Source organism: Acromyrmex echinatior, chromosome 13, assembly GCF_024713525.1.
Source record: "Acromyrmex echinatior isolate Ae372 chromosome 13, ASM2471352v2, whole genome shotgun sequence".
Lineage (NCBI taxonomy): Eukaryota > Metazoa > Arthropoda > Insecta > Hymenoptera > Formicidae > Acromyrmex > Acromyrmex echinatior.
The window spans coordinates 5,323-77,411 of NC_141864.1; the positions used below are offsets into that span (position 1 = coordinate 5,323).

At 39.6% G+C, this 72,089-nt stretch overlaps 3 protein-coding genes and 2 pseudogenes across 3 annotated transcripts; 2 read left to right on the forward strand and 3 right to left on the reverse strand.

The window, feature by feature from the left end:
• Positions 1–14,047: 14,047 nt before the first annotated feature.
• On the reverse strand, positions 14,048–15,815 carry LOC147907443 (uncharacterized; annotated as a pseudogene).
• Positions 15,816–29,071: 13,256 nt separating this feature from the next.
• On the forward strand, positions 29,072–29,689 carry LOC147907444 (uncharacterized). The gene has a single exon (XM_087412681.1). The coding sequence runs from the start codon at positions 29,072–29,074 to the stop codon at positions 29,687–29,689; it is 618 nt and encodes a 205-aa protein (XP_087268807.1).
• Positions 29,690–29,882: 193 nt separating this feature from the next.
• LOC147907445 (uncharacterized) lies at positions 29,883–31,738 on the forward strand. Its single transcript, XM_087412683.1, has 3 exons — positions 29,883–30,412; positions 30,894–31,318; positions 31,524–31,738. Exons 1-3 carry the CDS (start codon positions 29,883–29,885, stop codon positions 31,736–31,738), a joined length of 1,170 nt encoding a protein of 389 aa, XP_087268809.1.
• A 1,645-nt stretch (positions 31,739–33,383) lies between these two features.
• Positions 33,384–35,901, reverse strand: LOC147907446 (uncharacterized; annotated as a pseudogene).
• A 2,884-nt stretch (positions 35,902–38,785) lies between these two features.
• On the reverse strand, positions 38,786–42,251 carry LOC147907447 (uncharacterized). The gene has a single exon (XM_087412425.1). The coding sequence runs from the start codon at positions 41,436–41,438 to the stop codon at positions 38,808–38,810; it is 2,631 nt and encodes an 876-aa protein (XP_087268551.1). The 5' UTR covers positions 41,439–42,251; the 3' UTR covers positions 38,786–38,807.
• Positions 42,252–72,089: the final 29,838 nt, after the last annotated feature.

Consider the following 72,089-nt stretch of genomic DNA (forward strand, 5'->3'; position numbering starts at 1 on the left):
AAAATTTTAAAAAAATTCTTAAAGCTTTATGAAAAGAAAATTAACAATTGCTGTCTCTTGCAGTTTTTTTGTAAAGTTGAGTAGTATTCGAGTAAAAATTTATTAAAGACCAATTTTTGGTAATTTTTAGCAATTAATGTCTTGTTAATTATTGCGAAAATTGCAAAATGATAGAGGATTTTCTTCTCAATTTAGTCCATTCAGCCCCTATGTGAAAGGTTTATTATTATTTTCCAAATATCCTTTATGTATACATAAAGTTATATGTATACATGTATATGTATATATTTGTATACAGGCATATATTCTGCAATATACTCTACTTTTTTGTTAATTTTAATAACCAAAATACTGTTTTCTAAACAAAACTAACTTTTTAAGATTATTTTTATGGAAGAACATATTATCATCCATATTTCTCTTCGTTTCGCCATTATGCATTGTTGTCACATTTTTATTAATAATATCCTAAATAATAAATATTTCGTAATGTTAAGTCCAGAATCGATTCAACAACATTTTATTGAATGTAATTTTAAAGTTTTAATTTTAAAGTAAACTTAAATATTCATTATTAACCAAGTAAACCAAGTTATCGTGTAAACTGGAGTATCACTCCTTCTCTTCTACTAAATATGTAATATTAAAAATACATTTAAAAAAATAACGTTTTAAACATTTGTTTTTAATTGTTTTAAAAGGATATTTAATTTAATCTGATGTTTAAAACATCTTTTAAACATTTGTTAAAAAAAAATATTGTAAACAAAATAACACTGGAGGGAAGCCGACGCGTAGTCGAATGGGGAAGATTGGTTCGCTCGGCGATTCGCGCGTATTTGATTTCGTGTATTAAAATTTGCTAAATTTATATTTTCTCAGCAATAAATTGACATGAAAATCTGATTTTTAAAATCTGGGTCGAGACATAAACAAATAGCTTAACCAAATGTTTCCGCAAAGTTGTAATCATGAAATTTTTAGTTTTTTGTTTCTTGAATTTTTATTTTTTCGGTTTATTATTAAAAAATCACGTTTAAGAATGGAGTGCATGTCTGATTAACAATTTAAGTTACACTAGCTATATTGCTTTATTTAACATGCTCTAAAAAGTGTCCAATTGGACAATTAAATGTACGGAATTATCAGTACAAAATTTTTTTTGCGAATTTAATTGCAAATATGACATATGTAACAAATAATAAATAATTTGCCAAATAATTTGTCAACTGTTGAATATAGTTGCAAAATATATTTTTGATATAACACTAATTTACTTTTATATTTGCGAAAGTTAATGTTATATCTTTAACATTTACGCTAACATTTGACAAATTTCGTTGCCCGAAATACCATGATGAGCTGGGATCTAGGCAAAAGTGATGTTGATGCTCTTACTATAAGAGACAGCGAGGAGACGCTTGATCTAATGTATGATATAATTAGAATTAATAAGACTATTGGAGCCAATAGATTCCAGGAGTCAGAAAAAAAATCTGCCTTGGAGTATCTAGTGTCCTGAATTAAAATAAGCGATTGGAGGATCACCCAGACCTCCACTGTAAACACGATAATCTCTGAAGTCAATCTGTATCGGAAACTGACTCCGAGCTCCGGAGAGTAAGTTGTAACCCCTGCATACCCTTGCTCTTTCATTTTGGAACTGTCTGTGTAAAGTAATGGATGAGTCTTGGAAATCCACATAGTTGTCTAAGAATTCTTGTTTACAGTCATCTTTCTCCTTGTTGTCTGAATTAATTTGCTTATAACCCGGTCGGAGAATAAAATCGGAATAGGAAGTTTCGAATGGAAGGATGAAAGATAGATTAGAAGGTGTTATTAAAAGCATGTTTATTAAGGATGTAATATTTGAAGGATGGCGATACTGAGAGAGCTCAATCTCTCCTTGGACGACAAGGCCGTCCTTTCTATGGAGCTGAAGCTGTGGATGACTGGATTATTATTCCTAGACATAGATTTCAATATGTATCTTTCGGATATAATAGCAAAGCGAAGCTTAAGTGAGAATTCCTTGACTTCAAATAGAATGACGTTGATAAGTGGACTGTTTGTAACTTAGAGCGATTCTAATCGCTTTGTATTGGTCTTTTTAGCTATAGGAGAAGCGATTATTCTTTCTTATTCTGAATTCTTGATTTCTTATTCTGAAGAATCTGGCAGTCATATTCGATGGATCCTCTAAAAAGATCTATAAACAGATCTATAAATGATGAGTAAGAATTGGGGGGGGGGTGGGAACCAGACTGCTGCCAAAGATGATAGGACGTTAATCAGCGATTTTCTTTTTTTGATGACCTGTTTGAAGTGATTTTCTCCCTTGAGTCTGCAGTTCAATAACGTCCAACAACCTTATGTTAAGGACTCTCTCCATTAAATATTGATAAAGATCTTGAAGGTAGAGTCTTTTTTAACAGAACCCTTTCTATTGGAAAATAAGATCCATTTGGATTTTGTTGGTGATAACTTCAGACCTTTGTTCGAAAGGTACAAATAAATCATGTTAAGTGAAGATTAGAGGTTAACAACAACTTTTCCGACTTGTCTTGAGGAAGAGTAGACCACAATATCGTTTGCAAAAGATTAGTTCCAGGGTATAATTGAAGATCGCAAACACTAATGTTGAAAAGTAGCGAGCTGAGCGTCGAACATTGAGGAGTTCCCTTATGTACAGAGTAAGCCTCGCTGAGATGACCCTCCTCAACAAAGTGTACACTTCTATAAGTGATAATGTTTTCTATGAATTTGCGAAGTTTTGCGGGAACTCCAATTTCTTGGTCTCAGAGAGGAGGCTTCAGGGAGCACATTGTCTAAAGCGCTAGTTATGTCCAAAAAAGCTGCCGCGACTTCATTCGCAAGAAAACTTGTGATTATTTGTCAGAGTAACCAAGCTGTTTGTACATAATTTGTTAGGTCTAAAGCCCATCGTTCTTATGATAAGATCGCCTGCGATTCCACCAGCCATTGCAACATTAAATAGACAATCTTCTCAAAGATTTTGAGGGCACATGATAGAAATAAGATGGAGCGGAAGCCAAAATTATTCACCTTCAGAATGAAGATGATGAGCGAAGTCTTCCAGAAAGGTGGTATAGTTCCCTCCTCTAAGAAGCGGTTGAGTTCAGTAAAAGTTCTTTGTATTTAGCCGGCAGAGTAGAAAGCATAGTATAGCTGATTTGATCTAGACCCGAAGAGGAATTTTTTCTAGCTTGTTTTTTTTTCTAGATTAATAAAGCGAGGTTAAACTCATTGGTGGAAAAGGGCGAATCCAGATCTTTGAAAAGTGTTCCCTGATGGTGAATGTTTTCTGCAACAATGACAAGTTTTTGCCAGTATTCATAGGGCAGAAAGGAGGACAGATTTTACCCTTGGCCTTTTCTAGAAAGTTGTTCTGCCTGTCGTCATCTGAAATCATACTGGAAGGCTCTGCTAGATTATGTCTTTTGAAAGCTTTAACTAAACGCCATATGTTACTGATAGGAGTTTTACAATCAAATGATTCCACAAATTTCTTCCATTACCTCTTTTTACCTTATATAAAGTCCTAATGCATGACGCTCTTGCTTTCTTGAATGAAAAGAAATTCTCGATAGATCGGCAATGCTGATAGATTTTTGCGACTTTTCTGCAACTTAAAATGGTCTTGGAACATTTTTCCACCAAGGAGGACTCTTTCTGTCACTGGGAATCGGAACTGAGAAGTTGTTTTTCCGGAAAAAGCGATCTCGTAAGGCTTCGTAAATGATCTACAAAATCTTCATATGTCTCAGTAAAGTCCCTAGGGACCTTGCTGAAAAATTCTTTGGAGGTAGATAGTAAATAATGATGTAATTTGTTAGCTTTATCCGTATCAAGGATTAATTTGTATAGAATGTCGTAGACAAGAGAAGCTGCCAATGGCTATATTGATAGGGAAGTGATCACTGTCAAAAGTGTCCAATAGTAGTGATTTCACATAGTGGCGCCAAATCGGCAGAAGTAATAGTGATGTCAATTATAGATTTATTTGTCCCCGGAGGAGTGAGGAGTATAGGATTACCATCATTCATAATGCTCCATTTACATCTACCATGCTTAGAAGTGCCCTGCCGGGACAATTGAATTTGGAGCATCCTCAAGAGGTGTGATGTGCGTTAAAATCACTTGTTCTGAGCATGTTCTTGTACGTACTAAAAGTTTGTGAAAGTTTGTCGAACCATTCTTCAGGCGTGTGTTGATTCGGATGACGGTAAACGTTAATAACGGTTAGTTGCTCATCATTGAATTGATTGTTACACCTTGTACTTTTATCAAAGAATGATGTAGATTCAAAAGAATATGATGTTATTCCTTAACAGGATACAGATTCCTCTTTGGCCAGAGCTTTCTGAATCCTTTCTAATAACTTTAAAAGGCGAAAGTCGAAAAGGCGCGATTGGATAAAGCATAGAATTATCATCATTCATAATGCTTTATTTATATTTACCATGCTTAGAAGTGCTCTGCCGGGACGATTGAATTTGGAGTATCTCCAAAAGGTTAAAATCACCTGTTATGAGCGTGTTCTTGTACGTACTTGAATACTAAGAGTATCTTGCAAGCAAAAAATGTCAAACTGTCGGCTGATATGTTGTAATTGAGGAAGTTTGTCACGAATGCCGCAGCAATCCCATTGTAGGATTCTAATAGGTTGTGAATATTTATTGTTGGGTGAAGGTGATTACTATACATTGCTAATAAGTCAATTACTAAGAAAGGAGAAATGTAAATTTCTTACAGAGTCAGTCCTAGATTCGGAGTAATAACCAAGAGTGGAGAATTTCGAAGATTTTTTGAAGTAGAGAAATGATGGGGGATATTATGCCAGTATTATGACGGCAGGAATGTTAACCAGAGAGTCACAGTTTTCGAGGAAGCTTATAATCTTCTGAATGATCATATCTACATTTGAAGTCGATTTCTCTGTGGTGGGCATGGAGATCTTTTATCGCTTGCTTCTTTGAGTGAGTAATAATGCTTCGCATCGTAGTTAGTGTCATTACGGCCATTGAATGCAAGCAGAAAATCTTGGTGAGAATATCCTGAGATTTGTTTGTGACGTTGATTGATCTAAAGATGATGCAGGAAGAATTTTGTATTTCTCTGCAACAGACTCTATTTTACGGATGGATGGTTTCCTTGAGGGGGAGCCCGAAACAATCGGTTGACCGTGTCTCAGAGATGGCGACGCTGCCTTCTTGGCATAGCTCATGGGAAGGTTAAGAGAGAAGAGATCCTTTGAGTTGTGATGGTCAAGATGTTGGAAATGATTGTATGAAGCTAGTGATCCTCATAGAGGGGAGGCTAGATGTAGAATAGGGAGAGCTATAGGATTATGGCACAGAAGAAGTATGACTTTGAAGGTAAGGAAAGTTTTTAAAATCAAGAAGCGTGTTGTGAGAAGGCGGAGAGGGGAAGTTGCTTGGAAACAACTATTTTCTAGCTTCCACGAGAGAAATATTGTCCTGCGCGACCAAGCTGAGAATAGTTTTATGCTTAATAATGATAGGGCATGTGTGCGAGATTGCGAGATGATCCCCCTCGTAATTGATACACTTGGCATGCGCCTAATCAGTTGAGCAAGAGTGATCTTCTCTAGTGAGTCTACAGAAGAGGCATCTTGGTTTGGTGCTTTTATAATCGCGACCGATATGGCTAATTCTGTAACAAACGTAACAAATCCTGATTTTTGGAATATGTGCATCGACCTTGTAGAGAACATTAAATAAAACTACCTCTTTCGAAAATGATTGTCCTGCGAATTTTATACAGACTGTTCGCAAGGGCGCGTAAGTGTTCATTGATTATCATGCGTCTGTTTGTAAGCGTTGTATGTCAAGTACTTTGATCGTTGAGGTTAGATTTTCTCTGAGACAATCCAGCAAGATAGACTGATCAATGCCCTTGATAATTCCGGTGCAGAGGACTTTAAAAGATGGAATGAAAGCTCAAAAGTCATTCTTATTAAAGACAGGATTAAAGATTAAACGATTAGCCACGTCTGCAGACTTGACTTCTATTATAGCTTTACTGGCGCCAAGTCTTTTAATGAGAAGAATATCACTCTTGATAAACTTAGAAACGACACGAGAAAGCACAGAAAAATCGGTGTTGACTTGTCCGAGTATACGTATATGACAAAGGGGGAAATGTCATTCTTAAAGTATTAATTGAGATATTCCTCGTTTGGCAAGCGCCGACGCCGACACACCTAAGGATTCAGATGCGCTGTTCGAAAAATTATTCTTGGAGTGAGGTGGATCGACGGCCAAGACCTTCGATTTCACCTCCTCACTTATTATCTTAGCCTACGCTTGCGACTAGTTCTCTCATCATTGATGTCCATAGGAAGCGGCGAATTAATGGCTGTGTCGTCAACAACAGAAGTTGGCAGAGGGGAGACGCCACCGTCGCCGCTATTATTAGCGGCGACTTCCGCCATCAAATTAGTAAGCATTCGGTTCATATTTTTGTCCGAAGAGGCATCTGCCTCTGCGGACCGCAATGCGCACTAGGATCGGAATTGGAAAATGATGAAGAAGGAGGACAAGGCAGAGAACGAGAATTCGATTCCATTGAGGGCGAAAAGTCATTACGCGATATTATAGAATTAACGGCGGCCTCTAATCCCCCCTCTCATCCGCCCCGATACCGAGGGCCGGTGCCCTCGACATGGGACCGAGAGAACGCGATTCGCGGAGAGATACGATAGAGGAGAGCAAGAATGAACACAGACTCATGCCAACCTAGCAGGCCAAACTAGAGTGAAAAAGCGCTATACAAATGAGGTAAGAAAAACCTCGTAAAATATCAGCGGATGCATCTAATGTGCTACCTCGCGGAACTCTATTAGTTAGCCATTTGCTGGCGCTCAGACATGTTCGGCAATGAATGCGCTGTGGGAATTATTCCCATATGGGAATGTTTGTACGCATGCGTATCGCCGATACGATGTGAAAGCAGCGAATGCGACCCGCAACTGTGACGGCTTACGCATGCGCATGAACATTCCCGTGTGAGAATAATTCCCACGATAGCGCATCACTGACGTTGGGCGCCACATTGGGTATAGCAGCCACAATGTAGTCACAACCAGCTCAACACTGAATACATCTTTTCTTTCTAAAGCACTAACATAGCATAACATCACTTCCACATGAAAAGGATCCTAGGCGATATAGTTGACGAGCGCGTCGTCGTGCGTAGAATTCGCCTTAAAGAAAGATTCCCCTTTCTGTTGTGCAAGAGCGCTTGGAACGAGAGTGTGGGATGTCTAATGGCTCTTGCACAGAAGCTTTCTGCGCGGCAGAAGTAGTATTATATGATTTCTAGAAGTTTTGCAAGGCCGCGATTTAAAAATATAGAATTATTGGTTAGTGCAGACAACTTTCGTCGCGCGGCAGCGCGCTGTAAAATACAATACTGATGTTACATATGAAAATGTTTCCCATATATTACTAAACATAATCGTCAGTGAAGATTTCATACAATACATTATAAATGAATACTTGCCAATTATATATGAAGCTACTTTAAAATCTAGAAAGGCCTTTTTTTTTGTTTATCTCGTATGCTGAAATGTGATGCCAACTCGTCTGAAAACTTTGGCCATGATATTATTCGTTAAATTTTTTATGTTTCTTCCCCCTCCCCCCCTCCCCGTTTCATAAGCGCGTTTAATTGCAAAAATTATTTTTTGTTGAAACGTTCTATTTCATAATTGTTTGTAGTGAGAATTTTAGAAAATGAGAAATATTATCATAACCTTTCCATACATATAATGATTTTTTTATTTCAATTTAAAAATGTGTAATTCATTAATGAAAAGAAATTTAATAATTATTCGTTTGCAAAAGAAAATACGTGTTATAATCATTACCACTACGCGAATGTTTTAAAAAAAATTTATAAAATATTGAAAAAATATTTATATAAATAGATGACAAAAAATATAATAATAAACATTCTTTTTCTCGTTCTAAGTCTTCAAAATAGTGCAGCCGTATTAGATCATGACATCAGAAGTAAGTGAAAAATGACACGTCAATTTTTATTACGTATCATTTGTAAATGAAGAGAATTTGGATAAAACGAAATAATGAGGTCGCTTTAAAACACTTAGGAAAATGAAATAATAATACGAAAATGAAATAATTACGAAATAATAATGAAAAATTTTCATTTTGTTTATTATTTTTTTATGCATACACAAATTTTAAATATTAAAAGTATTTTAAAGATTGTATGTGGTATCTATATTTATAAAATTCCAGAAATATCTTTGAATGGTTTACAAAAAGATATAGTGCATGTGTGTATGCATCCAAAAAAATAAACAAAATGAACATTTTTCATTATTATTATTTCGTTTATTTTCCTAAGTGTTTTAAAACGACCTTATTATTTCGTTTTATCCAAATTCTCTTCATTTACAAATGATACAAAAATTGACGTGTCATTTCTCGCTTAATTCTGATGTCATGATCTAATGGCTGCAGTGACTATTCTAAACTTAGGAAAAAAAGAACGTTTATTATTTTTTGTCATCTATTTATAAATATTTGCAGGTAAAGGTAATGGCGTCTTGAAATTTACTGGAGGACATGATTTTGATAGACTTATGTAACAGAAAAACTAAGAAATTTTTTCATTTGTATGATTATAAGTATCCGAATCACGGAAAAAAATTTGTAGGCAGAAATTTTCTACATAATGAACATTCAAAGTTGAAAAAATGTCTTAATTTTGGTGCTTTCAACTTTGAATGTCCATCATTTTGAAAATTTGTATTCAAAATTTTTTCATCGGATACCTATATACTCATACAAATAAAGAAACTTTTTGGTTTTTTGTTTCAAATTATCTAGTCGATCGAATTCACGTCCGTAAAGCATTAAAATGTTTAAGGAGTTATAGTTCATATAGTTGTATATAAAGGTGAACAAAAAATATTTTTAGAAATTTTCTTACACATTAAAAATACTAAAATATTTAAGAAAGTCTGAAAACATTAAGCATTCATTTAATCATAAAAGAACAAATACTGAAATTCGGTCTAATTTTTAGCCGAGTGTACTATGTCCCTTCAATTTTTAGAAACCGTTAAATCAATGAAATTTAGATTCACCATTGTATTCTTGAAATCTTTTTCTTTCAATTCCTTCTTCAGTAAATCGAAGTCATCATTATGTTTCAAAGGAATAAAGCTATTTATATTGTTAGCGATCTCAGATTCACTTTTCGCAGATTCACTTTTGGGCTCACGTCTATTTTTTTTCTCATTATCATGAATATGTTTCCATATGCGCCCCAATTAGCTGACATTGTTCTTTTTTATATTTTCTTCTAATAGTCCTATGTGTACATAAATAGATGTGAACATATAAACAAACACATTGTTAGATTACATAGAGTCCTTACCAATGGGATTGCCTTTTGTGAGCAGGAAGAGCGAACTGAACTGAATCAAAAAGTGGCATGTAATAATTCTAAGAGTATCGATCTTACGCAGAAGAATCCAGAAGAATTGAAGTGATAAAGCGATAAAATTGATGAAATCAATATAGAAGGGCGTTCAAAATTTTAGTATATAGTAGTTTAAAGATGGCAAGACATTTTATTATATTGTATAATAAAAGTATTGTTAAATAAAAATTATTTCATTACATTTCGTATCATCACTATAATATTAGTTACTATAAACAGATAAATCTATATATTATAGTTTAACAATTAAACAATACGTCTATTTTTTATTTCAGAACTTTCTTCGAATTTTCGATTATTTTCAATATCAAACATATTCCTATTTCACTTTAAGTTCCAAAAGTGTAAAACTATTTCAGCTATACATAACAGATACTTCTATCAATATTTAATTTAATATAATTTGTATTGTCAATATTATATAATTTAATAAAAATACTGTTCTCACAATTATTTCTAAAATCTAAATCACCATGTTCACGATACTTAAAGTGGAGATATAATAGTATTATGATATAATAGCATATATACGATGATAGATTCTGCCAATGAAAATTTTGACAAGATTATCGTAACTTTCTTATAGGGACTCTAACAATCCGTTCTATTCCCCGCGCAATAAGCGACTGCGACCGAAGGGTGTTTGTCTTGATGATTGTTCGCGCGGATACATGTTTATTTGATGATTTTAAAAATTAATATCTCTTAAAGTATTGCGAAAATTGCAAAATGGCAAAAAACTTTTTGACTTTAGTTCAGTCCGCTTTATCTGTTTACGAGAGACAATCCTATAGGTCGGGGATATCCTGTATGGAATAATAGAAATGTAATGTCTATCATTTACCAATTATATAATTAAGTTTTTCGTCCAATGTCATCTTGTTATACTGCTTCTTGGCATCATTCATACATTTTCCAATAGAATTTTTTGTCGCAGTTGTGTAACAATGTGCGTTTCTGCAATGGTTATTATTTCTCAACAGATAATTTTATGAAACATAAAATATTATAAATTGTAAGAAAGTCAAAGTGATTTTTTTGAAATTGGAAATTAATCAATAATTACATATATATATTGATATGTGAAAAAGTTCGTAGCGTTTTTCCCACTAGATGATATTAAATGCTCAGCAGTCGGTAACTACTAATCGCATCGACAACACTAGACGTGCGTTTAAAAAGTGACATTTCAACCTTTATTTTGAGCCAAAAAGAGTGAAATCGGTGAAGTGAATCAAAAGTTATTTTATTTTGAAAATGGAAATAAATAAGGAAAAAATTCGCTACATTTTGCAGTATTACTACAATAAAGAACGCTGCACAGGCTTGTGAAAAAATTTGTGCTATTTACTCTATCAAAATCAGCAGCACGGAAATGGTTCGCTCGTTTTCGTACTGGAAATTTCGATGTGAAAAATGAACCTCGCTCCGGTCGATCAATTACTGAAAAGTCCGATGAAATCATGGAAAAAGTTGAGTGTGATAAGCGTGTGAGCACTGTGGAGATTGCCAGGGGACTAGGTATCGACCACAAAACAGTTCTAAATCATTTACACAAAGCTGGATACAAAAAGAAGCTCGATGTTTGAGTTCCTCACGAGTTGAATGTTAAAAACATGATGGACCGAATTAACATTTGCGATATGCTACTGAAACGGAATGAAATTGAGCCATTTCTGAAGAGAATGATAACTGGATGAAAAATGGATCACGTACAACAATCGAACTCGCAAAAGATCGTAGATAAAGGAAGGAGAAAAGACACAAGCAATCGCAAAACCTGGATTGACGAAGAAGAAGATGATGTTGTGTGTGTGATGGAATTAGAAAGGAATCGTTCACTATAGCTGTTATCGCCCGATCAAACAATTAATTCCGAATTCTACTGTGAACAGAGAGATTTCACAAGAGAGTGAACAACAAGCAATTGAGAGGAAGCGGTCAGAATTAATCAATAAGAGAGGTGTCGTCTTCCATCGCTCGACTACACACATCTTTGATAACTCGGCAAAAATTACGAGAGCTTGGCTGAAATCTTAATGTATCCACCGTATAGTCCTGACATAGCACCCTCAAACTATCATTTGTTTAGATCTTTGCAGAACTCTCTTAATGGTATAAAGCTGGCTTCAAAAGAGACCTGTGAAAATCATTTGAAGCAGTTTTTCGACCAGAAACCACAGAAGTTCTATCGCGATGGCTCTGCCCCAAAAATGACAAAATATTATTGAAAATAATGGAGCATATTTGGTTTAAATAAATTGAATTTAATACTCTAAGAAAAACACTTGAATTTTACTAAAAAACCGCCACGAACTTTTTTCCATACCCAATATTATACCTAATTAAAGTAGGAAAACGAAGATTATGTATTAAATATGTTTAATATTTGATGTTGGAGATTTGAATTATCTTTATGAACATTTTTATGTATGTAGAAAAACGAAGATTATATATCAAATATGTTTAATATTTGATGTTGGAGATTTGAATTACCTTTATGAACATTTTTATATATTAAAAATGTATAAAAAGAAGAGCATAAGAAACTACAGCACAAGTTATAGTTTGTGATATTTATTATTGATATCAATAATAACACACAATGTCACGACAAATTTCTATCTGCAAAGGATGTACTTGAGATTCATCGTTATTTTTTTGCTGTAAAACAGAATCTGGAAATTCTCGTTCTACACTTTTCGTGATATGACAATTGGCGTTGTAACATTATTGTACGAAGCATCTTCACATAGAAATGAACACGTTTATATAATTATAACATACGACGGTTGAATTTAATGTCAACAAGATGTAACTCTGCGTTTTAAGAATATTATGAATTTACTGAGGATGGCCAGATTGTGGCCGAAACGTTTAATGTTTTAATTAATGTAATAATAATTAAATTTTACGTTTTAAATTTATAACCACGTTTGTTTTTACGATGTATTTTTATGTGTTACTTTTTCATGTCAAGATTAGATGTGAAAGATAAGTTTGTGATATTATTAAAATCACTGAAATTTCATAACTCTATTTTATTTGTAACAATTTAAGAAAAGCACGAAATTCATAATTTTTGCAAAACTTTGTTCTAATGGTCGTAATAAACATCTACGGCAAATTGTATTAGATAGATTTAATAAAAACTCAGACACACAGATATTTTTAAACATCACAAAATAAATAATTTTCAGAAAAATTGACTTTAATGAATTGCTATAAATTTATTTCTATGGGAAATTTATCCTGTAAAATACGATTTTCCGTAAACAAAAAATTGAAATCACTTTTTACTGTTTTTTTCTACTTTTAATGAGATTTAGTCTAATTCTACAATATGCTCTTTGTTTCCTGTTTCTTGTTGTTTGTCTCTGTTTGTCTCTTGCCTTTTTGATCAATAAGACAAAAGATAAATAGCAAGAAATAGAAAATAAAAAGTACATTGTAGAATAACCATTAAGGTATTTAAAACAATATTATAGGTATTTAAAACAATATTATTTATAAATAAGATAGAGTAAATTAGGAATAAATATTCAAATCAAACTTTAAATTAAAATCAAACTTTGTTCGTAATATACTACCTAATATACTACCTAATAAACTACACTGAACAAATTTGTTTTCTTCTGTGTTTTTTGTTACATAGATTTAAGTGATTTGGGAACAATGGCAAAACATGTTCAAGGAGTTTGTAGGCTTAAAAATCATAGATATTTTAAATTGACATTTTTTGAAAGAAGATTCAAGTAAATGGAAAATCTGTTATAATGAAAGAATCATTAACTGTATAATTTTTTTTCTTTACACCATTTTTTCATATTTTTAAACTTAACTTACACTACTGTGTGAAGAATGGGAAAAACAATTGATTTATTATGTTGATATGATAGAACTTCATTAATTATAAATTTATCCTATCACATGGTCAAGATGTAATTTGGTCATTTTTTTTAATTATTATTATGCCGAACTCTACTGACTCTGTAGGATCTGAATACACATTACCAATCAAAATTAATTGCATGCCAATAATATATTATATATTATAATACATTATTAGATATCGCAAAATTGACAACTTCGATCGTGGTTCCATCATTCAATACACAGCAGCAATTCTGTTCATTATCACAATTCTGGGAAAATAAATTTTTATGCATTATTTTATATTGTTTTGTGTAACTTTTAATATTATCGAAAGGATCGTCATGGTGACACTTTTCGAAATTAGAAACATTTATCTTTCTTATTTCACTGGAAGATATCGCACCATACTCCGAAAGCCTACGAACAATTTGTTGTAATGGTTTCTCGGATTTCTAATTAATTTTGTTAAAGCGCACAGGAAATTTTTAAACAGAAAGACATTGAAACCATCTACAGGTTCGTATTGTCTGACATAGGCTGCGAGATGCAGCAAATTATGTACATTATGACTGATATACGAGGGCAAATCAATAAATACCTGTGTTTTAAGACATGCGGCGTTGCTAATGCAAGTTGGCATTACCATCGTGTACTACCATCTTCAAAACGACTACCATCTTACCATACAAAATTTCAGAGAGATTCATGCAATAATCTTGATTTGACAGCAATTCGTAGTGAGCGCGTTTGATGTTTTCCGATACAATGGAAAAAGAGCAATATCAATCCGTGATTCGTTTTTTATTTTTGAATGAAAAAACGTGCGAAGAAATAAAAACGAAGTTGGATGGCGTCTATGGGAACTCTTCACCATCTATGACCGTCAGATATTGGTTCAATGAATTCAAACGTGGTCATTCGTCTATTTTTGATGAGGAGCGCCCGGGCCGCCCGGCACGTGGTTACTGAGGAAATCGTTGAAAAAGTGCACGACATGATTCTCGCTGATTGCCAAACGAAAGTGCATGAAGTAGTAGAGACCATAGATGTGTCATACGGAACGGCATTCAATATTTTGCATGATAATTTGGGAATGAAAAAGCTGTCGGCCCGATGGGTGTCGCGATTGCTCACGGTGGATAACAAGCGGATGCGGTTATTAATTTCAAAACAATGTTTGGAGCGCTACGAATTGCTGCTGCAATTCCATCGTACTCCGCATCCACCGTATTCTCCGGATTTAGCCCCCTGTGACTTCTTTTTGTTTCCAAACTTGAAAAAATGGCTCGGTGGAAAGAAATTCACGTCGAATGAGGAGATCATCGCCGAAACAGAGACCTATTTTGCAGAGTTTTCACAAATCGTATTTTTCTGAGGGGTTAAAAAAATGGCAGAAGCGTTGGGAAAAGTGTATCCTAAAAGGGGATTACGTTGAAAAATAAAAAAAAATTTTTGTGAATAGCTTGCGTCTTCATTACTAACACGGGTACTTATTGATTTGCCCTCGTATTTTCTTCCGTATAAATTTCAAAGTTTTCAACAAACTTTTTTATAGGTTCTTCCGCGTACATAATATTTGCAGTATCATGAGAAAGGATTGTTATTGTAGCGTATAACGTTAAAAAGTGATTATACAGCTCTTTTCTTAAAACTGTTTTCAGAACTATTAGGCCTAGATATAATAAGAACTGACGAAACTCTGCAGCTTTCCATAATTTTATAAAATTTAACGCTCTTGGTTTCCCCGAAAAATCAAATGGTATGCATTTTTTGAAATTAATTAATTCCTCCGATATTTTTTTACTGTTTATTGATAATCGTACATTCAGTGGCCGGACATCCATAGATGTATTAATTTATGCGTTATCCTCAAACATACAAGATGCATATAATCGAGTACGACGTTACTTACTAAATCTAAATCCCTACGGGATTTGTATAAGATTCGTTTCTCCGGTTTAATAATCAAGACTATATGCGTAACGTTTAAACAATTTATCAATTAATGTTACATTTTCAATTCTAGGAAAACAAACAGTATTTTTAATATGTTTGTCTTCTATAACACATTTTGTGCAACTATCAAATCCAGTATGATATTTAACCTGTAAACATATGCTTTCGCTGGTGCATCACAAATGAAAGCTTTGATTTTAATATTATATAAATTGTGATTGAATTGAATGCCATTATTAATTGAGTTGCTTCATTTACAAACATTTCCAAAAATGTATTTGAATTGTCCAGTTTTCCTTCTCCGAATTTATACCTATCATGTAGATTTGTTTAAAAAGCACACCTGAACATAATATCGGCCACATACGAGTACTTTCCTTCAAAGATTTTTCTACCGTTGCTCCATCGATATTTATGAACAAATCAATATTCTTATCTATACAACCTTTGCTCGCGCTTTTGTATTATAGTAAAACAACTTTCGCAAGATCATTATGTCAATATTCTCCTTTACTCATTGAATGTACTTTCTAGGAGTTTTAAGAGGATGCTGGAGTACCCTGTTTTACCAACGAAGTGTGATTAATTTTCCCCGGCTCGTTTCTCTTAATTGCACTTACGGATTGAAAAGTCCTTTTCTACAATTAAAGTATCGACAACAACACTGGCTGCCAGATATAATTTAATACGAAAGAAAATTAAAAATTATATAATAGTTTTGTCACCGGCTCCTGCAGTCGACTCGTCGCGGTATGTGCTGCATATAAGAGTTTTAGATTTTACTCATTTTAAAATAAGTAGCCAGCATCCTACAGAAAATCTCTAAGAACAATACCTGTAGAAATGAGTTAGGAGCTTTAGTATAAGAGAACAGAGTCGCCAAAAATTTTGTTCGTATGCTACGAATAAAATTGACATAAAGCCATGGCACCAGTACTATCTTAGTTCTTCGATATTGCGACAGCTGTTATCAAGTGTGTCTCGTTGGATCAGCAGAAACGATCAGAATTATCGACTTACTCAGACCTGTAACAAGCTTCTTATGTATCCTGGTCAAAATTTTTTCTCTTGAGAGGAAAAATAATAATAAAACAAATATGATATTTTAATTCTTATGTACAAATAATGTCTTTATAAACACAGAAAATATACAATGATGTCGAAGCGTTGAGCAGCAATTTCACTCGTAGCATATAAATGAAATTTTCGTAGACTCCGTTCTCTTATACTAAAGCCCTTAGCTCATTCTACAAGCATAGTACTGTTCTTTGAGGTTTTCTGTGGGACGTCAGTTGCTTATTTCAAACGTACCAAGTCTGAAATTGTTATATGCAGCACATTTTTTACCTGGCTCGGATGTCAAAGTATCAAACAGCACTTAGTAAGAAGCGTCATTTCTCTCATCGCCCGCGCGCAAATATAGAAATAGATTAAATCATTATGTAAACCAGCAATATATTATCAGCTGGAAACACCATAATAATAACATATTTTTCTATATACAATATAAAAAAATATACATTAAAATAGAATCGTTGCTTAGAAAAGGAATCCTTGCTGCAAGGCGATAATAGTAAACCGGAACTGATAGAACATATTCTTGAATTACAGAACGAATTATCGAAACAGAAGTACAGAGTGAAACAGAAAAAAAAAACAAAAAAGGATAGAAGTTCCAATTGTAATCGATGAAGCTCCGCACGTCGAACTGAACTTATTGAGCGAAACAGCGAGTCTATCCTTCAGAGTCTGTCTCTCTCTCTCTACGGTCGCTTATTTCTAGCGACTGAAAATACTTTCTCGGCAATTTCAGCTGCTCAATGTGTATAAATAAGAGGAGAAGGAACATTATAGATAACGTATAAGTTTTCATAAATTATATTCATCGTTATATCCCTCCAATTTATGTATAATAGCAAAAATAATTTCAAAACACGATAATTTACGAGATATTGACATTTCCATGATTTTCCATGAGCGTTATATTACCACATTCACAGAAGAGGTTTGCAAGACTTCGGCGTGGATACGAGATCAAAATATTAAGAGATCCCACGATCGATTCCTTCTTTCTTTTTTCGTAATTTTTTTTTTAAATAAGTGATATTGTTAATAAACACATGTTACAGGCCAAATATATTTTTATTTAATTATTGAAATTATATATGTATTTCTAAAAGTATTAAACCGACAATTGTAGCAAAAATAATTCGACGTACTATGCGTCGAATAAATAGAAAACCAGTATTTTTATATAAATGAGATCTCTTTACCTTTAGAAAAAAATCTGAAAAGAAATCATGTTTCTGTAATAATGTTATGTTTGATGTTGATCAATACTTTTTGTGAAATGTTTTTTTATAACTATCATCCGAATGTATGACAATTTTTATATTGAATCAAATCGCAAAAATGCGATGATTAATATAATTATAAGGATGATGTCATATATATAATTTTATAATTCACAAATCAAAAAGCCTTTATATGTGCAATATACAAATAATTTTTTATTTATCTATTGAAGCGATTCGGTATTCTTCCTACAGATGTTGATCCTTCCTATACATGTTGTTAAATTTTCCGGTGCTCGAAAATAGTTGCACATTTTGGACCGACTTTTGAAGCATCGCCTTCTTTTCTTCCGCCGCCTTATCGCTCAACGCTCGATGACTGAGCTGTGCGCGGATGTGTATCTCAGGAGCATTGCATTGTAAGAAATATGCTGCGACCGTACCTTCCAGCAAATTATCAATCTTTACATATATATATATACTATACAATATGTATATATATACATATATATATATATATATACTATACAATATATATATATATACATATATATATATATATATACTATACAATATTACTATCTTAGTTTTTGGACATTCTTAGGTGTTGGAATTAATTGTAGCGTTTTTTTAAAGAAGAATGTTATTATTTTCAACTGAGCATTAAAAAAATCCATTATGAAATACTTCCCATCCCTTGTAAAACGCTACGAATTATTCCAACACCTAATAAAGTCGTACGTTTTTACAGGGATTGGAAGTACTTTCATTAATGTATTTTTTAATGCTCAATGTGAATAAATAAAATTCTTTCATTTACAACGCTACGAATTAATTCCAACCCCTAATATATTATTATATATATATATATATATATATAAAATATATAACTATACAATATATCTAATACAATATGATAATTAATCATGAACAATAACTATCGATATAGTTAGTTTTTTGCAATACCTTTTAATCTAGATACGGTGACCGCTAAGGGTATCGATCAGTAACCTTTTTCTCTAGAGCGAAAACGTGAAAGTAAAAAGTTATGATTGTTATGCATATACCTGTACACATATACATACAAAAAATTTTTACTTTCACGTTTCCGCCGTAAGGAAAAAGATACATAATCGATATCATGGTCACGTTGCCTTCTTCTTAGCGACTATTTAAGAAAAGGATAACGTGATTTTAGCGTTCATCGTATTTGGATCTACATTATTGAAAAACTCTATTATCTTTGCAGCTCTATTATTGATGCATCTTTCAAGTGCATTTTCCAGGTTTTTTCCACATAAAAAATAATACAAACTGATGATCAAATATATGACGCGGTAAAGTAAAATTCTATATTAAAATAAAATTGAAAATCTTAATCGGACTCTCATTACTTAAAATAATAACAATATCAATTTAAGGCTAATAAGAGTTGACACAGAACGAGTTCAACATATTCTTTATTCACATGTTGAATAAAGAAGACATCACGGAGTTATTGGAGTTAAGTCACCATTCCACATTAAAATTACGCACCTCGTTTTGTGTCGACTCTTATTAGCCTTAAATTGGTATTGTTATTATTTAAAAATTTTTATTAAAAGATATTATATATTCTGTGGCACGTAAGCGTCAGCAGTTCTTTGAAAGAAAACTGAATGTATCATAAAAATAATAAAGTAATATTTTAAAAGTACATTACATTCAGTAAAATGTATTTATTTATTAATAAGACGTTCAATCACCATTATTAGAAAATAACATTTATGTAGGAAAGAAAATATTTGATAATTTGCTGAAAGATATAGATAGTCGCAACATATTTTTTATACTGTGACGCTCCTGAGATGCATGTCCAGCGGTTCGGCCGTCGAGCGTTGAGCAGTTGTGAAGGAGAAGTAAGCAGCACTTCAGAAATTGGCCCGAAATGTGCAATTAATTCCGAGCACACTAAAGTACACATATAATTTCTATAATTTCTATAATTTTATAAAAATATATTTTATTTGGAGTAATATGTTTATTAATAACGTTATTTATTAAAAAAAAAAATTATGAAAAAAGGAAAAAGCAGGATCGAATGATCTTCAACATTTTGATCTCGCATCTAACGAGACCACGCTGAGTTCTTACGGATCATATCTATGAACGCAATACATAAAGCGCACGGAAAATTGTGAAAATTGGATGATTAATAAAATTATAAGGATGATGTCAATATAATCTTATAGTTCACAAATTAAAAACATGTTGTGTAATATATAAATAATTTTTTATTTGCCTATTGATGTGATTCGGTACGCAACTCGATGGCTCGCGCAAAGGAGCACGGCAATGTGTTAGCGTAAAGGAGCTCGCGCCATGTATTAGCGCCGAGACACTACCGTGTCTTCAGATCTTTCCAAGTTGATTTGTTGATCTAGTGGAGTAGTTTAAAATTTAAAAATACACGTATAATGTAATTAATAAAAATATATCTGGAGTAATATGTTTATTAATAGTGTTATTTAAAAAAAAAAAAGAAAAGAAAAGAAGAAAAAAGCAGGATCGAGCGTACGATCTTCAACATTCTGATCTCACATCTAACGCATGAGACCACGCTGAGTTCTTGCGGATCACTTCTACGAACGCTATACATACAGCACGCGGAAAATTGTAAACTATATCCCGCCAACTATCACGTTTTGGAATTATTTTTGCTATTATATATTAATGAGAAAGGTATATGATTAACCTTTTCGTTTACAATATCGGATGGTAAGGAAATCATGAAACATGAGTATCATGGGTGAGAGCCGTGGTCTATCGTGGCCAAACGTAAACAACACGTTCCAGGCTGTTGATTATGACACGCGCCATTGGAATTAAATTCGTAAATTCGGAATTAAATTTAAATCGTAGGGCAAGTGATTAATATAATTTAATAAAAGTTATGTGTCATCTAGAATGTCTCTTTCCCCCTTATGATACAAGCGGCCGAAATCGCCGAGAAATATTTTTGGTCACTAGAAACAAGCGATCACAGAGAAAAGGACAGACTCTGAGGGACAGACTCACTGTTTAGCTAGAGCTCAGCTCGGCGTGTTCGCGCGGAGATTCATCGACATACAATCGAACATTACATACAATCGGAGCTTTTATTCCTTTTTGTTTTTTCTCTGTCTCACTTTATCGAGACAACGGAAAATAAAAGAATTTTAAATCACAAACACGGATGCCAATTCTCCATTTTTTTTTGCCAGAGACTTCGGCTTTTTGGACTAATATTCGATACTTCAGTAGACGTGAAAATCTCCAATTTTTGTAAACTCTTCACTTTCGTCTGCTAGAGTATCGAATATTAGTCTAAGAAAGAAGTCTGACAAAAAAAACGGCGAACTGGCAACCGTGTTTGTGATTTAAAATTCTTTCATTTTCCTTTTATTAAATTATATTAATCATATACCTTTCTCATTAACATATAATAGCAAAAATGATTTTAAAACGTGATAGTTGATGAGATATAGATGTTTTTTGTGCGTTTTATCTATCACGTTCATAAAAGTGATCAGCGTGATCTCGGGCGTTAGATGCGAGATCAGAATGTTGAAGATTCTATGTTCGATCCTGCTTTTTTTCTTTTTTGTAATTTTTTTTAAATAAATAACGTTATTAATAAACATATTACTCCAAATATATTTTTAATAAAATTATAGAAATTATGTACGTATACTTCAACGTGTTTGAAATTAGTTGCGCATTTCGGGCCGATTTCTGAAGTGTTGCCTACTTTTCCTTCACAACCGTTCAACGCTTGACGGCCTAATCGCTTACGCGCGGACGTGCATCTCAAGAGCATCACAATATAAGAAACATGCTGGGACCATACCTTCCAACAAATTGTCATGAAAATATTTTCCTTCCTACATAATATTTTCTTAATAATGGTGATTGAACATATTAATAAGTAAATGCATTTTACTGAATGTAATGTACTTTGAAAATATTATTTTATTATTTTTATGATACATTCGGTTTCTTTCAAAGAGCTACTGATCACGTTTTTGTGCCATAGAATGTAATATAGAATTTTACTTTACCGCGTCATATATCTGGTCATCTATTTGTATATTTTTTAGTGGAATAAACCTGGAGAATGCACTAAACGACATATCAATAATAGAATTTCCAAGATAATAGAGAGTTTTTACAATAACATGGATCCAGATACGGTGAATGCCTTTTCTTAATTACTCGCTAAGAAGAAGATAATGTGATCATGATATCGATTATGTATCTTTTTTCTTAGGGTGTAAAGTTAAAATTGTTTGTATGTATGTGTGTATATGTATATGCATACATGTACCGTTTGCGTGACGCTGTAGAAAATGGTATTATACGAGTCAATCAGCTATAACCTGTATGACCCGCGTTCGTTGCCGCGTAACAGTACTGTTAATTCAGTGTAGTGTAATAGTGTTCTACATACACCCATATGTGTGTGTGTGTGTGTGTGTGTGTGTGTGTGTGTGTGTGTGTGTGTGGGTGTATGTGCATATTTATATAGTGTTTTGTGTTCACAAAATAGAAAAAATATAGTAGCAGAAAATTGTCTGTCTTTGGTAAGAGAAGGTTATGCGTGCTTTCTAACAAGCGACTCACTCAGTATAACACAGTGATTATCTCATCCTTGTATTGGCGAACAAGACTGTAATGATGCACCGTGTCATACCGTGTCACATTGTGTCTTTTGTTGGAAGGCACTCTGTAAGGCCAAAATTGGTTATTGTGATGTGTGTTTCTTGTTGGAAGGCATTCTATAAAGCTAGAATGGGAAAGGTTGGTATCTTTATGTCACTCGTGATAATATCACTTTTATTTATCATACAATCATCATCATATGGTTAAATGTTATAACAATAAATTGTGCTTTGCCTAATTATGATCCAATGTCAGAGGCATTCATCGTGGGCTGACTATTTTTAATTTACTGCCAGAGGCGTTAATTATGAGCTGGCTAGCTATAACAAAATGCCACAGCCATAAATCGTGCTTTGGCTAGTTATAGACAAATGTCAGAGGCATTCATCGTGGACTGACTATTTTTAATTTACTGCTAGAGACATTTCGATTATCAAATTATCAATCATTTGGTGAAATATGGATTGCGGAACCAATTTGTTGAATTTTGCGTCTGCAATTAAAGAAATGTAAATAGCATTGTCATGATAGAATCAAAATCTGATTCCAAAGCTTGCTTGACATGATGGAAACAAAGAAACTAATGAAGAAAAAAAAAGACTGAATATCAGTAAACAGCTTCTTTGAAACCTTATAACTTTTGTCTGAAACGTTTTTTCTAAAAACGTTAGGTAATAGCCTTATAGCACAAGAATGGCCGTAATTCAATCATAGAAGAAAACGTGAATCATAGGTCAACATATTATATTTTGGCGTACTATGCATGCCGATACAAGTATAATTCACATTCCTTTACGATTATAGTTATAGTCACCTTTATGTTCAGCTCCTAAATCTGGGGTCTTTTTGGACACCCTATATAATATATACGTTATACATATATATAACATACATTATACAGTCAATAGTCACATGTATAATTTTCGTACGATGCTGTATGTTTATGAAATGTATATAAGTATATCATATTCAAAGCAAAATGTTTTAGCAAATATATACACTTATAGGTCAATGTGTACGTTGACTAACAGCAAGTTACAATAAGTATATTTTTACTAAATACATTCTGACTGTGACTTAGATATATCTTCCATTCCATGGATATATATATATATATATATATATATATATATGAAATTGTATACATATATATATATATATTATATATATGTATACAATTTTAATAATGCATATTTAAACATAGGAAATGCATAAATGGCTGAGCATTGATAACTTCTATCTGCAACGTGTGTATATTCACACATTATAGTATACATATATGTAATATTGTATAATGTTGCCTATATGTGTATTATATGATAATTCGAATCTCGCGCGGGCATGCTTTTAAAGCTACAATCCACCAATTTTCTGATGGTACTGGATGATAAAAATTTAAGTAAATATATATCTTCGCAAGACACTAAGAATGCTCTTTTTAAGGTCTTTAAACCTGCTGAATGCAATTTAAAAATTAACAGAATTACTGCGCTGAAAAAACGGAGTTCGAATAGAAGCGGTCAAACCTGATTTGAATTAAAATCAAAAGTAATTCTAATCTTGTATGCACTCAGGATAGTTGAGAATGTGAAGTCGGATCCGCGACTCATTGTGTCGAATGAAATATCATCAAAAGAAATCGAGGAAGAACTTAAGGCTCAGAATTTGGATGGGAGAGAAGGGATCAATGCTAAGGTTATTTACAAATTTCTATCAAAATAAAATAGAAGAACGACGAGTTGCATCCTTGAGGTATCCCTGGATGTGCGATTAATATTGCAGAGTATAGGTCGAATCTATTTGAGGTACTCTGCCTGTACCTTTGCTGATTATCACGGTGCTGTAATGTTTGAGATGCGCAGCTTTCGATCGTATCGCCAACAACTGCAGAGTTAATCCGTCTTGATTTGTTGTTATAGGGACTGCATGAAATGAAGGATTGCTTAGAGAGTGCTAAGGCACTAAAATGTAGTAATTGTTTACGGTCTCAGAGCTCAAGCATTAATAAAACTAACATCGATCACTTAGCGACTGACTCAAATAAATGTCCTATATTATAAAGAATAAAAGATAAAATCTCTAATATTAACTACGGCTAATAGTATAATAATACATACGAAAATCTTAGATTCTGTCATATGAATTGCCAGTCGCTGATTGTACACTGACGAGTTTCGTCAATTTTTTTATAAAATCAGATTATCATATCATCTGTTTGTCTGAAATGTGGTTGCGTTCGGGAGTTTCGGATGTGATAGTGTGTCTATCGGACTACACATTCTTTAGAGTGGATAGAGAAAGAAGACATGGAGAAGGGGTGGCGTTATACATCCATAACACTCTTAATGCTTCAATCTTGGCGAGATCTAAGGAGAGATACTGCAAAGTACTTGGTAAACCAAAGTTCATTGTTGCGAAGGTTTTTTCGATGAGAGTATCCAAACTTTTTCTGGGCGTCGTTTATAGGATTCCTACCATAGGCTACCTTCAGGAGTTTCATAGTTTTTTTCTGAACCTTCAAATTGGTTACCGACATTCTATAATTGTGGGGAACTTTAATGCGGATTTGTTGACTTCATCTTATGATAGCAGTTGCAGGACTTCGTCTTGTCTGTTGGTCTGTACCTGGTTCCATAGCAAGCTATTCATCATCTGAGGAACTCCAGTACTTGGCTTGATTTGTGCATAGTAGATGATCAGGAGAAATTAATAGAATTTGAGCATGCATTGGCGTGTTTATTTGCCTATGATCTGATTTGAATAACGTATAATATTGAAGTAAAGCGACGAGGAGAAAGAGTAGTAACTTGTAGAGATTTTAAGTGCTTTAATGAAGGAGAGTTTTTATCCGAGGTGCAAAATTTTGATTGGTCACAGTTGGTCTGCTGACTGCATTGATAAAAAGATGGAGATGTTGAATTCAGCAACGCTACCTGAATGCTTTGATGTTCATGAGCCGCTTAGGAGAATACAGGTGCGGAATGTGTCTCCTCCATGGATCACTGCGGAACTCAAGGAGGCAATGAGGGGGAGAGACGAGTGTGACGTAGAAGAAGAGATGATGTGAGTTACCGTAAGTCAAGAGTTTGCGCAATAAGGTTCAGTCATGGGTCCGTACAGCCAAGAGTAATTATTATCTTGCAATCTTCAATTTGATAATCCGGCTAATACTTGGAAGCGTCTCCGTCATCTGGGACTTATTAAGGAAAAAAATCAGATAATACCTCTTCTTTATCTTGTTGATGATCTAAATTTCTTTGTGCAGTCTGCTGTTGACATTAGCAGAAGTATGGGTTGTTACTCGGAATATAAATGGCTTCAACGACAGTTCCATTGGAATTATATTACGCCACTAATGATTCATAATGCCTTTCGTAAATATAGGTTAAATGCAGTTGGCTTAGACAGTGTATCAGTGTATCATCCCCGCAGGGAGTGGGATCATCTCTGATGCGATCCGGCATCTCCGGACGTATCTTGATATGATTCCACTACGGGTTTAGCGAACCCGCGGTGCCTGAGCTCTCGTAATCTCTTCTCTTGTACTACTGGAAGAGACCGAGCGTCCGAGATTGCACTCGACTTCTCGGACGACGAGTTGGGCCCTCTATAAAAGGTCCCCCTGTCTCGTGGTAGAGGTGAGCGGCCACGAGATAAATGGGTGATGGGTGAATCATCCAATAGCGGCCAAGCGGAGAGCGCACGAACGCTGATGACTATGTGGTAAGACAATATAGATGGACTGTAAAATTTGTATATAGTATGAACAGTATAAACATGTGTACATATGTGAAACTTTGCGAAGTGATTAAATTCACTGTGAGGTGATGGTGAAGTTCTTGGGGTCTGGTTTGGTTCTCTCTTTGGCGAGTATCGAGATAGAGAATGGCTGGAGATCTGCGAGGGAACTATCGCGGTGGAAGTTCCGATATGGATACTCCAGGATGTGGATTATCCCTTGGGGTTTTGCTGTTTGCTCCCTATCCTGGAGGTATGCTGAGGAATACTCGTCGAGAGGTGTAAGTATCATCCTACTTTTTTGCGAGCATATTCTTCTGTGCGTGGTAACTGACTTTTATATATACGAACATAAGACGGGTGTAAGTCTTACTACCGATCTTGGTACACTCTCGCCTTCCGGCTGTTTGATGGTGTCATCTTTGTCGTCGGGCGGTCGTCCGCTTAGGTAATCGCAAAATTTCATTAGAGGAGAGTCGGGTGATTGGCTGGCGAGTCACCCGGCTTTTTCTCCATCGCCGGTATATGTATACAACATGGATAGTACGAAAAAGGATATGACATGGCGAGAGGTCGGATGCTCGTTACGGTTTCCCGGGGGGTAGTGTCCCCGCTCCCGGGCGATCGACCCCTACGGGAGAATCATGCGAGGGGCAAGTCGCGGAGTTGCCGGCGGGTTCCGCGGCCGATATGGCTACCGCTGAGGAAAGGATGGATTGGGGTGTGTATGAGATTCCCGGTCCCCAATACTCGTAGCAGGAGTACACTTCTGAAGCGGCGTAAGCTCACAGGAGTATTAGAGAAGTTGCCAGTGTCTACCACTGGCGAATCTCCGAAATGTGAGGACGGTACATTACCCGACAGTCAGGACACGATTCTTATGGTAAGTGACAGTCAGAACAGGGTCGGTGTCGGTGTTAGAGGACCTGGGCCCAGGATAATTTCGAATGTGCGTCTCCCCAGGGAACTTAGACTATGTGTCGTGGACGGAGACATTGTGAATTCGCCGGTGACATCTGTCGAGACGTCGGATGCGCCGATAGTGATCGACAGCTCGGAGATGAGATCCAGTGTCTCTATGGATTCGGCCATGTCGGCCGATGCTTCTGCGGTTCGTGGTAAGAAGAGAGGACGCAAGCCAAAGGGGAATAACGTTCCTGGATCCAAATCTCTCTCAAAGATGAGCGCGACAAGGATGGACGACTACGACGATGACGATCTGGATCGGTCTGACTTTTTTTCAGATCACCAAGAAGGACAGTCGGACCGGCAAGAAGAGAAAGTTGCAGGAGTGTCTTCTTGACGACTCCTTGTCCTACAAACAGAAAGTTGCCGTGGAGGAAATTACATACTTGTTTCCGCAGATGTTCCTTAAGACTGTCAGACTCTTAGAGTACTGGACGCGGCAAGTAGCGCACAGCATAAAACGTCGACAATGAAAGGAGATCTACGTCGACAAATTATTGTGGGAGTCGAAATGGCCAGACAGGCTGTCCAACAACTGGCGGGTAACTCGGTGAAGGTCCAGGAACCAGTCGAAGTAATGAGCGGGAGATGTCTTCAGCTTGAGCGCGAAGTCGAAGCGCTCAGAAAACAAATGGAGGTTATTCAGACGGATACAAACAATCTCCATGAAGAGGTGAAGGTTCTGAAGAGGGAGCTTTTCGGCTATAAAGCGCCAGGGCGAAGGGAGCGTGAGAAATCTGCCCGGTCTTCGCGTGGCTCTTCCTTGGGCAGGGGTGTTTCTCGTGCGACCGAGGACATTCCTCTCGCACGCCGCCCTCCGTTAAGGGGAGTTTCCAAGGTGCTACCAGGGGATTCATCCGTGCGGAGAAAGCTGGTGGATGAGAAAGGGCGGATCGTGCTCCCTGCTGACATCCAGGATGATACTGATCGGGATAAGGATTATCCGAATTGGCTTCCTTCCTCAGATCCTGAGGAAGGAGAGCCTTGGGTGACTGTAGGAAAAGATGAAAGAAGAAGAAAAGGGGCAGGACAAATAATAATAGGTGGTGTGCCTGTGCGTGCCTCTGACGTGGTGTTAGACAGTGCCAGTGGTGCGAGGACAGTTCAAAAGAATCTGACTTTCGCGATGGCTGTGCGGAAAACACGCGATAAAGTGGCGAGTTCCGGAAAGGATTCTCGGACCCGTCCCAGATTTGGAATTGGAATCGCGACTCCTCCCAAACGGACAGCACGCGCTGGGGTACGAAAACGGAACTCAGCAATAGTGATGATCCGCTGTGACGAGGGTGGTCCTTCCTACGCGGAGGTTATAGGTGAGGCGGCTAGGTGCGGTGTCCCTCTCGACGAGCTGGGCATCACCAGAGTAAGGCGTGTCCAGACTGGTGGCTTGTTGGTAGAGATCCCGGGAGAGGATGCTGGGACAAAGGACTCCCTGGCGGAGAAGCTCAACACCCTCTTCAAGGATCGAAGGAGTGAGAGTGGTGCGTCCGGTCAGGAAGATCGAGTACCGTCTTTTGGACCTGGACGAGTCTGTGACGATCAAGGAGGTCAGGGAAACTGTTGCGATACGAGGAAAGGTACAACCTGGCGACGTTCGCGTGGGTCCATTGAGGCCTGGTAGAGGTTGCCTCAATAATGTGTGGTTACAGTGCTCGAAGTCATGCGCGGATCTGCTGCAGAAGGACGGAGGACTTCGCGTAGGATGGTCGCGAGTGCGTATGATACCATTAGTCAAAAGGAGGTTGGACAGTGTTATAAGTTTCGCGGTTGATCATACTAGGACAAACTGCAGGAGCACTGTAGACAGGAGTAGCGGGTGCTTCAACTGCGAAAGGAGGGGCACACGGCTGTTGGCTGTGTCGGGCTTCGCTTCACTGTCCGGTTTGTGCGGCTAGGAAGCTACCGGCTGGACATAGGGACTGGCGGGGAGGGATGCGTCCCCTACAACAGTCCGGTGCGCGCGACCGTGGCTGTTGGGACTGTTCCTGCGCCGGAAGTTGTCGCCCCTGAGGAGGAGGATGTAACGATTGACCCGCCCGATGGTTAGTGTTGGACAGATTAATGTTAACGGGTCGCGGCCAGCACAAGATTTGATCGCGCGGGTGTGTGAAGAGGAAAGACTCGGTCTCGTGGCGGTCTCGGAGCCGCATTCTATCTGTGATGGACGTTGGCTCTTCTCCACGGATATTCCATCAACTGCCGCGTTGGTCTGGCAGTATTCTGGAGATGATGTTCTATGTTTTCCTCTATTTAAGGAGGAGGGCTTTGTCGCGATAGAATGGGGAAAACTAGTAGTTTTCAGCTGCTACTTCTCTCCCAATCGGCCGGATGCGAACTTTGAAAGGGGGCTGTACGATATAAGTGCGTGCATTCAAGCATGTGATCGCAGACCTCTGCTAATATTAGGAGATTTTAACGCTCGGTCTCCTGCATGGGATCGGGGTGACGCCAATTGCAGAGGGAGGACTTTGTCCTGCTGGGCGGCTGAGCTGGATCTAACTCTGTTGAATGAAGGGTTTGTGCCCACTTGTGTACATCCGCGAGGAGCGTGGACTTGTCATGGGCCTCGGCCTCAGCCGCTAGATACATTCGTGACTGGCGTGTTGCGGAGGATACTTTCGGACCACCGTTATATTTTTATGGAAGTGCGAGAATAAGTAATGGGCCCTCTTAAAAGGGTCGCGTTTGGAAAACGTTTTCCTCGGTGAAGTGCTGATAAAATCGACATGGATCTGATGTGCGCGGCGGCCAACTGTGAAGGCATGGTCGTTTTCTCCTCTGGAGGACATGTCAGCGGACCAATTAGCGGACAAAATTAACAGCGCGTTGTGAAAGACCTCGGACGTCTCTATGCTGCATCTAAGAGTCACTGGTAGACCATCAGTATACTGGTGGAACGATGAGATCGCCAATCTTCGGGGTCGTTGCGTTCGTGTCCGAAGACGCATTATTAGGTTACGACGTAGATACCGGGACTCTGAAACACTTCAGGGTCTTTGGGATGATCTTCGCGAGGCGAGGAGATTACTGAGGGGGGCCATCAGGAGATCTAAGATGGCTCTCTGGAAGGGTCTTCTAGATACGCTGGATGCGGACCCCTGGGGTATGCCATATCGCATTGTCCTTAACAAGCTGCATGCTAGGACACCTCGGTTAGTGGAGTTTCTTCTTCCTGCAGTCGTCAGGAACGTGGTTGGGGCTTTGTTTCCGCCCGGAGCAGGAAATCCCGACTTGGATTCCTCTCTCGTTGGGTGGGATAAGGCTCTGGCAGTGACTGGAGAGATCTCTGTGGCCGTTGCGGGAGTTAAAGTGGATAAGGCTCTGGGTCCTGACGGGATAACGGGTTGTGTTATCAAGAGGACTTTGGTTGTTCTGATGAGGTTGTGGACGCGTTGCTTTACGGCATGCTTCAGAGATGGTACTTTTCCGGCGCCATAGAAAATGGCACGCTTGGTGCTCTTAAAGAAGCCGGGGAAGCCCGACCTCGCTCCCTCGTCGTATAGACCGATTTGCTTGTTGAGCGAGGCGGGCAAATTGTTCGAGAGGATTATATGTAACCGTCTCGTGCGCTTTTTGGACGCGTCCGGAGGTATCGCGGAGACTCAGTTTGATTTTCGATCAAACAGATCGACTGTAGACTCGATCTGGAGGATTCGTTCGATCGTGGATGATGCGATGCGGAATGGGGGCATGGTGTTGGCTGTCATTCGACACAGTCAATTCAACTCCCTCCCGTGACCGGTCATCAGGAGTGCTCTAGCGGATAAAGAGGTTCCGGCGTACTTGTCGGACAGATGATTTTCGTATGTCGGTAGAAATGACCGATAGGTTAAATCCTCTATGAAGTGCGGCGTTCCTCAGGGTCTTAGGATCAACCCTGTGGAACATCGGATATGACTTTATTCTACGTGTTGGCCTGCCGGTGGAGTGCTCGACCATTTGTTATGCGGACGACACCCCTTTGGTGTTGAAGGGTCCGTCTTTCCGTGAGGCAATGGTCAGGGCGGAACTGGGGGCAACTAGGTCCATAGAGCGACTGGGCCGTAAGGTGTCCTTGGGCAAGACAGAGGCTGTGGCCTTTACATGGAGGGTGCCGCGGGCGAGTCTGCAGATAGGCGATACCGTTGTCGAGGTGAAGACAACTATGAAATACCTGGGGTTAGTCTTGGATTCTCGATGGACTTTTAGGGAGCATTTCGAACGTCTGTTCCCTAAAGCATTGGCGGCGTCTCTCGGTAGATTGACCGAGTCATTATTTAACATCGGCACCGGCGGCCCGGATGAGTGTAGGCGTAGGGTGTACGCGACAGTGGTGCAATCGGTTATTTTATATGGGGCCCCTATCTGAGTTCAAGCAGTCGCGGCTGATAGAGCCACTTGGCGTGATGCAACGAGACTGCAGTTGGCATTGAGGATAATTCGGGGGTACAGGATCATCTCGTACGAGGCGTCGTTGTTGCTGGCAAAATTGATCTCGTTCGACCCTTCTAGCGGATCGACTCAGGCAGTCATATTTAAAGCGGCGACTCCTCGTGGAGCGAGATGGCTTCGTCGCTCCCAGGGTTATGAGCCAGATTCGGGACGAGGAGACTAAAAGATCCATAGCCAGGTGGAAAAGGAGATTGGAAGAGCTCCGGGGGCTGCTGTTCGAGGGTTCTAGTGGGTCAATTGGTCAGCTGGATGATGAGGGCTCACCTACAGGATGACCCAGGTTATCGTGGGTCACGGATGCTTCAAGGCGTATTAGGAAGATACGAAATTAGGAAGATTGAATCACCGATTTGCCAGCACTGTAGAGCAGCGGTCGATAACGGTATGCATATCTTCCTCCATTGTCCCACTGTCCACTGTGGAGAGAGGGAACTTGTTTATGGCTCTCGGACTAGATCTAGATCTGGACCGAGAGTACGATCGGGTGATTGGGACCATCATGGGTTCCTCCGAAGCGTGGACAGCTTTCGCACGTTACTACGAAACCGTCATGAGAATTAAGGAGGAGGCAGAAAGGGATCGTGAGAGGGATCGAAGGGCCCGGGTGGTTCATTCGTCCGTACCTTCTTCTCTCTCTCGGGATTCTGACTTTTCGTAGCGGCTAAGGTAAATTGTGGATACTTTATAAATAATGTATATACAACTAGTGTTTAAATTTATGTAAATAGACGATACGTTTTTGTGCGGTGGGAGCCATCCCGTCTGTAACACTGAGAGTACCCTGAAGTAATATCTGTTGAGGTGCTCTCAAACGTGTTGTGAGGTACTGCTTGGACACGGGGAGTTTTTTTAGTCGATAGGCGACCGTTCCGGTATGTCCTCGAGATCACGGGGCGGTCGAATCCAGGCACACCCAGTGGTGCGGGCTGCTGGACTCCCCCCTCCCGATGGGTGTCCCTTCCGGGTCCCCCTCGGGAGAGGGCGCTGCCAAGATTTTTCTCCTCCTACGTAAACAAAAAAAAAGACGGTGTATCATCTAAATTAATAAAATTAGTTCTTCCATGCCTATAACTGAACACATTTTCAACTTTTGAATGGAGTCTTCCCGGACCCATAGAAGTCTACTCTTGTTTATTCAGTCCCTAAAATAAAAAAATCCTACGTCTGTTCAGCACTATAGAACTATTTCTATTCTTCTAGCTTTATCCAACACTCTTGAGAGGTTGGTCTGTGATCAAATCTGTGATTATTTAAAATGTGTGGACCTCTTTGATTCTTGTCAGTCAACGTATCAAAAAGGAAATTCAACAAACGTGTCTACTCAAAATGCTTGAAGATGTTAGGCAAGCGGCTGATCATAGAATGATTTCAGTTGCTCTTTTTTGATTTTTCGAAAACATTTGATAGAGTACAACTTTCAATTCTCATTGAAAAACTATCTGACATGCACTTTTATAGCTCTTCTCTCGCCTTAGGTCTTATCTCACTGGCAGGTCGTAAGTGATCTACGACCGTGCAACGGATGCTATTTCAGCTTCAGCTCCTGTTAACATTGATATACCGCAGGGATCGGTTCTCGGCCCTTTGCTTTTTAGTCTGTACTTGGCAAACTTTAAAAATATTCTATGGCACCTTTAACTTCTATGCTGATGATTTGCTTGTTTACCTGTACTGCGAGCCATGGGATTTGCGGAAAAACCATCGGAAGATTGAAGATATTACTTGCATTGAGCGATGGGCGACTAACAACGGATTTTTATTAAATACTTCGAAGATACAGGCTATGATTATGGGTACCCCCAGATATCTCAATGTATTACATTGTATAGATTACAAGTCACTACCTGACATGATGGTTGGAGGAACTGCGATTCAATTTTCCGCATATGTGAGGTACCTTGGAGTCACAATATCCAATAATTTTTCTTGGGATGAGCATATTTCAGGAGTGACCAAGAGAATCTAGGGAGTGTTGTATCAGCTGAGGCTGTGTAAGCACTTATTGTCTCAAGTATTAAGGATTAAACTTATCACCACGCATTTCTTCATTTCAACTACTGCTGTGTGGTTCTCACTGATGTTATTGCTGAACAAGATCGAAAACTTTATAGGGCATTAAATACCTGCCTGAGGTTTATACATGATATCAAGTGGAATCAACATGTTACGCCGTACTACAGAAAAAATTGTTGGCTCAAGGTCACCTCAAGGAAGTAATACTTTGTTAGCTGCCTCTTATACAATATTATCACTTTGGAGCGACCATCATCTCTTTTCTAATATAGTTCTTCGGTTCTCTGTTATGCAGAGAATGACTAGGGCCTCTGCTAATTATTTAGTCGTGCCTCAGTATAGAATCGAATTATTTAAGAGAGGTCTTTTTGCTCAACAGCGTTTAGATTGTGGAATGATCCCCCATCTGAAATTCGTCAATCGAAAACTATAAAGGAATTCAAGCAGATACTTTATGCATGTTTATTTCATGAAATATAGAGAGGGACTGGTATCCTGTGGTTGTGTTGTTAGAATGCCCTCGGACTGCCTACAGTGTTAATTATGCTTGTAGTCTAACTGTACATATTCTTATGCGTGTGCATATTCTTACAATTACAATTCTTATTTTTATCTTTCTCTTATGCATGTACATATATTATTTTGTTTTTGGTTTTATTTCTACTTATTTTATATGTCATTTTTGTAACGATTTGGAAAGGCGCTTGAGGACTTGTTCCAGAGCGCTTAATAAATAACCCATTCTCTCTCTCTCTCTCTCTCTCGGACTTCCATTTCCTATTGCCTGTTTTTTTTCTTTTTTTCTTCCCCTTCCCACTCTCAACCCACTCTCCCCTCTCCATTTTCCATGCCTGCTCTCCCCTCATCTTCATCCCCTCCCATTCTCATTCTCTCTACTCCATCTCCTTCCACTCCCCTCCTCTTCCTCTCTCTCATCCTCCCTGTTTCCCTCATCTCCTTTCCCTCTCTATCCCCTTATCATCCATTCTTCTTCCCTGCCCTGTTCCCCCAACACTCATCTTACCTCTTGCCAACTCTCTGATCCTATCCCGGAGTCTCTATATCTCTCCCATGTATGTTTCCAAGTTTCTTCATCCTCCCCTCCACACAACCTACATACTCTCTTATTCTCTTCTTCCCAGTATAAGCATCCCCTCATTTCATTTCCTAATCTATCTTATTACTCCTAATTTATCTTATTATTCTCCTCCACCTGCTTTCCCCCATCCCTTCTTCAAGTATGTGGGGATTCCCTCTGTCCTAATTACCTCATACCAACTGTTATGTCTGGAATTCCTTTATTCTCTATCTTCTTTCCTCCCGCTGTTTCTCTTGATCTTTCTTTAACAACTTCCCAAATCACATATCCCCTTCCTCTCTTCTCTTCTCTATTTCTCTTACATCTCACTCCTTGTTCTCAAAGAATTCCTTTCGTTCCCCTTCTCAGTCTGAGCCTATTCTGCTCTCTCTGCTTCGCTTTCTCATTTCCCTCCAACATATTCTCATCAACATCTCACTTCCCTTTCCCAACTTTTCTCAAAATACCATGCTCTCTTTCCCCTTTCCATGTTCTTCTCGTAATTCTTTCTCGTAACTTATTCCTTTTAGTTGCCTACCTGATTAAATAACTTGGCATCTTACTGTCCAATCCGAAAACCCATCTTAAATATCTTTCTTCTAGCCTTTTTACTTCCTCTCTTTCTTTTCACTCTCATACTTCCACCCCGTAGCTTATTACCATCCATATTAATTTATCAAATAACCAGATTCTTCTACTCCAGTCCTTACCAAATCCCCTCTTCCCAATTCTGCATACCTTTCCCAGTATCATGGCCGCCTTCCTTGTTTTTCCCTTAACCTGTGCGTCCTGCCTTCCATTCTTTTGTAACCTATATCCTAAGTATGTAAATTCCTTTACCTCTTCTATTTTCTTTCCTCTCCACCATCAATCCTTTTTGCTTGTTCTTCCTTTTCCTTTTCTAAATCTCATTATTTTAGTCTTGTCCACGTTCAACTCTCAATCTTTTCCTCTCCAGATATTCCTCTATTCTGCCTATCATGCTCCTCATCCTTTCCTCTGAAAATAACACGATATCGTCCGTGTTTGCTAACTTATACACTTTTCTCTCATCTAACCTAATTCCTCCCCATTTCACCCTTCTCATCTTCTCCTCCAGATCTGCTATGTTGAATAGTAACGGGCTCAACGGACACCCCTTTTTTTTTTTTTTTTGATAACGGAGGGGAAATGCCTAACGCATACCCCGGGTCTCGGGGGAGAACCCGGGGTTATGTGGGGCTTGCACCCACTAAAACCCTTCCGAGTGTCCTTACCTGGCCTTGCATGAGGGACTCCCAGGAACGCGTGCAGCATACATCTGGGAGTCCCTCAGGCCAGTCGGCTTATTGCCGACTTCTATTCCCGCCCGGGGATTTTTATGGCGTCGTCTGAAAGACGACGTGACCCCGGGCGGTGCTTAGCACCTTCGACTTTATTCGGGCGCTGGGGGGACACCACCCCCTGCGCCCGCCACCCCGGTTGGTGTTGGGGGGCGGGAGTTGGAGATCACGGCCCCCGCCGCGATCCTCAGCCCTCCAAGGGGCGCCAATCAGAAGTTTGGCGCCCCTCATGCTTCGGCGCCGCGAGAGGAAGTCTCGCGGCGCTCCCCACGCGCGCGGAGGCGCAGGGCTCCCGGCCCGGTCACGCATTCGACGCGGCCGGAGGATGATGAGCCACTGCACCACGCGCGCGCGGAGGGTCAGCCTGTTTCCGGCGGTGGATCGACCCTAGGGTCGGCAATCCGCCGCCGCTTCACCGCGCCCCGCGTCCGAGACGCGGGGCCGTCGCTGATGGTGGTGGCGGCGGAGGTGGAGGGTTCACTGACCCCGACACTCCCGCACACCACCCCACCGTCCTCCTCTTCACTCCTCTCATCTATGGGGGAAGGAGGTCGCCGCCGTTCTCGCTCCGTGGGGCGGTCCCAGCGGCGGGTACGCGCGAGGGGTGACCCGGGGCGCGAGCGATCCGGCTGGAGCCGGCGCCCGCGTTGACCCCCAACGCCACCACCTCGCCCATCTCCTTCCCCCCCGTCAGCCTCGCCACCCGGAGGCGGCGGGGGCGGGAGAGGGCCCCGACCTCCCGGTGCCCTCTCCCTCTGCCTTTCAGCCTCCTCCTTCTGCAACATCACCCGATCGCAGAAGGAGGAGAAGGCCCTCCAAGCACTCTCCCTGCCGACTATCTCTTTCACGACAGCCGGCAGGGAGAGATCCTCCCCTATCTCACGGACCAGGACACCGCGCTCGTCCGCCCAAGCCGGGCACGTCTCCAGCGTATGCTGTGCGGTGTCCCGGTCCCCGTCGCAGTGGTGACAGCAAGTGGTCGGCTCCTTACCTATGCGACACAGGTACTCCCCGAAACATCCGTGTCCGGTGAGCACCTGCGTCGTGTGGAACGATAGTCCGCCCCATCCCCTGCCTACCCATTCCTCGAGGCAGGGGAGAATGGCCTCCACGGTCCGAGCGCCCGTTGTCGGCGGGTCGTTTTCGAGAGTGGAGCGCCACTCTTCGAAGACCCGCCGACGGGCGTTCCTTCTCAGTCGGTCAGTGGTCCTCGGGGTTACGATCCCCCCCGAAGCCGAATGGCCTTCACCCCGGCGAAGGTTTCCGCTAGGGCGTCGGCCACGTACTCGGCAGGGGGGATCCCCGCGAGGACCATGGCGGCGGCGTACGACACCGTCCTGTAGGCCCTACAGATACGCAAGGCCAGCCGCCGTTGCACGCTGTGCAACTTCTGCTTTATTCGGCGGCTAGCCAGGGCCTTCCCACTCCATACCGGGGCCGTAAAGGGCCCCGGACAGGACGGCGTGCATATAAGCCCGCCTAACCGACCCGTTCGGACCGTGGAGGTTGGGCATGAGGCCGAGCAGAACGTCTGCTCGGCGGCCCAACCGCGGGGTTAGCTCGTCGAAGTGTTCGACGAAGCCCCAGCGACCATCCACGGTGAGGCCCAGATATTTGATCATTGGCCTCACCGGGACGCGGACATCGTCCATCACTATATGTGCCTGAGGGGGCACCCCGCTCTTTCCATCGTGGAAGAAAAGAGCTTCCGATTTAGCGGGAGCCACCCTCAGGCCCAACTCCTTAATGGAGCCGACCACGCACGCCACTGCGACGTTTGCCGTACCGACCGCTCTCTCCCAGGTCGTGGCCCCGACCACCACCAACGTGTCGTCCGCGTAACAAACGACGTGGCAGTTGGGGGGTAGGGCCGCGCGGAGAACGTAGTCGTATGCGTTCCAGAGTAAGGGTCCCAACACGGACCCCTGTGGAACACCGCACGATACGTCCCTCTGCTGCTGGAGTCCCGATTTGTTATGGAACTCCAGCTGCCTGTCCCGGAAATAGTCCTCTATAATGGCGACCAGGTAGGGGGGCAAGAGGTGATGTCCTCTCATCGCCCCCACTACCCGGCTCCATGGGATGCTATTAAAGGCGTTGGCGATGTCAAGGGATACCGCCAACGCCACCTCCCCTCCCGCGGTCATTTGCTCCGTGAAGGCCCTGACTTGCCTGACGGCGTCGATAGTCGATAGACCCTCCCGGAAGCCATACTGACCGCGGGATAGATTGGGATCATCCCGGGACAGGTGCCGGACGATGCGGGCAGCGATGACTCGCTCCAGCAATTTCCCCGCATCGTCCAACAGGCATAACGGCCTATAAGCGGAGGGACTCTCCGCTGGCTTGCCCTCTTTACGGAGGAGGACAAGCCTGGCCCTTTTCCACGGCCTGGGAAATATGCCGTCTCTGAGGCAGCTCGTGAAGAGCCGCCTCAGACGGCTGCCCACTATGGAGCCACGGCGAGCCAGATCCTTCCGTGTACACCGGAAGGTCCGGGCGCCCGCAGTCTCCCCTTGAGGCGGGCGAAGGCCATCACCATCTCCTCCCGGATGACGCCCAGCTCCTCCGTCCATTCGGACAGGGGGCCGACCTTCTCCGGTACTTCCCTTTCCCTATTGGGAAAGAGGGCAGCCACCACATCCTCCAGGAACTGAGCGTCTAGGGTTTCCGTTATCGGGGGGGCCCACGGACGAAATTGCTTCGTCACAATTTTATAGGGCCTCCCTCACGGATCCCTGTCAAGGGAGGAGACGAGGTCGCGCCAAGCGTCGGCCTTCGCCCTCCTAATGACCGTCGAAGGGCGCTCCTTGCCTCACGGAGCGCCCCGGCGACCACTTCCATCTCCGCGTCGGTGCCCCGCCTCCTGCGGCGAGTATACCTCCGTCGGGCAGCTACGGTGGCCCGTCTTAGCTCAGCTATCTCTTCGGACTACCAATAGACTGCCCTCTTCGCCACAGGACGGCAGCGGGCCATCGACGCGTCGCACGCGCGCGACATGGCGTCCCCGAGCCATTCGGGCCTCCTCCTCCACCGAGCGGCCGAATTATGTTCCGGCCAGGTGCAGGAGAGGAGGTTCATCTCGAGGGCGCCGGAGTCCAACTTGCGCAGGGCCCATCGACGTTCCTTCTCGTGTAGGCGGCGTCTTATCGACACTTCCGCGGGGGTGGACACCAGCTCCATGCGGATCAGACGATGATCCGACATTTCTCCTAAGGAGCTGGCGTCCACGTGCCAACCACGTATCCTGGCGGCAGCCACGGGGGTCGCCCATGTCAAGTCGACTATGGATTCCCCCCGGGCCCCCACGAAGGTACTGGCACGGCCCCTATTCAATAAGACTAGGCCGTGCCGCGCCGCCCACAGCAGGGTGCTGTCGCCCTTGGAGTCGGTGGATGGGGAACCCCACTCCAACGCGTGGGCGTTGAAATCCCCACCCACCAGTACTGGCCTGGGGGAGCGTCGTCTGATGTGCTCCCCCAGAGACTCCAGGGCGTCTTCGTACGTTTCTACGACGGCCATCTCAATGTCGGCCACTGTTACGACCGACGTTGTCTCTGCGGTGGTCGCTGCCGCCGCGGGGGGCTGTCCCGCAACGGCAGTGAGGGGGCCACTGGGCTTCTGCCCCCCCTTCTTGCCCTTCGCTTTAGCGGCGGCGCATCCGGCGCCGCCGATGCGGTGCCCCGAGGGGCGGCCGAGCTCGCGGCACGCGGGGCAATCGACCTTAGCGCGGCACTCTCTCGCCGCGTGGCCGATGCCCCCACACCGGTAGCAGCACCCGGAGCGATCCACGGTGCTTGTGCATTTGGCCTGGACATGGCCAGCTTCCAAGCACCGGAAGCATTGGAGGCTCCGGGCCGGCAGCAGGGCCACCCTGCAGCTCGACCACCCCACCTTGACTCGTGAGGCGGCCACTAATTGTTTGGCCGCCTCTACGGGGCACCGCACCCAGCAGGTGCCCAGCCCGTTGGGGGCCCTGCTGACTTCTCCCACCTTAAATTCCGGTGGGAGTCGCTTGCAGGCCTTCGCCAGATCCTGTGCCACCTCGGTGGGGGTGGCCGAATCATCGAGTCCGGTGACCCGGATCTCGGCCGTCTTCGATGGGCGGGACACCCTCACGTCGTCCCTGTTTGCGAAGACAGCCGTCAGCCTCTCGACCAGCGCATTCGCCTTGACTCGACTCTCCGGGCCCCGGACCTCCCAAATAAGGGCCCCTGTGAAGGCCCTCCTGGGACGGAGATCCTCGACCCCCACGTCCTTGAGGGAGATCGAGGATCTTGCCTTCCCTACCACCTCTTGGTAGGAAGTAGGGTCGGCGCAGGTCACCACTATGGACGCTGAACTTGGCGGCCTCAATTTCGGGAGGGGAGCCTTCTTGCCGGAGGCTGGAGGCCTCGCGGCAGTGCTCCCCTTCATCGCCGTCCCGCCCTTTTTCCCACCGCTCCCCTTTTTATTGGGAGCGGGGGCCACGGGCGCCCCGGCGCTCTTCGCGCTCTTGGGGAGGGGTCGGGGCGGCTCCGCTTCCGCCTTCTTCGCCTTGGCGGCCACTCTCTTTGCCCCCCTCGAAACGACCTGCGCCCAGGTCGCCTCGTTCGCGTCCGTCTCCGTCCCCCCGTCCACAAATGTTTTGGGAACAGCCGGGGGCGGTAGATTCGCCTTAGCGGCGGGGGGAGGCGCGTTGGCTGCGCTCTCTCCCGTCTTAGGAGCGGCCTTGGCGGCCCTCTTCGCCGGTGTGGCAGCGGCCAGACCGCTCCGCGGCTTTGTTGACGGCGCCGTCATCGGGGCGACCCCCATCTCCCGCAGGAGACGGGGCAGGAGCTGCACGATGAGCCGCTCGATGCGGCCCTCCTCATCATCGACCCTGTCGGCATTCTCCCTCCTTTTATTTTTCGAAGGAGGTGTCTTGCCGACAGGGGCGGTCCTGTCCGCGACGGCCGCCAGGAGGTTCAGCTGCTTGCTAACCCCCTGCAGAGGAGGCCTGAAATATGGGGATCTCAGGTCCTCCTCCGTGACCGTCACGCGCGGCCTCTCCCCCTCCGCGGGAGCAGTCCTTCCTCTAGTCCTAATTGGACTGCAGTCGCCAGCCAGGCTATCGGGACCCGACCACTCCATGATCGAGTCCCATTCCATCCCCGGCACCCTATCCCTGCCGGACGTGCGGCGGGAGGTGGACCTCCCCCGGTCGTGTTCCAGTACCGCGACCCTGGAGCGGAGGAACACCAACTCTTCATTCAGCCGGCGTCTCTCCTTCGCCCAGGCGGGTCTGGAGCATTCCTCTCTCTGGTCTACGTTCGCGGCCAGGCTGCTATCACCCGCCCTCGTAAAGACTGACATGAGGGCTGCGGACAGCTTGGTGTATGCTGTCCACATATCCCTCACTATGTCGCCCTTGATGTTCTTTGATCGCTCAACCGACTTGGCAATGGTCGCCAGTTCGCGTGTTGCGACCGCGGCGACTGCGCAAATCGGTTGTTCGTCGAACTCGAGGGCGAGTTCGACAGCCTTCTCTTTGGCCTTCCTGGCCGATGTGGAGGACGGCTCAACTTCCGGATCTAAAATCATCCGGTGGTCCTTTCTTAGCTGCCGGGCTTTAGCCTTTTCGGCCTTCTTTGCTCAACGGACACCTGTCTTACTCCCCTCGCCCTCCAGAAGCTCTTTCCTGTCTTCTCTCTTACTTTCACCATGTTCTTTGTTTCGCTTAACACTTTTTTGATCTTATCTATCAATCCCTCTTTTATCTCCCCTTCTCTCATTGCTTTGTACAGAACTCCCCTGTCCATTAAGTCGAACGCCGCTCTCAGATCCATGAACAACACCATCGCTTTCTTCCTTATTCCCAATTGTCTATTCACCATATAATTTATGACATAAATGTTATGTATTGTTCCTATCCCTCTTCTAAATCCTATTTGGTTTTGCGGAATCACTTTTTTTTCCTCGCATTCCGTTTTTATTCTTTTGGCTAATATCATTAGATAGATCTTGTACAATGTTACTCTCCTATTATTCCTCTACTTTTTTTCTTTTACCTTTCTTTACGATCGGGATTATTACTCCTTCTTTCCATTCTATCGGCTATCCATCCCCTCTCAATACCATGTTATAAAATTCTATCCAATCCAACAACTTTTCCTCTCCCCATATTTCCATACTTCTCCTGACACTCCATCCGCTCCTACTACTTTCCCATCTTTGATCTTTTTAATTATCTCCACAATTTCCTTCAATTATCTCCCTCTCCTCCTCCCCTCTAACTGCCCTTACTCCCTCTGTTGCTCTATGTTTCACTCCTCCTAGTACCCTCATAAAGTGTCCTTTCCATTCTTCTTCCTCAATCTCATTATCTATTCCTTTTCTCCTTTTCTTTCCCTTATTTATAATTTCCCAGACATCCTTTCCTCTTTTAACTTGTTCTGACTTCCTCAACCATTTTTCCGTTTCTTCCTTTTGTTTCCTTTTATATAACTGTATTCTTTTTCCTTTCGATGAATTTCTCCATCCTTTCCTTTGTCCTTCTCCCTTTCCTTAATTCTTCTCTTATCTCCCTCTTCTTTTTCCTGCATTTCACCATCCTCCTTTTCTTTTCTCTTTCTTTTCTGCTCCTCTTCCACCTTTTAATGCTCTCTTAATATCACTCTTCATTTCTCTCCATTCCTCTTCTATTTCCATCTCTTTTTCTACTCTTTCTATTCTCAGTTTTCCCTAAATTTCTTTCTTCCCTCTTCATCCCCACTCTCCTTGTTTCTCGCACTTTATTTTTTTTCTTTGTCTTAGATGTTCTCTTCTTTGCCTCCACTCATATTTCCAGCGGGTGATGGTTCGAGTCTACTTTATCTCCTATTTTCATTTTCCTTATTCTCTCTTTTGATTCCTCATCTAATATTAGGTGTACAAAAAAGTTCTGAGCTTTTTTTTGTAAAATTCAATCTTTATTCAAAAACAAACGAAAAAATATTAATCAGCGAAATAAATAATCTCCGTTTGCATCAACGACCTTTTGCCATATTTCGGGGAGCTTGCGAATTCCTTGACGATAGAAACTCACCGGCTTCGAAGCGATAAAGTCATCAATGCATTTTCGTATCTCTTCTAATCTCACGAAATGTGTATCAGCCAAATGATGCTGCAGCGACCGGAATAGGTAGTAATCCGAAGGCGCCATGTCTGGGCTATACGCCGCGTGCGGAAGAAGTTCCCAGCCTAACGCAAAGATATGGTCCTGAGTCGCTTTCGCAACATGAGGTCGAGTATTGTCATGAAGCAAGATCACTTTACGACGTCCTTGGCCAGTAAATGGCCTCTTTTCTTCTAATGCATCACTCAAATTGGTCAATTGTTGTTGGTAGCGGTCTGCCGTGACTGTTTCACCCGGTTGTAACAACTCATAGTACAACACACCCTTCCAATCCCACCAGATACAGAGCAAAACCTTCTTGGCGTGGATATTGGGCTTTGGCGTCGATGTCGAAGGTTGACCAGGATCAATCCATGATTTTCTACGTTTAGGGTTATCATAAAGAATCCACTTTTCATCGCCTGTAATGATTTTGTGCAGAAAATCTTTTTTCCGGAACTTTGAAAGTAAAGTGAGTGCAGTGTCACGCCGTCGATTTTTGTTGTCTTCGGACAATTCATGCGGAACCCATCTGCCTTTCTTCTGAACCTTTCCCATCGTATGTAATCGTACGGAAATGGCTTGCTGCGTAACGCCAAGCTGTTCTGCAAGCTCCTTTTCAGTTTGCGCAGAATTTATATCCAGCAGTGCTTGCAATTCGTCCGTTTCAATCTTTTCAGGGCGTCCAGCACGCGATTCATCTTTAAGACTGAAATCTCCTTGGCGAAACTTTTGATACCGTCTTTTACATGTAGTATGACTTACAGCGTTCTCTCCATATGCAGCACAAATCATTGCAGTGGCTTCAGTAGCATTTTTCTTCAGATGAAACGCGAAGTGGATGGAAAATCGAATATGCTCTTTTGTTATTGCCATCGTGAACACTACTGATTTTTGAGGTTATGTGCATCAAACGCCAAACCGTATGGCATTTTAGAAGGCCAAATGTTAACGCTTTAAAACCGCAAAAGGGCGGGAAGATATATAAAATTTAAATTGTTATTTCGGTTGTATCAAATCTAAAGCTCAGAACTTTTTTGTACACCTAATACATAGTCAATCGTATTTCCCATGCCTCCCGTGAATGTAAATTCCCTTCCTACATCTCCTGATATGTTTTTGTTCCAAATGCTCCAGCCCCTCTCCTCAATCATTTCTACAAGCTTCCTCTCTTCCTTATTTATCTTTCCATCTTTTGATTTCCTACTCTTCCTTTCCCATGACCCGTAGTCCTCCTTTCTTCTCTTCGCTCCTCTCTCTCTCCCTGTTCTCGCATTAAAGTCTCTTCCCATTATTACTTTTTCTCCTTTCTTCTTTTCATTCATCCATTTCTCCTTTTATATCTTTCTAAATCACCTTTTACATACCCTCCTATTGTCTCCCATTTTGCTTCCCCGATTTTCACATTTTTTCTTCCTTCTATTAATCCTTCCTCCTCTGACTTTATCTCATCTCTCCTCTTCAGCAGCTCCTTTCTTACCTCCATAATCATATTGCCCATTGCTTTTCCCTTTTTCTTTTCTCTCACCGCCCACTGCGTTTTCCATATACAACCCTCTCGGGAGTGACTTCCTCACTTTGTTCCAGCCCTTCTCCTTCACCCAGGTCTCTGAAAATACAGGGTCCGGCAAAATGATCTCCCACATTTTGCACCGCCACTGTCCCCGAACCACTGAAGAGAGCGGGAGCTTAGCATAGTCGGTTAGTAGCTCGCGCCTTGCCATTTCAGTTGTCGTCATGAATTGGACGGGCGAGCATCGTGCCTTCGTTATCGAAACATTTATGAAAAGTAACGAATCTGTGATTACGACGCAAAGAACTTTTCGTACTCACTTCGCGCTTGGTAGACATGCTCCAGTTCCAGATCGCAAAACAATACTGTTGTGGGTTTCAAATTTTAGAGCTACAGGTTCAGCTTTAAAAAGAAAATCAACTGGTAGACTCAGAAGTGTTCGGACACCTGAAAATGTTGCAGCTGTAAGAGAAGCAGTTGAACGATCTCCTAGCCATTCAGCTGTTAAACATGCCTCTGCTTTGCGTTTATCAGATCGTTCTGTGAGAAGAATTTTACACGCCGATCTGAAGTTCCACCCATACAAAATGATGATCGTGCAAGAACTTAATGAACGGGACTGGGAAAATCGCAGAGCATGCTCCAACGATATTCTTCAAAACGTCCCACAAAATGCTCTTTTAATAACGAGTGACGAAGCTCATTTCCATCTGTCTGGCTGTGTGAATAAGCAGAATTTTCGCTACTGGGCACCAGAGAATCCGCGGCAGCTCCATGAAAGGCCACTTCACAGCCCATTTGTTACCGTTTGGTGTGCTGTTGGATCTTTTGGCGTTTGGGGTCCCTATTTTTTTGAAGAGGGAGGCGTGACGGTTACCGTAACTGCTGATCGATATGTCGACATGCTACGCAATTTTTTGGAACCAAAACTTAGAGAACTTGAACATTCAGATGTGTGGTTTCAACAGGATGGAGCTACGGCTCATACGGCAAGAAGGACAATGGACGTTTTAAGGGAAATGTTTCCAGGACGCGTAATCTCGTTACGTGGAGACGTTGGGTGGCCTGCGCGTTCACCCGATCTCGCCCCATGCGACTTTTTTCTTTGGGGCTACCTGAAAGCGAAGGTTTTTCAACACCACCCCCGAACCATTGACGAATTGAAAGCAGCAATACGCCAAGAAATTACAGGAATATGGCCTCAAATTATTGCTCGAGTGATGGAAACTTTTAGAAATCAGCTTCGAATGTGTATCGAAAAAAATGGTCGCCACTTGGACTCTGTAATTTTCAAAACTCAATAAAAACAAATGACATAGCATAAATTTTCAGTTAATAAAAATAAAATCTAAATAGCATTTACAATGGCGTTTTTATTAAAGATTAAAATGTGGGAGATCATTTTGCCGGACCCTGTACTATCACATGCTAGTACTCCAATTCTTTCCAAAACTCCACATCTTTATTTCTTAGTCCTGTCACATTCCAGAATATTACTTTTCATTTATCTTACCTCTCTCCTTATATCTCTCTCCCTCCCATAGCTCTTTATCTCCTGTCCCCTCGCACTCCTACATTTCCCTCTATGTTTCCTCCGTCCTCCATCATCTCCCTCTCTTCATCCCATCTCCACTAAATATCTTCTATTCTTCCTCCTTCTTCCTTATTCTTCCTCCGTTAACTCATATCCTTTTTCCTTCCGCCAATTCCCTTCTCGCTATTTCTCCTAGTCTATATCTTATTTTCCTCTCCCTCCAGGTGAGATCATCTCAAATTCTCTTTTCTTCCCTAAATTTTTCTTTTTTCTTATTATTTCTCGCTTCTGTTCTTCATTTGCTAACTTAATTATTAGCATCTCCCTCCTTCCTCTTTTTGTCCCTTCCCCAATTTTCCTAATTTCTTTCACTTCTACTTTTACTCCCCTCGAGGATCTCTTCCACCTCTTCCCTTTTCTTGCCCTCTCTTACCTCTACTCCCTTTATTATTACATTCCTTCTCCTTTTTTGTCTCTCTTTCCCTTCCATATTATTCTCCATCTTCTTTATTATGTCCATCATATCCTTTCCCTCTCCTCCTTTCTGTCCCCCTCCCATTTCCTGCATCCTATTTTTCTCTAAAATTTAATCTTCTTTTAAAAATCTTTTTTTCTGTTGTCCCGCTCTTCTCCAATTCCACTTTCTTTTTTGTATCTCTTCCACATCCTATGCTATCACATCTCTTAACCTTTTCCTCGCCTATCTCCACCTCCCCCCCATCTTCTTTATTATGTCTTCCACATTATCTAAACTATCGCGTCTGTCTTTCCCTTTCTTCCCCTCAAACAATTTCTCTATTCCTTTTCTCTCTTTTTTCTTCTCATTTGGTCCAGATTCCTACACTTGTTCGCTTCTTCCCTCAGCTCCTCCTATTCCCTATTCCCCAAAAATTCGCGTGCGGCGCTAGCCACACCTTCCGTGCGCCTTAAAACTGCAGCACAGACTTTTGGGTAACGCATAAGGCATAATGCATAACACATAGCACAAGCTTGTACATAAGCTTAATTCTGCGCCTGCGCCGAGACTGTGCCGGCCGCTGTTCAGCTCTGGTGGCCCTGATATTCTAACCTTATCAACGACATCGGTAAGTATAAACCATATAATACTATATAATTTATAATATTATATTAATATTAATATAATATAATAATATTATATTAGTAAGTTATAAGATCGCTAGATGAATATATCAAATAAGTAATGAAATCATGTTAAGAGGTCAAAGTTAGATATTGGTGACTAATAATATTTTCATGATTGAAACATATATTTCAGTTATATATATATATATATATATATATATATATATATACCATGTGCTTAAACATCTCAATTATGAAAATGTTATTATTAGCAGTACAAATTAGTTCGGTCCGTTTTTTTGTGTTCAAAAATGCATTTATTTCAAAATAAAATGAATGAACAGATTAATAAAGTATTGTCAGCGCTGGCTACTACTTTTTCCCATCTCTCAGGCAATTTTCGAATTCCATCTCGAAAAAATGACTCATCTTTGGAGGCGATCCAATTTTGGAGCCAATTTTCAATTTCTGCGAAAGAAGTGAACCGGTGACTTGCTAAATCGTGCTGCATCCTTCGGAACAACCAGTAATAAAAGAAGGAGCAATGTCCGGAGAATACAGCGGGTGCGGTAAAACATCCCATTTGAGCGTTTCCAAATATTTTTTTACGATTTTTGCGACATGAGGTCGAATGTTGTCATGAACAAAAAAACTTTATCATATCTTTGCTCGTATTCCGGCCGTTTTTCTCACAATGTTCAAACGAATCAATTGTAGCCGATGCCGATCTCCCGTAATGGAATCGCCAGGTTTCAGCAGCTCATAGTAACAACACCCTTTTGGTCCCACCAAATACAGAGCATGATCTTCGAACCATGAATGTTCGGCTTTGGTGTTGAGGTCGATGGCAACGATTGACTGGGCTTAGCGTAGTATTTTTTCTTCTTGGGATTGTCGTAGAATATCCACTTCTCATCTCCAGTCACAATCCGATGCAAAAACCCTTTTCTTTGTTGTCTTTGAATCAGCTGTCGCAAATGAAAAATCGCCTTTCGTCTCTCGGTTTCAGTTCATAAGGCACTCAATTTCTTTGTTTTTGAATTATTCTCATGGCTCTCAATCATGCAGAAACGGCTTGTTGAGTTACTCCCAATGATTCTGCAAGCACCTCTTGTGTTTGACTCTGATCTTCTTCGAGTAATGCATCTAATTCTTTGTCTTCGAATTTTTTTGGCTGTCCAGAGCGAGGGTTGTCTTCAACGCTGAAATCTCCATCCTTGAAACATCGAAACCATTCCCTATGATTTATCAGTTGGAGCAGTGTCACCATAAACTTCGACAAGCATTCGATGGGCTTCAGTTGCACTTTTCTTCCAATTAAAGCAGAAAATTAGAACCTCCCGTAAATGCTGCTTGGTTAACACAAACATTCGACATTTCAAACATATTAAAAATCATTTTGTATGAAACTCAAAGCGATATAAACTGAATATTATTAGCAGATGTCTAACCTCTCTGAAAACACCAAAATCAGCTGTCACTATGAACCATTCACAACAACCTGATCGGTAGTGTATATATATCTACACACACACGCATACGCACGCACATACACGCACACACACTCACACACACCACACACCATACACACACACACACACACACACACACACACACACACTTAATTTATGTATATATATATATATATATATATATATTATATATATATATTTTTTTTTTATTATACATGCTCTATTTTAGTATCAAACGGTAGATTGACATTGACTGTTGCAGATTGCAAGTCTACTACATAGAGGGGGGGGGGAGAGAAAGAGAGAGAGAGACAGAGAGGGAGGGAGGGAGGGAGGGAGGGAGGAGAGACGAAAAGAGAAGTAAAGAGAAGTAAATAGGAGATCAGTGAAATGGACGAGAACAAGAATTGTTTTCAAGAATAAAGTCGAACTTTGAGTTGCTAACATCATAATTCCTTATAATACCACATTATATTTGATCAACAGCTTCTCTAGAGATAATATGCGAATGCGCGCCGATTACTTTCAAGTATTTGTTATATTTCACATTAATATGACAAATACGTATATATAAAATTATCTATTATATACAAATATGTATATGTAACTTACATATTTTTGTACTTTTAGATGTATTTTTGACTATACATACTCTTGCACATAAGTTCTTGCATTTAAGTATATTCTAAACTTGTGCATAGTTTTGTACAAGTTACTATAAATATGGACGATGAGGATTATTTGATTTCCGTCTTACAATTGTGCTTATTAGCTTTATTGCAAAAAAGGCGTCTTGGAATAAAGTGGTGGATTAAATTGGAGATGATAAGACCCATTAACGTTGCACGCCCTATATGGTGATTATGAGCATCTCTTCCACAAGTTAAAGTATGATGATGAAGATATACTTTTCCGATACGTCAGAATGAAAAGGGAAACTTTTGACCTTCTGATTGCTATTGACAAAGCTTTTTTTGATAAAATTTAGCAATCGAGCATTTAGTCCAGAAACGGTTAACTATAACTCTAAGGTACTTACTTTTTTTATATTATACATATAATGTTAAATTAAAGAATAAGATGTGTAAGAGTATTATTTAGCGAATGTTTTACAGTAATATTTTTTTCAGATATTTAGCAACTAAATATTGTCCATCGCGTTGGCTTTCAGATGTGGAGAATCAACAGTTCAATTATTCATGGAATCCATCAACTGGAAAATTATCCATGAAACTTGTCCTATCATAGTAAAGGTATTGCAGCCAATCTGCCTCTATTTACCAACAGAAGAGGAATGGAAAAGTATTTGTGCTGGCTTTCTGGAAGACTGAAATTTTTGATCCTAACTGTGTTGGATCATTCGACGGAAAGCATGTACAGATACAGACTCCGCCAAACTCTGGAAGCTTATTCTATAACTATAAGAAGACGTTTAGTATTGTACTAATGGCTGCATGTGATCATAAATATATGTTCACACTAGTCGATATTCACATAGGCTCATATGGCGGAAATAGCGATGACGGTATATTTACATCTTCTGATATGGCACTGGATTAAACCTTCCGAAAGGAACTGCAAATCTTCTCAAAAGCAATAATAAATTACCATGCTTTTTTCTTGGAAATAGTGATTTCCCAATTAGTACATTTATGATGCGACCTTATTCTAGAAAATAACTTGACGAAAGAAAAAAAAATTTTAATTATAGGTTAATAGTTTTCATATTTATTATTATTATTATTACATCGTATTATTTGAATTTATCTTGATCTTATTTCGTATTTTATTAAATTATAAATTATCTAGAGTAAGTCGCACAATCGACAATGCATTTGGTATTTTATCTTCATGATGGAGGATCTTTCGGAAACCTATTAATATGCATCCTAAATATGTAGACAGCATCATTATGGCATCATTATGTTTACATAATTTCATAAAATCTAACGAAGATAATATGCAAGCGAAGAATATATTGTCCTCCAAACTTCGTGGATTCAGAGGATGCTACTGGTAACTTTGTCCCCAGAGAATGGCGGCGATATACTAATAACGCATTTACAAACATTCCTTCTAGTTCAACACATAATGCAACTACAATTGCATATAAACAGCGGGACATGTTGGCTGATTATTTTTTTACCCCAGCTGGTGAAGCAGTATGATTACGTTCGAAGAGGACAGCATCGTGATGACCTCTAGTAAGAACGTTTCAAATACAAATACAATTACGTGTGTTGTCAAATAAATCATAAACAATTCAAAGAAATAGCAATTTATTTTTGTACTTTGTCTTACACATTTAATATAAACTATATAAACTATATATCTTAGAGGAACACATAAAAGGAACAAAATATATTAATAATCTATCTTTAGTATTGTTACGTCCTACGCCACGATTTTTTTTCTTCGGTTCCACGTCGCGATTATGGTTGGCGTCTGCGAGACCCGAGCGGCGCCTTCTGATAACGGTCTGATAGAATTGAAAAGAGGGACCGGACAGGCGCCGCGAAAACTCATAAATGCCAATCAACTCGGAAAGAATAACAACCTTAATAGGCCCTTAGTAGGCCCTAAAAGAGACAAGATTGCAGAAGACATTATAAATGCACCGAGGTCACGCAGTAGAAAATCTAGGCTTTGTCATCCGAGACTGACAATTTTATTTTAGAAAACAGGCACCACGTTGCACTTAAAAAATCGTAAACGCATAAGATAACTTTCCACGGGAGCGTTATCTAAAAACAGACAATGGTAGCCCTGCACATAAACTTATTTGTGCACGGTAACCATCTATTTATCTAGCCATATTTTCCGCGAGAATAACAGAATTCGTCATCCGTCTCGGAGCAATCTTGGCTCTTTAAGGAAAACCATAAATTCTTTCTCTTCTTCTCGAAACTACTCTATGTACTTTAGATCGAACAACGATAGAACGTTATAAAAATCATAAATTCCGCGTGACATTGCAACTAACTTTTGCATCCTAGACAAAGGGCACAACGCCCTTTTTTCGGGGAATAAATAGAGGTTCCGTGGAAGCGCAGAGCGTCAGTACAGAATTTTGAAGCACCCGATTCACGTCAGTACAGAATTTTGAAGCATCTGGTTCACGTCAGTACGAAATTTTGAAGCATCCGGTTCACGTTAGTACAGAATTTTAAACCATTCAGTCCATGTCAGTGGAGTTCGTGCTCAGTTACTCATTGTCTCGGGCAGTCCGAAAATTATTATAACCCGCGCTAATCACGCCAGCTCGCGATCCCGTCCGAGTGCGAACTTGTAACCAAATCGCAATTAAAATTACCAGCCATACGCCATGGCGACTGCCCTTCGGACGCTCTTCGCTGACGACGGATCTCCTTGGCCACTCGCCTAGAACCTACTCAATATCTCGGGGACAGCTGCCATCCCCGCGTTTCTCATGGAAAAACACATTCATTGTACACACACACACACACACACACACACACACACACACACACACACACACACACACACACACACGCACGCACGCACGCACGCACGCACGCACGCACGCATTCATCCACAAGCTATAGATAGTATAATATTAGGTGTACAAATAAGTTTCCGCCGTTTTTAATCAAAAATTAAGCATTTATTGTGAAAGAACGATCCATAATGTTTTATTGGAAGTATTGTCCATCGCTAGCCACTACTTTTTCCCATCTTTCTGGTAGCATACGGATACCGCGTTGGAAGAACGTTTCATCTTTTGAGGCTATCCAATTATCGATCCAATTTTTGATATCTTTATATGATGTGCTGCTCAGACAGGCCATGCGCCATCGATCGAAATAGATGGTAATCGGAAGGGGCAATGTCTGATGAATACGGTTGGTGAGGTAGAACTTCCCAATTGAATGTTTCCATGTAGGTTTTGACCGGCGCCGCAACATGTGGTCGAGCATTACCATGCAGGAGAATAATTTTGTCATGCTGGAGTAGTAGTGGGAGCGTTTTTCCTTGAGTGCTCGACTCAATCTCATCAATTGTGTTCGGTAGAGAGCCCCAGGCGGTTTCGTTCGGTTTGAGCAACTCATAATACACGACACCAAGCTGATCCCACCAAATACACAACATGAGTTTTTTTCCATGAATATTCAGCTTGGCTGTCGATGTTGAAGCATGGCCAGGTGATCCCCATGATTTCCTCTTCTTTGGATTATCGTCGTGGATCCATTTTTCATCACTAGTGACTATACGATGTAAAAAACCCTTTCGTTTGCCTGACAAGCAGCATTTCACATATGGAAAATCGGCGTTCAACATTTCTCGGTTTCAGTTCATGTGGAACCCAATTCCCTTGCTTTTGAATCATTCCGAATGATTTCAAACGATGTGAAATTGCTTGTTGAGTCGCTTCTAATGTGCAAGTTCTTTTTGTGTTTGGCATAAATCTTCATTCAATAATGCTTCCAATTCCGCGTCTTCATACACTTCCGCTACGTTCTTTGTCTTCGACGTCAAATTCACCGTTCTTAAATTTTTGAAACCATTCACGACAACTTCTCTCACTTAAGGCAGCCTCACTATATGCTTCTACAAGCAATCGATGAGCCTCAGCTGCAGATTTTTTCAAATTAAAGAAGTAAATCAAAAATTCTCGCAAATGATGCTTATTCGGCTCAAAACTCGGCATTTTCACACAAAAAAAAAATATATGATACTGATACAAAATCGCTAGTATTTCAAGATTATGTTGTTGACAGATGTTCAACGATATAATGTTTTACATCAGACAATTTTAACCATAGCTTACTAATGGCGCCGTCTTTTGTCAAACAGCGGAAACTTATTTGTACATCTAATATATATTTTTTTTGTAAAGAGAAGTCTTATAATGTATAAAACCCTTTGTTTATTATTATTTTTCATTTTATTAATAAATGTAACTTAAGGTATTCCCCTGTCTTTTATTGATATCACCCCTCGCATTTACTTCCCTCGAATACCTGAGATCGCACGAGGTCCAGTCCTGGATCAAAGGGATTAAGTTCCTTGACCGAAAAAGAAGGACCGACGTTCGCATTGTCCAGCAGAACAGGTGTCATAGCGTCCCTTCGGATGTTGACCCATATTCCAGGACTGAAAAGGTGCGTTCGACTCACAGGTGTTCGCCTGCGCGCGTATACCTGTGAGATTGAGTCTAACCGTCCTTTCACATTCTTGGAACCTTTCACGCCCTTTCCATTCTCCCTCATTGTCTCCTTGACCAAATTTTTAAGGGTTTAGACGTAACAGTATTGAGCGTTGCATGATATAGTATATAACGTATATTATATGCAATAACATTATATATATGTCGAACATAATACACAATAATTCCTTCTTTTTGTCTTTTTTATGTAGAGGCATATTTTGAAGTGATGTGAGTATTAATTGGCAAAAAGCCTCGTCTTCGTTTATTTTTGGTTTTGGCGACGATGAAGCAGTTGATGAAGAAGTTGAAAATCTGTCTTCCAATCAAGAACTTACTTTGCAAAACATCCATATTTTTTCCTTTTAGTTTTACGTTTGATCTAATTAAGCTTCTGTTTTGTGCATAATCATTAGTACTCGATTCTAATATAGAAGACATTTCTTCCTTGTACGTTTGTCATCGTCCTGAAAGAAAAAAAATATGAAGAGATTGCTTATTGATGTGAGAGATTGCTCATAAAGTTTTCAGAAGAATGATGGGTAAATATGCATTTTAGGTGACATCTTGTCGATTTAAATGCCCTTTAGATATGTTCTAGAAGAGAGTGTCCTGACTGATTTCCTGTAAAAATTAAGTGGGGGATGGCATTGGTTTAAGAGACATAGTAAATTGAAGTTCTATAATATGTAGAAGATAATATTGGTATAATGCGAATAGTGAAGTTTGTATATACCGCATTAATCTCTTAAAGAAACAAAGACGTATAGCGACTTCCACCTCCTTCCCAGCTTTAGGAGCATACGACTTCCACACGAAACGACTCTCACGTTCCCTCCTCTTTACAAAGGAGGAGGTTCTTTACGCGCGACTTTCACACAAAGCGACTTTATTATGAAACTTTAATTTATCATATCTCCTAAACCAATGCCGTCCCCCACTCATTTTTTGCAGGAAATCACTCAGGACATTCTCCTCTACAACATATCTAAAGAACACTTAAATCGGTAAGGTGTCACCTAAAATGCATATTTACCAAAAGAATATATAAAAACATCTACAACTTTTTTCTTCGTTTTTTTTGGCCAATTATAAACAATTCATATAAAAAAAACAATTAATGAAATTAGTTCTTACTTTCAAATGTTAGTAATGTAATATATTAATACATATATTTTACAATATTAATTAATTATATTAAGTATTTGTTTTTATTTCATCAATTTTATATACTTTTCTTTATTTTAACTGAAAAATGCTTTATCGATCATCTATCTCTAATATCTCTAATATTTCTATAATTTAATTTTTATTATAATGTAGAATAGAACTATTCCAGCAATTGCAATCTTAATGTAACATGGAAATTTACTTTAGCAAGCAATATCTTTCTCTTTGCATGCTTCTCTTTGCATTAGGTATACAACTTTGCTTCAGTCGTTTTTTTTCCGAAATTCGAGGTTTTATTGTAAAAAACTGATTATACATTTATGATTCAAAGATTGTCCATCGCTGGCTATTACTTTCTCCCATCTTTCGGGCAGCGTACGAATCCTGGCCAGCCAGATCGTGTGCCATTGATCGAAACAAGTGACAGTCAGAGGGAGCAACGTTTGGAGAATACAGCGGGTGGGGTGGGACTTCCCATTTCAACATTTCCAAGTATGTCTTGACCACTTTCGCAACATGGGGTCGAGCATTGTCATGCTGTAAAATCACTTTATCGTGTCTCTCGTTGTATTGCGGCCATTTGTCTTTCAAATTGCTCGGCTCAAACGCATCAATTTCGTTCGATACGGATCGCCTGTGATTGTTTCAGTCGGTTTTAACAGCTCATAATATACTACGCCGAGCTGATCCCACCAAATACAGAGCATGACCTTGGAGCCGTGAATATTCGATTTGGCCGTCGACGTGGAAGCATGGCCGGGAACTCCCCATGATTTTTTGCGCTTGGGGTTATGATAATGAATCCATTTTTCGTCCTTAGTCACAATGCGACGCAGGAATCCCTTCCGTCTTTGCCTTTCAAGCAACTGTTCACAAGCAAACAAACGCCGTTCAACATCTCTCGGCTTCAACTCGTACGGCACCCAATTTCCTTGCTTCTGAATCATTCCCATGACTTTGAGGCGTTTTGAAATGACTTGTTAAGTCACTCCCAATGATCGTGCCAATTCTTCTTGATTTTGACACGAGTCTTGATCAAGTAATGCCTCCAATTCTGCATCTTCGAAAACCTTCTCTCTTCCACCGCTATGTCGATCTTCGATGTCAAAATCACCGTTCTTGAAGTGTTGAAACCACTCACGATATGTTCTTTCACTAATAGCGGCCTCACGCCTCAAGTACTTGAAAGCATTCGATGAGCCTCAGCCGCAGATTTCTTCATATTGAAGCAAAAAATTAAAACCTCCCGCAAATGACGAGAATTTGGCTTGTAAACTGACATTTTCAATCGAGAATAACTTTATGATGCGGACACAAATCGACTAATGTTTCTATGGTTATGTTGACAGATACCCAAGTTTATTATATAACGTCTATGATCTATTTATTTCGACCACCACTTACCACTAAAGCCATCTATAGGAAAACGGCGGAAGCAAAGTTGTACACCTAATATAGTACAATATATATATATGCCACCCTGTATATATATACAGGGTGGCATGAATATACGGCCCCACTTGTCCCGAGCAGGTAGAGTGGACTAAACTGAGTAGAATAGTCCTCTACCATTTTGTAATGCTCGCAATAATTAACGAGATATTAACGTTTAAAGATAGCCGAATAGCCGAGCGCGTTCGCTCGACTTACTATTGTCGAATATACGGTCCACCGAGCATACGGCGTGCGGGCCGCGAGGAGCGAGAATGGCCTAGCAGACGCGCTGCGCCGTTTGAGCTTAGATGCTCGCGACGGTAAGCCCCGCTCGGTGGGCCGTACTTTCGACAATAATAAGTCGGGAAGACGTGCGTATTCGGTTATCTTTAAACGTTAATATCTCGTTAATTATTGCGAGCATTACAAAATGATAGAGGACTTTTCTACTTAGTTTAGTCCTCTATCAGTTCAGTCCACTCTACCTGCTCGGGACGAGTGGGGCCGTATATTCATGCCATCCTGCACAATTATATTTACTATTTTTTATATAATGCTTTATAAATTTGATATTGTTATTATTATTATTAGGTGTTGGAATTAATTCGTAGCGTTTTTTTAATGAAAGAATGTTATTTATTTCACATGAGCATTAAAAAATACATTAATGAAAGTACTTCCCATCACTTTCTACTACTTTTGACCATCTTTCGGGCAGTGAATGAATACCGCGTCGGAAGAACTGTTCATCTTTAGATGAAATCCAGGAATCGAACCATTTTGTACAATCTTCGTAAGATGTGAACTTCTGCTCGCACAAGCTATGAGCTAATGATCGAAACAAGTGGTAGTCGCTAGGTGCAATATCAGGAGAATACGGCGGGTGCGGTAGCACTTCCCATTTAAGTGTTTCCAGGTATGTTTTTACCGGTTTTGCAACGTGTGGGCGAGCATTGTCGTGCAGCAAGATGACTTTATCGTGTCTTTCGAAGTATTCCGACCGTTTTTGCTTCAATGCACGGCTTAAGCGCATCAGTTGCAGTCGGTAGAGATCTCCAGTAACGGTTTCATGCGGTTTTAGCAGTTCGTAGTATATGACACCCTTCTGATCCCACCAAATACAGAGCAGGAGCTTTGAGCCATGGATATTGGGCTTTGCCACTGATGTTGATGGTTCGCCGGGCTTAACCCATGACTTTCTGCGCCTTGGATTGTCATAATGGATCCACTTTTCGTCACCGGTAACAATCCGATGCAAAAAACCTTTTCTTTTCTGCCGTTGAAGCAGCAGTTCGCACGTGAGAAAACGTCTCTCAATATCCCTTGGTTTCAATTCATATGGGACCCAATGTCCTTCCTTCTGGATCATGCCCAAACTTTTAAGACGTTTTCCTATTGTTGAGAAGTCAACTTCCAATGACGTAGATAATTCTTTAAGTGTTTGACATGAGTTTTCATTGAGCAGTGCCTGCAAATCGTTATCTTCAAATTTTTTCGGCTGACCAGGTCGCTCCTTGTCATCCAAGTCGAAATCACCAGCTTTAAAACGTGCAAACCACTTCCTACATGTTTGCTCAGCCAGAGCATGTTCACTATACACATCCACTAAAATACGATGAGCTTCAGCTGCACTTTTGTTCATATTAAAGTAATGAAGCAAAACTCCCCGCAAAAACACTTTATCTGGCACAAATTTTGACATATTCAATGAATTATACAGTATTGTTATTTATGATTTCAAGAAAGGTTATGTACGGCAAATGACGTCCTAGATAGATGTTTACAATGTATACAGAACTATAGGTAACAACGAAATAGTGTACTGCTTGTGCCATCTCTTGTAAAACGCTACGAATTAATTCCAACACCTAATATTTTTTTATTTTTTTCAATAGTTAGTATTATATATAAAAAAATGTTTTCAATATCTAATAATATTAATTAAGACTATTATTAATATATATATTTTTTTTTTCTATTAGGTGTTGGAATTAATTCGTAGCGTTTTTTAATGAAAGAATGTTATTTATTTCACATGAGCATTAAAAAATACATTAATGAAAGTACTTCCCATCACTTGTAAAACGCTACGAATTAATTCCAACACCTAATAATATATGAAAACTTATGTTGTTATTATATATTATTACGTCTAGAGGACTCCACAATTCTTTTCTTTCGTGAAAAATTTACAATGAACTGTTCTTTTGTGTAATTAGGAAATAAGTAACTTTTTTGTTTGTCACGAGGGCAGAATTAATTTTGGCTGCTACTACATTTTCACGAGCATTTTCTTGGGTGGTGTGAAGCTGCGTAACTAGATTTATCAGATATTCATCTGATATAACTTGCCAATTTGTCTTCGGGATCTAACAATTCACTTGACGTTCTTGCTATTTTGCCGAATACTAATTCATAAGCAGTATGTTTAGTGACTTCATGGATGCTGGTGTTATAATTAAATATTGTTAATCCAATCCATCTATCCCATTATTTTTGATCATTGGCGTATTGTTTTAAATATTTGCATGATGAGATCTTTTCAATGGTCCATTTGATTGAGAGAAAGCGGCAGTTTATGAATCCTGAATAATTTTGCAATTTTCTTCATTAACTCGCTAATAAAATTTCTTCTTTGATCTATCGATATCGCCTTGGATGCTCCTAATGCAGATAAATCTGTCAACAAAGACTTCTGTTACGGTTTCAGACTTTCAGCGGTTTAATCTGGCAGGGATATACCCATGCATTTAATTAACTGATCCTGTAACATTAATATATATATTTATTTCTCGATTTTAGATAGAGGTCCCACAATATTCATGGCTACCTTATCGAATGAAGATCCCATGTGTCAGTAATCATCATAGGTTGTTTGGTTTTTACTCGTACTAATTTTTTTAATTGGCATTGCAAACATTGCTGTATATAGCATTGAATGTCGGATTTCAAATTTACCCATTAGTACTTGTATTTTATTCTATTATATGTTTTTGTAATATCTCTGTGTTCACTCATAGGTAAACAATGAATTTCTTCAATTATCATAGAACGAAGGTGGATATTTAACTAGCCGTTACATATAATTAATTTGATCGATGAATCGGCAAAGATTAATTGCAATGGTTTTATTATTGTTCCAGAATACATTATTAACATAATCTGTTTTCACAATACTAGGAGTTTCTAAGTTTTCCGGTTTTCCGCGGCAATCCGTAAGTCTTTGATTGCTGCAGAAATTTGGGTGAGAGTCATGGTTAGTTCTTCGCATTGCCCTTCACTGACAGGCAAAGCTATATGATAATATTTTTTATATTTTATGGCCTTAGCTTTATCTAAGGCGAGGTTTCCTAAACAGGGGATTTCATTTCTTTTAGATAACTTTTGTGAATCGGAGTCTAAAGGTTTTTCGTTAATATCTACGAAATATGCTATATTATCCTTTTGCAAAAATAATAAGTCGCGTGAATCCACAATTATTATTATTTATTACTTGATAGTTAATGATAGTAGTAGGTTCTTTTTTCTTCTTGATTTTCCTTGTTTTCTTCTCTGATCTCTTCGTTTTTTTCTTCTTCTTCTAAGTTTCCTTCTTCACTGCTTATTTTGTCGAGGGAGTCTATTTCTTTCTACTTCACTTCTTCCATTTTCATGTTGCTGTAACTCCTATGATTTTTCCTGTTATACTTTATTGCTTCTCGTTTGACTTCGGATTTGTCTGCTAATAGCGTTAGAGAGATCTTGCATTAGCGTTTTCCTCTTTAATGGCGATTTTGTTGGTTCCTTCGTCTTTTTGCGTAGTCGAAGTTCTAAATCTTCTTCAGGCTGTTTGTCATTGATCGGTAGGCTCAGATCTTTCTTCTTATCGTCGTATAGTAATCCTCGTCTTCTTCGTCTTTTTCATCGGAGTCTTCTAGTATTTTAGAAATTGCTTCTGCATCTTCAGGGTCATTAAGGTTTAAAAATTTATTGTGGCTAATTATGTTGCAATTTACTTTACTGAAATCTACAGGATTTCTTGATAATGCATCGGCGTTTACATTAGTTTTTCCCATCTTGTATACTACGTCGTAGTCATATTCTGCTAGTTTTAACTTCCAGCGGAGTATTCGCATGTTTGCATTCTGTGTATTTTTAAACCAGAGAAGGGGTTTATGGTCTGTAACTAGAGTAAATTTCCGTCTGTATAAATAAGATTTGAAATGTTTAACGCAATATACTATGGCTAATACTTCTTTCTCATAAGTATCGTATTTTATTTCATTTTTGGTTAGAGTTCGCGAAGCATATGTTATCGGTTGATTATTTTATTTATCGCTTCTTGTGATAGGATGCTTCCTATTTCGGAAGTGTCAATAGGTAGGATAAAAGATTTATAAAAATCGGGATATTTATTCTTCGCACAATTTTTCTTTTAATGCTTGGAAGGACCTTCTTGATCCAACGTCCATTCAAATTTGGTATAAATTTTCGGTAATATCTGGCTAATCCAAGAAATTGTTTGGTATTTTTTGATATTTTAGGCCTTGGAAACTGCCATACAGCTTCTAATTTCTTTGGGTCAGGTTTAATTCCATCTTTACTAATTACGTGCCCTGACTTCAGTTTTCAAGAACTTGCATTTGTCGGGTTGTAATTTACATCGAATTTTAATTTACCATTAATCCATTAATCGCTGGAAGGTAACGGGAGCGTTTTCTCCCAATCTAAAGGGCACTTCGTAGTGACCAAATTCGGCCAAATTCGTAGTGACTGAATGAAGTTGTGAATGTTGTTTTATCTGCAGGATCCATTTTTATTTGGTGGAATCCGGAGGCTAAGTCACATACCGAAAAATATTGCACTTCGCTTAGCTCTAAAATATCGACGATATTAGAAAGCGGGTAGGCATTGCCAATAGTCTTATCATTCAAGGCCCGGAAGTCCAGAACCATCCTCTAACGTTTGTTTCTTTTTGAATCTTCCTTTTTTGGCATAATCCAGATAGGTATATTGTATGATGACTGAGAAGGTTTTACGATGCCTCCTTCTAATAGTTCTTCTACCTACTTCTTTATTTTTTTTTATGAATTTGCAGGAATCTGTATTATCGCGTATTTATAGGTCGGTCATCCGTAAATATTTGATGTTGTATAATAAATATTTGATGTTGTAATATATTTGTTGCTGTCAATTTCTCTCCAGGGATGTGAAATCTATCCTGGCTGTCAATTACAAATTTCATTATACTTGTTTCTTCCTGGGGACTTTAAGTGTTCTAAACGCAACAATTCTATAATTTCCGTGAGTCCTTTGCAGTTTTTTCCGACACTATTAAGCATTTGCGTGAAATATTTTTCATGTTTTCGAGGTTCCTGATTAGTTCCCTCCTTGTGGTTCGAATTGCGTTTGCGCATAAATTTTTCCATCATTTTCTGGAATTGATTTTGTGCAGACGTTAGGATTTTAAAAGATGTTTCTTTTGGAATTATGAACATTTATATGATATAAAAATTGTATGACTTCTTTCTAGAAGTTCACCAATAGTAACGTGAGAGGAATCATTTTGATGAATATCATTTTTTGCGGGTATTTCAATCCTTGGTAATTTAATTTTTTCGAGAAAGGAACTCTTTTTTTTTACTCCCTTTGATAAAGTCGAATTGTATTGCATAGTAAGGTTTGATTACTTCCCTTCTTGCAACAGAAGAATTTACTAGGGAGGTACGGAAACTCTTATTTTCCTCTGGAATTCTAGGATTTGAATTTTCAGGAGGGATTTGGCAACTTCTCCCTCCAAGGATTTTTAATTTATTCAAATTTTCAAAAGAGGTTTGGCAACTTCCCTCTCTAAAGATTTTGGAATTATTCGAATTTTCAGGAGAGGTTTGGTAACTTCCCTCTCCAAGGATTTTAGAATTATTCAAATTTTCAGGAGGGGTTTGATAACTTCCCCCTCCAAAGATTTTAGATTCTAGGATTTCAGAGGGAATGTGGAAATCCTCCTCTCGATGAATATTTAGTGTAGAATTTTTACTTGATTTTTTAGTTCCTCTCATTAATTCATTCTCATTCTTTTTTTTAAATACTTCATTTTTTAAATTTTTCTGTCATTCTTTCCTTCTGTCTTGCGACTTCGTCTTCGTATATAATTTCATCGTTGTTATCATTTCAACTAACGTCGTTACTAATGTCTTTGAGATTTTGGATATCTTTTGGGTGAAACAAATTTGCGTATTTGCAATTTTTCTTTGATCATCTTGCTTTTCAATGTTTGAACTATCGTTGTCGAATAATTCATTTAGAGCTTTAAGGCGTAAGGTTGGTACTTGCATTTCAATTTCGTCTAATGTGCTTATGATGCTTATTATTCAAATATGCCTTTTCAGAGACGTTCTCTATTATAGTATCTCCTAGGTAAATTCCGTGTGCTATTTTTAATTTCAGTCAAGCTCGAGCAGCCGGAGCGAGCAGACGTGTTTGTTTACTTTGCTTCGCTGTGCTGCGTCGCTTCGCTGTACAGCTAACTATAGTATTAGACGCTCGAACGTGTGTTAAATATAAGTTTAAGAGAGAAATTAAATAATTAGCATATTTGGCCTATGGCCTCAAGCGAAACCAGATCTTCTCCAGTTAGAAGAAATTCAAGTGAATCTGTAGAACAGCAATGGCAATCATCTGCCAAAAAAAAACGAATAAGAAGCAGTCCTGGCGAAACTACGGCCAAAAAACGCCAAACACACATCAAGGACTATTGGTTAAATAAACAATAATCTCTGAAAATCCGTTCAATCCACTTGCCAAATATGAAGAAACGGAAAATAATATCCAGAAAGTAGATGAAGAGAGAGTCGCCAAGTCACCGCCAATATTTGTTAGTGGAGTCGAGGACCGCTTGCGAAATTATTAGATGAAATCGACGGCAAAAACTATAGCCTGAAAATTCTGGCCAATAACCAAGTAAAAATTCTGCCTAGCAAGTCAGAAAAATATCTACCAATCATCGAAGGCTTGAAAAAGAAAAAGACAGAATTTTACACCTATCAAAGAAAGCAGGATAAATCCTATAAAGCGGTTTTAAGAAACATGCATCCATCAACGAATCTTGAAGATTTAAAAGCTGCCATCGAAGAATATGAACATAAAGTAATTAGAATTACAAATATACGAGAAAGAATTACACAAAAATCTCTACCATTATTCATAATAGAGATTGAACCTAAAGATAATAACAAATCTATTTATAATATCGATAAGCTACTGAATATAATTGTTAGCTTCGAACCACTTCGCAAAAAAAGGGAGATTCCTCAATGCCAGAAATGCCAAGGTTACGGTCACACAAAAAACTATTGTTTTAAAAGCCCGGTATGTGTAAAATGTGCAATGAATCATCTTACTCTTGATTGCCCAACAAAAGGGAAAATTAAAGAAGTCAAATATGCTAACTGTGACGGAAATCACTCAGCAAGTTACAAAGGCTGTTTAGTGCGAAAACAATTACAACAAAAATTATACCCTACGTTAAGAGAAAAATCTGCAAATCTACAAACCCAGAACCAGCTACAAAGCCTTAACTGCTTCGTTAAACCAAATACAACGTACGCGAGCGCTGTGAGATCCGACCATAAACAATATACAACAAATATTACTCAGCCTCAAATAGGAACACAAACGATAACAAATACATCAGTAACAAGTAAACTCGAACAAATGTTGACTCAGCTCATGAGTCGAATGGACACAATGCTAAATTTACTTACAAGCTTAATAAACAAAATTCAATAAGGAAAATCGTGATATAAATATAGCAATCTGGAATGCAAATGGCTTAGCTCAAAGAGTATTGGAAGTTAAGAAGTTCTTAATTGACCAAAAAATCGATATTATGCTGATATCAGAAACACACTTCACAAATAAAAATTATATAAAAATACCAAATTATACCATTTACGATACCAAGCATCCTAGTGGAAGAGCGCAAGGTGGTACAGCCGTCATTATAAAAACAACTATTAAACACCATTTAGCTGGAATAAACGAAGATGAATTTATACAAGCTACCAATGTAACTCTGAATGATCGGGTAGGGTCCTTTACAGTTTCAGCTGTATACTGTCCACCTAAGCATTCAATAAAAATGGAGTTGTTTCAAAAATTCTTCAAAAGCCTGGGCCACCGCTTCATTGCTACAGGAGATTTCAACGCTAAACACCCGTGGTGGGGGTCTCGTTCCTTGACACCTACCCCACGAGGACGTCAACTATATGCAACACTACAGGCAGAAAACTTAACTCCAATTTCAACCGGAGAGCCCACCTACTGGTCCTCAGATTTAAAGAAGTCCCCTGATTTGCTTGATTTTGCAATCATAAAAAGCATCGATCCAAAATGTTTTATCGCTAAATCATGTCTGGACCTTTCATCAGATCATTCACCGGTTATTATCATGTTTACTCGACAAATTACTATGTCATAAAAAATACAATACCTATATAATGGGAAAACCAATTGGACAAAATACAAGCTATATTTAGATAAAAATCTAAATTGCAACATTCCACTTAAGAATCCCACTGAACTAGAAAACGCAATTGAAGGATTCAACACACTAATCCATGAGGCAGTTAACGAAGCTACTCCAACAGTCGCTCTTTTAAAAAAATCTCAAAATATATCTAAAAATATTCAAGCAAAAATTCAAGAGAAAAGGCAATTACGAAAAACATGGCAAATCATGCGAATTAAATCAAATAAAAACAAAACTAAACAAAATAACAAAAGAACTTAAATCCTTACTTATTACAGAGAAAAACAAGTCCATTCAAAATTATCTCGAACAATTAACTGCCACCGAAGCAACAAACTATTCTTTATATAAAGCTACAAAAAGACTGAAACAACCTCAGCTACATATTCCACCAATCAAAAAGAATAACGAGAAATGGGCAAGAAGCGATTCTGAAAAAGCTTATGCCTTTGCTGAACACCTGCATGAAGTGTTCCAGCCAACAGTTCAAGAAATAACTGATCAAGAGGAAAAGGAACTAATTAGTTATGAAGAAATCCCTGTCCAAAAAGAACTACTAACAATAAAAGTCAAGACTAAGGAAGTGCTACAAATTCTAAAATCTCTTCAGAATAAAAAATCACCAGGCTATGACAACATTAGTGGTAAGTTAATTAAGGAATTATCTCCTAAAGGTATCCGATTTCTCGCTATATTAATAAATGCTGTTTTTCGCTTGTGCCACTTCCCCAGTCAGTGGAAAGTAGCGCAAATAATATTAATTGGAAAACCGGATAAAAACCCGGATCTTCTCACATCATATAGACCAATAAGCTTACTGCCTGTCATGTCTAAGATTTGCGAAAAACTCTTGCTGAACAAAATAAATCCAATTGTCTTATCCAAAAAACTAATCCCGGATCACCAATTCGGCTTCCGCAACCATCATGCAACAATCGAGCAAGTCCACCGACTAACTAGTAAAATCAAAGAGGCCTTCGAAAATAAAGAATACTGTACCGGTGCCTTTCTAGATGTGGCACAGGCTTTTGACAAGGTGTGGCATAAAGGTTTGCTATACAAATTAAATAGAATGTTTCCAAATAATATATATCAATTACTGTACTCATATCTAACTAAAAGGACTTACCAAGTTAAAATAAACCAAACTGTCACAAAACTCTTTTCAATAAATGCCGGAATCCCCCAAGGTAGCGTCTTGGATCCAACCTTATACCTACTTTACACAGCTGATTTACCAACAATGCAAGAAATCACTACAGCAACATACGCTGATGATACTGCGGTACTGTAAGCCACCCCAGCCCTGAAGTGGCAGTTGAAGTCTTGCAAAAATATCTTGATGTTGCAAGTGCGTGGTTTAAGCAATGGAGAATAAAAATTAATGAGACAAAGTCAACTCATGTAACATTCACACTCCGGAAAACATCGTGTCCCTTTTTATACCTTAATAAAACAAAAATACCGCAAAGAAATGATGTTAAGTACCTGGGGATACACATTGATCATCGGCTGACCTGGAGCACCCATATCTGGGCCAAACGTAAACAGCTAAACTTGAAATTGAGACAGATGTACTGATTACTGGGAAACCAATCAAAGTTAACGATTGAAAACAAAATACTTATTTACAAAAGCATTCTTAAACCTGTATGGACATACGGCATTCAACTTTGGGGATCAGCTTCGCATTCTACTATTGATATTTTAGAACGTTTTCAATCAAAAACCCTAAGACAACTTGTCAATGCACCTTGGTTTGTACCAAATGATATAATCAGGGAAGATCTAAAAATTCCTACCGTAAAAGAGGAAATAAGAACTCACTACAACAAATACATACGCAGACTTAAGGATCATCCGAATCGGTTAGCAGCTGGGATTAACGAAGTAACTCCTAAGAACTCAAGACTCAAAAGAAATAGAAATATAATTATCTAACATGGTTTTATTGTAAAAAGTATTGTAATACTTTCTCTGTAAAAGTATTAACCATTGGGTGAATACTTACATGCTCTTTGTTAACTGTAGAAAATTTACTTATTGTCAAGTTAGACAGATTGTAAATAAAAGCGGGGTTTAAAAAAAAAAAATTTTTAATTTTGGTATATATATCCTATTTTTATCTCTAGATTTCCTATTTTCACATAAAATAAAAAGATTCTGATCGTGATGGTGGTTTCTGGAGAAAAGAAAGGTATATTAATTCCTGATATATCTAAATATCCCTTTGCGTATTTAATTTTTGAAGAAGTCTGTTTGAAAAAATCGTTATCTAATATTCCGGATTGCGAAATAGGGAAATCACTTGCTACAATATGAAAGACTATTTTATTTCTCAAAAAGGGTAGGGAGATTTCTCCAAGGGTATAGATGGGGTATAGATGGGGTTCGTTTATACCGTTTAATTTCAATACGTTATTGTAATTAATAATGCTGTCTTTGGGAACAAAATTTTCCTAAATTATATTTGGCCCGGTATCTAGCATAAAAGTAATATGAGGTTCTGATTTACAAAGATTTATTTGAATAGTAGGTACGCGGCTGTTTGTCAAGGGCTACGGTTACAGGTCGTATTTCTAACGTGTTTTTGCCTACTGGGCCTTCTTTAATGTCGATGAGTGTGAAACTCGCTCAGCCCTCTGGCACATCCGGCTTCGAGGGACCGTTAGAGTTTTCGTTCATTTTCCCTCGGTTATTGCTTGCGATTCTTAGCTCACAACTTTTGAGAAGATGTCTCTTGTCCCTTATAGTATTAGGCAGAATAATGAGTTTGAGGATGCCGCGTTTTGTCCTATCTTAGATCGGCAATATGCTCAAAATTATTACAAATTTGGCAACGATTTTTGTTTTAGTTTCTGAATTACGTTGTTCATTTTGTTTCTTCCAACAGTTATCGGCTGAATGACCGGGTTTATCACACACTGATAAATTAAAGAGGACTTATTCTGACTACTGTTATTATTTGTTCGACAACCTTTAGCATTATAGCTTGATTTTAAATATAATTGACAAATAATATTATTTCCTTACAAAATATTAACGGATTGTCGTGCTTGAGGATCGCGAAGTCGACATTTATCAGTGCTGTGTCCGTGTTTTTTACAGATTTGACATATTAGAATCTTTGTTCCAAAATTAGACAATTTCCTACAGTTTAAAGCTGAATACCCTTCTTTATAACAAATCTGACAGATTTCTCGTGATTTATTAGTATTTAGTGCTTTACTCGATGTACTTTCTTGATTTCGTCATAAGTCTGTCATCGAATGGAGTTCCTTTTCTATCCGCTACCGTTTCTTGAACATCTTGTTTCTTGCTATCCTTTGCTCAATTTCTGGTTTTAATTCCCTAATAAAACGCTTACACATGTCCTTTTCTAAAGATACTTTAATATTCTGATCGCAAAGGGCATTTTCCGAAATTTTATGGGCCTCCATTATTTGTTTTCCTAAAATCTTTATCCGATTCGCGTATGTGATTGTCTTCCTCATTCTTTTGATAAACGCGGCCTAACTCCCCTTGCAATTGATATATATTTTTTGAACTGCCGTAGACTTGTTTTAGGTATTTGATTAATTGTGCCACGTTGTTAAAGTCTCGGTCTTGTATAGTGCGGCGCGCTTCATTCACAATTCTTGTTCTTATGATTTTGATGAATTGCGGTTCAGCTTCATCTAGTAACATGGATTTTGCTTCCTCGTATCCCTCGATAAAATAGGAATTAAAGGAATGTATTTGCTATCGAAAAAAGATACGGTTTCGACAGTGTATTTTAGTGTGAATGAATAAATTATGCTGCATTATTCCGTTAGGTCCCTCTGTTTTAGGGGTGGTCATAATATTAACTTTGATTGAATTTTCGTCTACGAGATCGCAAAAAGAGAAATTGAGCATAAGAGGTTTGGACAAATTTGTTGAAATATTTTCTGTAATATCAATTTTATTAAAATCTAGATCAACGTCCACAGTAGTAGATTGAGAGGGTTTGGCAAGAATAGAAGTGTATACCGTGTCTTGTGTATTTGATTTAGATTCAATTGACTCACCGAGGGCAGTTTTATAAAAGTTTCCTGTTGTAGACTTATCGTGGGCGTCGATGGTTTGACGCCCTGTGCGTTTTGACTCGCGATCTACCGTTCCGAGTTCGAGTTTTACCGGCACTCCACATAATGTCAATTTGTTCTTATAAGGCTCGAGGTTATCTAATTACTTGATTGCCTCAGGATGAACCAATAAGCTTTTTAGCTTACGCAGGGAGGATGCTGATTAGATTGAAAGCTCGGCGCTCTTCCTTGGTGTTAGGCCCGAGGTGAGCGATTCCTGTGGAGCATCTTCGGGAAGTAGCGTCCCAGCGGCACCCGAAGCGCTGGCCGTCAATCAATGTCGCGCATATAGGCGACGCAAATTGGGAGTAGCCTAGGCTACGACGATCCGATGATCTAGATTGATATCGCGGGGCTGTGGCAATTGCCCGCGTTCAGTCATGGGTAGGATTCGCGGGGGTTGATAGCTGCATGCTGGCTAGGGTCCTCTGGCCACGGATGAGCTACATAACATGCTCGGAAATCAGCCTACATAGCTGGTAAAGCGTGGATAGTCGCTCGCTCCAATCAGTGAGCTGCTTGTTGGGACCTACATCCTGCAAGTGCGACTGAGAGTCTCGGCATAACCGTGATGCGCTGATCGGACGTATTCCAGATCCCACACCCATGAGGGCCGTGTGAGTTAAGTTTAAATGCAGGTATCGCATTATTAAATACTCACACTCTTCTGTAGACTTATCGTCTGAGGAATTTGAGTTCATTATTCTTTCCAAAGATCGCATTTTATATTCCAGACGCCCCCAATTTTCATTGTTTTGTTACGTCTAGGCCCCAAGATTCTTTTATTTCGATGAGAAGAAGGAGTTAGGAGAGGGGTCAAGGAAGGACGCAACCGCTACTGACACCGCTCTTGTAGTTATCTGCTCTGAGGCGGATGCTACAAGTCGGACTTGATGTCCTAGATGTGGGTCAATGTCGATGCGCGACGCTATTATCCAATTTGAGATTGTGCATCCGTCGGTCCTCTTTTAGGTCAAAAAACTTAATTCTTTTGATCAGAGATTGGATCTGTACGATCTTTGTCAAAACGCAGTGAATCGGAAGGACGGTGAAATAAAATTTAATCAATCATTTAGAAATATAATTTATATAATTATATATATTCATATATATTCATATAATTTTTCTATAATTCTCTTAATAAAGATTAGATCCAGATGTATGCGATGTACTTATATAATCATGTTATGAAATTTGTAATAATGTAAAAATATATACATGAAGAGTAAGTACCGTGTGTGTGATGGATGTTGTTTTACAAAAATCGATGCTAGTGAAAAATAAGTTTCTGTGTGTGTGTGTGTGTGTGTATGTGTGTGTTAAAAGGGAGGAGAGGAACTTCTTATGGATTTAATGAGCTATTTAAGTGACTGGAATATTTCATCGTACGACTTGTTGTCTTCCGGAGGGACTGGAGAGTGAGAGAGAGAGCAGAGAGTTCTATGTTTTGGAAATTATCGAGAGAATAGGTAGGAGAATAGGAGAGGAAGGGGATTCAAAATCCAAGAAAGGGTCTGAAGGTGTATTCCTGCGGGAACTATCGGTTGGCTTGTAAGATCTATCGGAGGTAAGATCTATCATAGGGATGTTGGGGGAGCCTTGATCTCGATATTTTTGGCGCAAATGAACCCTTTTTAGTTGATGATAGGCTTGAGGGGAGATAAATTGCCCGATCTGTATCCGCATAATAATTGGGACGTTAGCTTTTCTGAGTTTCTCGAGCTTGACCCGTTTCTTGCGTCCTGTTCTGTGTCTATTCCGCCAGACCATCTATTAAAATTTTCTCTCGTTAGTGCCCTTGATAATTAGAAGTACGTAGACAGAGAAAATAATTCCGAAGAGAAGGGGGGAAGAGATTTGTCAGGAGTTATGATTTGGTTCTAGGGAGAGTAATCATGGGTTACTTAAGGCGTTTTATTGCTTAAATAACTGAATATAGAAAAGAAGAATTACTTGCAGCGTAGTTTTACCGCTTGAGTAATTCTGTGTAGAGGGAAGAGGTGAATTATTCGAAGCATTTTACCGCTTATGTAATTCTAAATAGAGAAAGAGGTGAGCTACTTGAAGCGTTTTATCGCTTAAGTAATTCCGAACAGAGAAAGAGGTGAATTACTTGAAGCGTCTTACCGCTTAAATAATTCAGATCAGAGAATAAGGTGAATGACTTGAAGCGTTTTACCGCTTAAGTAATCCGGAGCAGAGAAAGAGGTGAGTTACTTGAAGCGTTTTACCGCTTAAAAAATTCGGAACAGAGAAGAAGGTGAATTACTTGAAGCGTTTACCGCTTGAGTAATTCTAAATAAGAAAAAGGAGAATTACTTGAAGCGCTTTATCGCTTAAGTAATTTGTTAGGAGAAAGGATAGGCAGGGTGTGTCTGTGGTTAAAAAGAGAACAGATTGAGGAGAAATAAGGGAGGGAGAGAATATTGATGATCATATAACTTTGAAATTAAAGTAACATGAGGAAGAAAAAAAGGAATTTGTTCTCACTGTTTGCTGGAAGTAGTGGTGAACTATAGCGGGAGTTCTCGGTGATGTTTTAGTGATGTCGCAGTGATGGCTTTTAACTTAGCATGAAAGATCTTCAACATGGTTGATTTTGTTTGTATTGCACTGAGTAGAGAATCCCGCACTTGGAATAATTAAACTTATCGACTGATTTTGAATGTCACTTATGACTGCTCGAAAGATTCTTTTATAACTAACCGCGCTTTTTCGAAGACCCATACATATATACACTATCCCCGAAAAGTTTCCGGACATGGAACTTAAAATTATATAATGTTCAGATCAACTCGATAAAAGATCACCACAGACAAAAAAATAAAAAAGCATGTTAAAGCTTAAAATTTATACTTTAGTATGCTTTTGTCCGCTTTACAACAAAATTTTGTCTTTACAATTTTGTATCGTAACAAATACCGTTTTTTAAAAATATTAAATTTTTTGAAAAAAAATTTTTTATCAAATTACGCATTATTAAATACATAATTATAAAAAATACTACTACATGGGCTAAAAAATCCCGGGATTTTTAATGAAAACAAGCGTTTTTTGTGCAAAGTTATATTTATTTCTCAATATAGTTGCCTTCGAGGGCGATACACTTGA

Excerpts from the sequence above, each read along its gene's own strand:
- LOC147907445 (XM_087412683.1), top strand. The coding sequence starts at position 29,883 with ATGCTGCATCTAAGAGTCACTGGTAGACCATCAGTATACTGGTGGAAC. Across the intron at positions 30,413-30,893 it reads ACTTTGGTTGTTCTGATGAG|GGTCTTAGGATCAACCCTGT; the intron begins GTTGTGGACGCG and ends GGCGTTCCTCAG. Across the intron at positions 31,319-31,523 it reads CACCGGCGGCCCGGATGAGT|CGGATCGACTCAGGCAGTCA; the intron begins GTAGGCGTAGGG and ends CGACCCTTCTAG.
- LOC147907447 (XM_087412425.1), bottom strand. The coding sequence starts at position 41,438 with ATGATTTTAGATCCGGAAGTTGAGCCGTCCTCCACATCGGCCAGGAAG.
- LOC147907444 (XM_087412681.1), top strand. The coding sequence starts at position 29,072 with ATGGTTAGTGTTGGACAGATTAATGTTAACGGGTCGCGGCCAGCACAA.